The sequence below is a fragment of the Protomyctophum parallelum genome (genome assembly GCF_964188405.1).
Source record: "Protomyctophum parallelum genome assembly, chromosome: 3".
NCBI lineage: Eukaryota > Metazoa > Chordata > Actinopteri > Myctophiformes > Myctophidae > Protomyctophum > Protomyctophum parallelum.
The window spans coordinates 56,641,644-56,713,732 of record NC_139698.1 but is presented as its reverse complement, the minus strand read 5'-3'; the positions used below and the strand labels follow the sequence as shown (position 1 = coordinate 56,713,732).

The following is a 72,089-nucleotide window of genomic DNA, read 5'->3' as shown; positions in this document are numbered from 1 at the left end:
CCATGCTGCACCGGTGGGGACTAAACACACGTGCGCACGCGCACGCACACACACACACACACACACACACACACACACACACACTCAAGTGGCTCCGCAGCACACAGCCACATGAGAATCGGCCACACACACACACTGTGCTGGTTGGTGCCTTGCATGGTTTTCCACCACCATATGAATGTGTGGGTGAATGTAATGCACAATCTATGTAAAGCTCCTTGGATAAAGGCGTTATATAAATGCACCATTTACCATTTACTCTCTCCTCCATTTAGATTTATCAATGGAAGAAATATGACATTGATGAGCTCCACTTCAACAGCTGAACTATTTTATAATAGGACATTGGAAATACTCAACAAAAAACAATACCTCAAAATTGTAATTAGTACAGTGCTTAAGTAAATGTACTGTACTGTACTGTACAGTGCTTAAGTAAATGTACTGTAATTAAGTACAGTGCTTAAGTAAATGTACGTAGTTACTTTCCACCACTGTCCCAGGGCATTGTGAAATTCTGCATTATTCTGCTGAAACTAGCAGATCTACAAGCTCACAATGTGTCACTTTGCAATGCATTGTGATCTTGTAGATCTGCTATTTTCAAATGATTTGTATGCATTGTGAAATGGGACATTCCGCATAATTCTGCAATCTGCTGAAACTAGCAGATCTACAAGCTCACAATGAGCTTGTAGCATCATGAAGACATCTGCCATGCACTGTACAGTTCACCAGCATTGCCTTTTTTCACTTTTGAGATCTACAAGCTCACGCTGAGGCTGAGCTTGGAGATCAGCTATTTTCAGCATGCAACCAAGTGCATAATCAGGCATTACGACACCACCAAGGCCTGACAAAACGTATCTTGGATGTCGAATATCTTATGATAGTTAGTTGACTAAATCTAAAACATTTTAGGTGACTAAAATATGACTAAAACAAGTTTTATTCAAAAGGCTATATGAGTAAAACGAAATAAATAAAAACAATATGTGACAATCAATACTGGTACAACTACAGTATTGAAAGCATCAAATGCAGCAAAAACAGAAAACAATATAATACAACAGAAAACAATATCAAACCTCTCTCTCTCTATCTCTCTCTCTCTCTCTCTCTCTCTCTCTGTAACCATGACAACACCATCCAGGTACTACTATGAAAACATGCCCAAAAGAAACAACTGTATCCTACATGAGACCTTATATCTGCAATAGTGAAACTGTCTAATCCACGAAACTTGTAGATCGGCTATTTTTCCCCTCCATTTCTATTTCATTGGACAATTAAGCCCCAATGAGACCAAGAGCACCGACAGTGGCTAGCTGCCCGTCCCTACGTTCCTGCCTCTGATCTGCTCTGTCGCAGCTAGCCAGTTCCGCTATGAAAATGTGTCTTTGAATACATATTCTTTCAGAGCGAACGTTTTTAACTCAAATCTTTGCTTCTGGGAGGTCACTGGAACAACATATTTTCAGATGGGGGTCGGCAGCCGATTACATATAATTTCTGGTGTCCTTGACATGAAATATATATATATATACATATATATATATATATATATATATATATATATATATACGGTATATATACGGTATATATATATATACGAGACACAGAGACTTACTTTGGTAACATCTTCAACTGGTTCTCCCTCAGCTCCAGGATCTGTAGTTTAGTCAGCCTGCACAGGGAGAGAGAGGACACACAGTGGGACTACATTAACCAGCTAAGACTGTGTACTCACTTAGATATAGGGTTGACGCTGGCCTCTACCACAGCTAAGACTGTGTACTCACTCAGATATAGGGTTGACGCTGGCCTCTACCACAGCTAAGACTGTGTACTCACTTAGATATAGGGTTGACGCTGGCCTCTACCACAGCTAAGACTGTGTACTCACTTAGATATAGGGTTCACGCTGGCCTCTACCACAGCTAAGACTGTGTACTCACTTAGATATAGGGTTGACGGTGGCCTCGACCACAGCTAAGACTGTGTACTCACTTAGATATAGGGTTGACGCTGGCCTCGACCACAGCTAAGACTTTGCAGTTCTTGATGTTTTCGGGGAACTCCTGGATACCTGGTTGTTGAAAAACACACAGGGGGAAAAAAGAAACATGGGTTCAGTTATTTTATGATCGTTAAGCGGTTCCCTTTTCAACTGGACAATGACAGGTCTGTGACTCCGAGACGTTCCCTGGTTCCATCGAGCAGATCTACAAGCTCACAACACCGTAGATCTACAAGCTCACAACACCGTAGATCTACAAGCTCACAACACCGTAGCAGATCTACAAGCTCACAATGGCTCACTAGTATAAATCAGGCATTATGACGCCAGCGAGGCCTTCCAACATCCATGTTAGTCGACAAAATCAACTGTAGATGGGTTGTGCGTGCGTGCGTGCGTGTGTGTGTGTGTGTGTGTGTGTGTGTGTGTGTGTGTGCGTGCGTGCGTGTGAAGTTGATGTGAAGTCATTCTAAGAGATTAAACACAGGTCACCAGAGAGACAAACAGGTACAGTATGTACAGTATGTTTCCATATTCAGTGAGTGATTCAGAACAAGTCAAACAGGAAGGCTGTGTGTGTGTGTGTGTGTGTGTGTGTGTGTGTGTGTGTGTGTGTGTGTGTGTGTGTGTGTGTGTGTGTGTGTGTGTGTGTGTGTGCGTGCATGCGTGCGTGCGTGCGTGCGTGCGTGTGTGTGTGGGGGGGAGGGGGGTGGGTCACTCTAGCCACGCCAGGCTAGAGTGACCAGTCGGACCAGTTCACCTCTCTCTCTCTCTCTCTCTCTGTCTCTCCACCCACGCCTATTTATATTAGGGAGAGAGAGAGAGACAGAGAGACAGAGAGAGAGAGAGAGAGAGAGACAGAGAGACAGACAGAGAGAGACAGAGAGACAGAGAGAGAGAGAGAGAGAGACAGAGACAGAGAGACAGACAGAGAGAGACAGAGAGACAGAGAGAGAGAGAGAGACAGAGACAGAGAGACAGACAGAGAGAGACAGAGAGAGAGAGAGAGGGGGTCGAGCACCATCGCACAGGTAAGAAACACAACAATAGGACAATATAGATTATTATTATTATTATTATTATTATACTAATGTATAATATTTGAAACAAGATTAAATTATCTTATTAAGTTAAATTTGAAACACATGGAAACACAATGCAATAAGTAAGGGATAATATCTGGCTATAGGCGGTCGTTGTCGGGAGATAATTCACAGACAGGGAGTTTAAACTCCCTGAAGGTGAATTATATCCACCACCTATAGCCAGATATTATCCCTCTTAATACATTATTATTATTATTATTATTATTATTACATGGCTACCTAACATAAATTAATACATTGACCCAAAACACAACAACAACAACAAATTCCAGGCCAGCTGCAAAGGGCTGGAGCACGTGTAGACAATATGGAGGTTATGCTATATGCATGAATATTCATGGCTCTCATAACTTTAAGGCCCTCATTTATCAATTGAGTGTAAAATCTGCCACAGATTCGAGTGCAGGTTTCGTAGTACACCCACGTCGCCACGGCATTTATAAAGTGATCGCAAACAGCTGATCCTTCCTTAATTTCGTTCTCATGACGTTAATAAATGGCTGAAATGGGACTGATGGGCTGAAATCTATATGTGAAATCAAGCCTCGCCCTCGTTTTTGCGACAGGAACAACGGCAATACGATTTTGAAACCATGGTTACAGGAAGAAAAAAAAACGCAACTTGCAACTTGTATCTTAAATAAATAAACCTGCGTGAATTAAATAAAGTCTGTTTCTCCTCTCGCTTCGCTTCACGCACATATCGCAATTTGCAAGCAAACTGTGTGTTGTTAGTTGTATATAAAATTATTAAAATGTTTATTCATTTATAATATACAACAAGATTAGTGAACGAACCTGTGATTATGTGAAGCATTAATTAAATAACATTGCTCACGTCATTGGAATGAGTTTCAGCCCGTGGCAACTCTGCATTCTCCTCTAGAGAGCCCGGGCCCAGCCCGGGCCCCCCGTGGAGTTAAAGGACAACTTTACCTATAGCCTATAGGCTACTTAGTACTCGGTGTGTGTGTGTGTGTGTGTGTGTGTGTGTGTGTGTGTGTGTGTGTGTGTGTACAGCTGCGCTGCCCAATAATTAGGAGAGAGAAAGGACGAGAGTTTATAGGCGCGGAGCGAGAGAGATAGAATGTAAAACACGTTGTTTCAAAGTCTTTATAGTTTTGACCAGATTTTAGTGTGCTTGTGTGTGTGCTTGTGTGTGTGTGGGGGGGGGGGGGGGGGGGGGGGGGGGTTATTGTCACGTCACTATGGAGCATGCTGCCGCGCTGCTGAAGCAAGTCCAGTCTGGACCCGACGGGCTTGCAGGTCTCTCCTCCTCCGCTCCTGTTCTGTCTGTCTCTGTCACCGTCGTGACCTGCATGAACGTTTGTGACATTACTGTATATTAGGCTGCATGCCTCGCAGCCTAAACCTTATGTGGTACTGGTGGTATAGGCTGTAGTGATGGAGGTCCGTGAGTTAAGGTGGCACCCCGTGATTTCCATATGACGGCACTGTCGGCATGTCACATTTAGTGGCATTGGAGTGCGTCGGGTTTATCCTTAATTAAAAGGACGAGACGTGAGAAAGACATGGCTGTAGACTTATCTGCGAAAAGAAAAGCTAAAGCTGCAGCACTGCAAATGCCTCTCGATATGTCATGGGGGGGGGGCTGCCGGTATGCGCTCATGCAAAACTCTGTTTAAATGGCTTAAGCATGACTTGCAGCATTGTTTTTAATTGTGCGATTTTAATAAGCTTGCACACTTGGAAATATGATAATATCCTACCAATTTCATATGACATGCTTTTACAAAAAATGTTTTTTTCACATGTAGGCTATTATTAGTTTTATACATTTTAGGAGTGAAAACATATGTTTATATGCCTGTGACAGCCTCTCAGCTGGTCAAACAATGCTGCTCCGCTGTTCTACGACAGGTAGAAAAAAAACAGGTGAGGACAGCCGACAGCTCCCGACCAGACGTGACTTTTTGTCAAGCTTTGGCGGAAATGGTAAATGCCGAAAATGTCGGTAATTTTATGGCCCTCATTTATCAACCGTGCGTACGCCAAAATAAGGGTGCACGCCAAAATTGAACTTGACAAAGTCACGTCTGGTCTGGTCGGGAGCTGTCGGCTTTGGGAGCAGCATTGTCTGACCAGCTGAGAGGCTGTCACAGGCATCTGAACATATGTTTTCACTCCTAAAATGTATAAAACTAATAATACATGTGGAAAAAAAATATTTTGTATAGGCATGTCATATGAAATTGGTAGGATGTTTCCAAGTGTGCAAGCAATTAAAATCGCGCAATTAAAAACAATGTTGCAAGTCATATAAGCCATTTAAACAGTGTTTTGCATGAGCGCATACCGGTAGCCCCCCCCCCCCCCCCCCCTCCTACAATAGTTAACTTTCATGACATGGATCGAGAGGCATTTGCATAGCTGCAGCTGCCTATAGCTCTTCTTTTCGCAGATAAGTAAGCCTGGGACCGAGGCTATGCAGCTATATAGTCAAGTCTACAAACCAACGGGTATGGCTACTGCAATCTACAGCCATGTCTTTCTCCCGTTACGTCTCGTCCTTTTAATTAAGGATAAACCCGACGCTTACGTCGCTCGAATGCCAAATGTGCCGTGCCGGCGTGCCAGCCAGCGCAAGTGCAGGGGAATCGAGTGGACCACATCGGAGAAAGGCTAACCCAGCCAGCCCACCAGTGCCAGTGCCATGTACATGAGGCTGGTTTAGGCAGCAGCACATTCATATAATTGACAGTTGACAGCCACTGCAGCGACTCGCGAGGCAATCTAAATAGATTGTCATAAACGCATGGTCATGGTGTAGAGACAGACAGGACAGGAGGGAGGAGATGCACCTAAAACAGCAGCGTGTGTGCGCGCCTATTTAATTGTTATTTAATTCATATGGTTCACATGGGCTCAGGTTTTCGTTCACTAATATATTGTGTTGTATATTAAATTAATGAAGACTTTAATAGTTTAGGCTACAACAGTAGCCTATACAACACACAGCAGGGGCGTAGCGTGCATGCATGGATCAAATGATTGACTGGGTAAATTAGCATGGGGGGAGGGGGGGGCGCGGTTACGCAGTACGCACCGCCATTCAGAACCACCGCCATTCCGAAGTTACTTCCATGTTTCGGAATGGCGATGTTTCCCCATGGAAAAAAAAGGTACCGAAAGGTATAATTCTCCGGAGCGCACAAAGCGCACCAACTGCAGTTACTGCACAGGTTAATTATTTCCCTCTCTCCCCCTCCCTCCCTCGCTCTGTCTCTCTCTCATTCCCCTGAGTGACCGGCTGCCACCACCACGCAATCAATCAATCAATCACTCACTCACTCACTCACTCCTCACTCCGCACCGATCCCAAACAATAATATAAATAAACACCCCCCTCTCCCTTCTCTCTCTCTCTCTCGATCTATCCTCTCCCTCTTCTTGCTGTCCGTCTCCGTCTCCGTCTCTCTCTCTCTCTCTCTCTCTCTCTCTCTCTCTCTCTCTCTCACAGTCATCATAATAATAATAATAATATAGTCCGTACGTCATTTATTGAAAGCAAACAGCACTGCTTTTTTTGGTCTCCAATTAATTTGGACAGTTTTAGCCCAGAATTTACCCAAATCTCAAGCGCAATAGTTCAAAGTTCTTTCCATATCCGAAGTGTATTATGGTACTTGTATGTGTATCGATTTCACAATGCATCACAGCGCGATGACTTGTGAACTAGGAGATTAGATATCTTCGAAGAAACTAGCATTTAGAACCGCAGGAAAAATAACAAAATAAGCATCCGTGCGCCACTTGGAGCTCTCCAATATAGCCACATTCAGAAGGCTTTTTCCTCAACTAATTCACAACAAAATTTGAGACATTAGAATAACAGACATTCCATGTCTGTGATTAGAATGTCTCCGTCACCACCAGAAGTTTATGCAATGATTAAACTTTCATCTCATTATTCCTTGGCATGCATTTGATTTTATGTATCAAATATATTAACTCAAAGCAATTAATGTTACAGCTTTGAATACAAATGGAGAATAAGACTGTGCCTGTTGCTCACTGCGCAATTGGAAAGAAAACCAGCATGAGCATGGGGTGTTTATGCTAATCTGTCCGTAATAGTCCACATATGCCCATAATTGAAGTCTTCAGAAGGAATCCATGTGATGAGATCGCACAGCTGTCTGGTCTGGACTAATATCTAACCAAAACGAGGCTGTGCGTAAATACTGCACTGTTATTAATAACAGCGTAAATAAATGATTAATGCCATTGGTATAGCACAATGCAAATCTTAAAAAAAAAAAGCGTCTAGCTAATGGATACATTTGCATTGGATATTTCACAATATGATAACGGCAACAATATGCGGGGGTTTCGCCGTCCACCGAGGAACAAGAGGCATGCAGAAGAGGGTGCTTTAAACGTCATCGTATGCAGCCAAACCAGAGTCATGTGCGCTTCTTTGCGGCGCTATGCTACAGCTATATACACCATATTCAGCTCTTAAATTCAGCAGAAAAGTAGCCTATACTCTCAGTGTCAACATTAGTGCCCATTCAAAGGGTGGACACATCCAAATGTAACCCATGGCCTATATATACCTTCAGAACGATTTGCACAGTGGTGGAACAGTTTTGTAAAGTATAGTAGTTTCAATATTGCAATGAAGAAATAAGTCTGTTTACTGTTCCTTGCATGTTATGACATCAGCAGTTACACATCGTTAAAAAAAACCGTTCAAACTTTCTGCATAACATGTTTTTATTTTTATTATAACTTAGTTAAAAATACAGACAGACAGACAGACAGACAGACAGACTACACAAAGTTGTGGATGCAGTGCTGGACTGCATTCCAGTACTGGTCCAGAGTTCTTTGTCCTCGGCGGTACTGGCGCCTGAGCCTCTGAAGCCTGTTGGAGAAAACCATTATAGTTCATAATACATGAATATAGTAACATTAATGTTGGTAGCCGGTAAACACATTTTTGTTGTGCACAATAAGTTCTATAATAACAAGCCGACTCCAGTCCACTGTATTTCAGCTTCACATCGCCACACCCCCCCCCCCCCCCCCCTGCTCCCCTGTGAATGCTCCTCAAATGACCAAACTAAGCTCAGGCCAAAGCCTCCATGCTCCTTGGACCCCATGCCTACAGCCTTTTATTATTTATTTTTTCTATATGAATAAACTCTCAAACCTCTCCTCCAACCGGCGCCACTTCGGTCGCTGGAGTGGTGGTCGATCCCCGCGTTCAAGGTGAGCGCACACCGTCTCCACCAGCCTCTGTTCGTCTTTCATTATCCTGATGAATACCCAGAGGGACGGGTGGCGCCTGCCTACTCTGACATTCCATCTGTGATGGAAACCTGTAATAATCATAGCACTAATAGGATACATGCAGGACACATGGCACATGGAGATATTGAAGCAACTACAACAGCTTTAGAAAGAGAAATTTATAATTAGGGTAATAATAATAATAATAATAAAGTAAATAAATAAGTTCTTACCCTCCACCGCGTTGTCCGAGTGACGGCGATGAACACACCAGATTGGAGGTTTGAACAGTGCCCGCTCCCCTACGTAGGTCTCCTCCATGTAGCGGAGGAAATCACCTATCGCGGGGTAGCGGCGGAGCTGGCGGCGGGTCTCTCTGCTCCCTGTAAAGGCCCTGAAAGTCTGCCTCAGGATGGCAGTAGCCCGTCGCCATAACCTTCCTGACCCATGCTCGCAGGGGCCTGTCCTGCCTGTATGGACCTGCAAAAGTTGAGTGAAGAAATAAAAGTTACTTATTAATTTCACAAGCACTCAACACTCAATATAGTATCTTTTACAAAAGAAAAAAAAGCTTATACCCGAATGAATGGTAATATTGTTATAACAATTATAATTATAATTGTCTACATTATCTGCATATTATTAATGTTAAATGTATTTATTTATTATGTAACCTACAACACCTATACATTTTGAAGAAATCACACAAAATCACTTTTTTATATTTTTAACATAATACACCATGCAACACTGCCCTGCCAAGCCAACGTCCTGCACCTTACGCCAAAGGCTCTGGCACAGGTGGAAAAAGCATCCAGTAATCCTGGTGTCGGGCAGCTCCTCCCTGAAGGCATTCATCAGGCCCATCTCGTAGTCCGGCAGGACTTTGTCAGGGCTCCATCTTGTAAATGAATGAATGGATGGATGGATGGACGGACAGGTGTTAAAAAAAAGGAAAAAAATGATTATTCCAGTTTCCATAAAATATTAAAAAGCCAGGTGCAGTGACATTATCTTATGGGCTATGAGCGTCGACACACACACACACACACACACACACACACACACACACACACACACACAAACACACTTACCGTTCTTCTGTGACCCGCGCCACCCTCCTCTTAACATGGCGGAGGACTGCCCGATACATGGCCTCGGTCTTCCCACTCAAACAAATGGCACCACCCTGCCCATGTAGAGGCCATGTATCGTGGCAAACTGGTAGAAGGGCCTCGGGCACTATCTGAACGTGGCGTCCATGTATATTTAAAACAACATTCAAATGCATTTTATTAATACTGATATAAACTATAGACCTGTATCATATTATTGCGGGAAACCCTTATTAAAAATATTCGGCCCAGCACATTTTGCATGATCAAGCATGGTTCGGATTGGCGGGGCGACGCACCGCTGGTTAAAGCCAATTAAGGTTAGGTGGTTAACCTTTTACACGCGGTGCGTAATTTATGCACCGTGTGCGTAATATGTAAAAGGTTTGGTTTGGCTTATTGGCTACATTTCATTTCACTTACACAACGTTTTATGGAAGAGGGGTTCTCACCTGGTCACATTGACTCAGTTTCTGGACGTTGTCGTCTGTCCCAAACACCAGAAAATGGTGCTGCAGGTTGTGCCTGGTGAGGAAGGCCTCCCCTCCCCAGGTGAAGGCCCATTCCCCATCCACGGCGACGTCCTCTACTCTGCGGGAGATGGGAGGCATTAGCCCGGCCCGCCGTCTCTCCAGACGGGTTTTCACCGCGTTAAAGGGGGGGAGGATGTTTTCCATATCGGCTGTTTGGGCAACGACCTGGTCATATACCCGCTTCACGGGGATTGTTGGATCGGCCGCCACCAGGTTGAGCATCTGCTCAAGTATAGCCGTGGTGGCGACCAAATCCGCCTCTCCCGCGTGGTCATGGTCACCTGGCGGCATTAGGATGGTGATGGCTGGATTGTCCTCATGGACGTCAAGCCACCGTGTGTGGACGGTCACGTTGCACCCAGGGTGGGCGCAACGCCAATATATTTTGGCTGGGGTGGTTTTATTTCGGAGGTAACGAAATGGTTCGATAACCAGGGTTTTCCCTCCGCGACTGTTGTCCACCTGTATGTATGCCATGATGTTTTGTAAAAGAGAATTATCACTGGTGGTGGTGGGCCGCGCTCTTTTATAGACGTAAACTTGATTGATTAACATGTGATTCCAATAAATTACGATTGCCTCAAACTCATTGGCCTAGGCGAATTTAATGCTTTATTGGTATGTCAAATTGACATTGTCAATTTTAACGCGCCCACCTGTCTGTCTGGTGATGAGGAGCTGCCTGTGGTGCTGAACGTGGGGACCTGTCGGTCTATCTGTCTGTCTGTCTGTCTGTCTGTCTGTCTGTCCACACCCGAAACCTGGGCTCACATTTTCGTTAAAAAAAGAGAAATTACCGGTAGTGTTTCCTCCCGTCGATGACACATTTTATTTTGCAGGCCGTCACTTTTGAGATAGGCCTACTGTATAATGGACGTCAAGTAATCTTTTTTTGTCCATAATTTCCTCACCGTTGGAGAATAATGAGAATGCACTTTTACCCTCATTTTCACTCTGTTTTTTCACTTCAAAGTAAACAGTGCACCTGTCTGTATGTCTGTCTTTGATTACTGGACTTATTTCTTCATTGCAATATTGATACTATACAATGCACGCCTCTTGTTCCTCGGTGGACGGCGAAACCCCCGCATATTGTTGCCGTTATCATATTGTAAAATATCCAATCCAAATGTATCCATTAGCAAGACGCATTTTCTTTGAGGATTTGCATTGTGCTACCAATGGCATTAATCATTTATTTACGCTGTTATTAATAACAGTGCAGTATTTACGCACAGCAGGTTCTAAACACTTATTTGTATAACACTTTTTAAACGTGTTACATGTGTTTAGATTATAAACAGAAGAGCATGTTTAAATGCCATATGATTGCACTGAGTCATCTGATATAGGCTATAGGCCTACTCCTTTTCATTGTGAACTATAGTAGCCTAAGCATACAGTAGCCATACCTGGCAGGTGAAAACAAGTTTGCATTTGAATGCCTGAATGCCTGATCTGCATGTGTACAAGAGGACAGGGAACGTGGTCTATTTGACTGGACTTGCGCTGTTACGAATGTGGTTGTATTTTTATTTTATTTGTGTTAGACTTTTTGGATGTGTCTGTGTGCTCTGGACAATGGCAGTTTGTCTGCATGCATAGTATAGCCTGTCTATTTCACCTAACCATAAATAGCGTCTGCGAATGTGGTTTTTATTTTATTTGTGTCTGTGTGCTCTGAAAAATGCAGGCAGCTAGTTTGGAGACATATGGCAGTAGCTTACAGTAGGTTATGACTCAGCTTACAGTACTAACAGTAGGTTATGAGTATGACTCGTTATGAATAAAAACCTGAGTGAGTGAGTGAGTATGAGTATACGTTGCGGGACTGTGCGCTCCGGCCAGGTGGAGCTTTCTTTCCCCTTCTACACCCCATTTCCAGGCCTATGCAGGATATTGGAGGATATTGAATGCTATCGATCCCCCCAAGCAAGAGAACATGGAAAAAAGACCAAGGCCAATGTCCGCACTATATTATTATTATTAGAGAGAGAGAGAGAGAGAGAGATAGAGAGAGAGACGGAGAGAGAGAGAGAGAGAGAGAGATATATATATAATATATATGGACTTACGGAGGGAGGGAGAGAGAGAGAGAGGGAACGTGAGAGGGGTTGCTGGGATGCTATTGCTATTGTTAGGTTGTTATTTATTAAATTATATCCAAACATTTTATTTCCAAATTAGCTTTTCTAGGCCTGTATTTTAAAATACCTGGAACCCTGTACAGTATTATTAATATGTGGTTTTGTACAGTATACTTGTAAACGCTTTACTGTATGTACTGTAGCTTTGTTTTTTATTTTTTTTATTATTACGGTAATACTAATAACTCCGGGGGGGGTGGGGTGAAGGGGCGGAGAGCTTGACGGGGTTAACCCTTTCTGAATGGCGGTGTTTCGGAATGGGGGGGTTGGGGGCGCATCCCCGGCCGTTAGGTGTGAAGTGTGGACGGTTTGGGGGACCATTTAAAACAAAGGCGGCTTGCATGCTGTGGTTTACTAACCAGAAAGGCAAGCGAGGCGAGAGGAGAAACAGACAGGCTAGGCCTTTCTTTAATTAATGCAGGTGATCGTTCTTTATATATTTAAGATACAATAACACACCAGTTGGGCTTGCAAGTTGCGTGTGCGTGCGCCTGTGTGTGTGTGTATATGAGAGGGGGGGGGGGGGGGGGGGGGGTGAGGCGGGCAGCAAGGGGGAACCTTTTTATTTGCTTTTTCCATTGTGTAACTATAGGTTACCATGCGTTGTGTTGAGTTTCACAGCTGTAATAGCGTGTTGTACCAGAAATATAGAAGTGAAGAAATAGTAGACGGAGGAATAACACTAGAGTAAATAAATAAACACACCAGGAGGCATCAGCTAAGTGTTGCTGGATCAGTACGACACACGTCACTGACAGATTTATTCACATCAGGTTATATACACATAGATAATAGGCACTTCCGGTCTGGGGTTTGTACTTCACAATAAGTGTAAGCGCCCTCGAATTATGAAATAATGAGAAGTGGATGGTCTCAACGGGTGTAGTTTATTTGTCTTCAGCACAGAAGATGTTTCCTGGTACACCGTGAAAACTACAAAAATAGAATATAAATACTATTACAATCATGACATTTTCTCATAGTCTTCAACAACAATAACATCTGTGCATTACATATCACTTTCAATAGTAGCCTACAATAAATAAAATGGTTGAGTTACGTAATTAATGCAGTGATACGACAACTCAAACATTTCAAGAGTTGACCAATAAATTACCAAGAATGTACCATAAGTCCATAACAGAGATATATCAAACGAACCATCAACCCACAATACAATTAATTAGACCTAAAGTAAATGAACCCAAAACAGAACAAACAAATCATATACCTCGCTCCGCTAATCGAGGGGCTAGGGGTTGAATCGAATGCCACCTTGAACTTCATACCAACACTCTTGGGATAACGATACTTGGCACATCGGACACAGCAAAAGCAGGCACTGTAAACAATATAAACAGCTTTACATTATATACTGAATCTACAAGCTGTATACTGGATCTACAAAACTACATACTGAATCTACAAAACTACATACTGAATCTACAAACCTACATACTGAATCTACAAACCTACATACTGAATCTACAAAACTACATACTGAATCTACAAAACATTAAAACAATATCAAATCAACTGGGTTAAACATGAAGTTGCAAACAAGTCTCATACCAAGTGGCTCTGCTGCCTCAAACATGCTGTGTCTCACTGTGTCACTCTGGCTGAGTGTCTCTGAGGTGAGTGAAGCCAACATGCTTCAGCTATATATGCACTCTAACAGGAAGTTTCACAATAAAGGTATCCTAAGTCTACAGGAAGTGTCAAAATAAGACAACACAAATAAACAAAGAAAAATAACAAACTTCCAAAGTAAAGACCTGACTTAAGTTAAAAGAACCAACTGACACTGGCAGTTACAATAAGAGCTATCAATAATAAAAATATATATATACACAATTCAGATCATTATTCCAACACCCCCACTTGATCTCACATTGGATATATTTTCTTTTTCATACATCTCTTATATACACATTTTCTCCCCTCTCTTCTTTTCACAATAGAACACAAAATGCATACGTCTCTTCAAACAAATCTTTAACACATAAAATAATCCATTTCAATACCAATAATTCAATAAATATGTGCAAAATGTAAGCATCTCTTTTACATCTATCACCACATCAAATTACTGGTTGCAATAATACAACTTCAAATACTCAAAAAATAGCAGATTAAATAAATCACAGAATCACATACAAATAATCAAACACAAAATCAAACACAAAATGACCACTTGTTTCCCTTTCTTTTGTTTTACTGCGTTATGACAATCATGCATCACCCTGTTTCTGTTTGCATCCCCCACTGCATTCTTGCCCTCTGGCAGTATAGTCAGGGTAAATACATCATGTTCTCTCATAACTCTGTAACAATAACCAAAGGTTACATCATCTTGGTCATCAGTAAATGCTAGTGTATTTGAATCCATCTTTAGCTGTTGGATCAGTCCAGATAAATCAGTGTGTACTGTGTACAAATTCTAGTGCAGCTTTAGCCCTTTGGTCTGGCTCTGTTTCGGCTCTGAGCAAATTTACCTTTTGTGCACACATGACAATTTGGAAATATCAACTTTGCCTTTAATTTCCATACCCCCTTAGTTACATTTTGCAATTTCAACACATCTTCGCAGTTGCAATGGCCTAGAATTTCATGCCACGTTTTATATTATAACACCCATGACATTCATCAACATCAGAATTTATCTCTACAGTGTTTAAATAAAACAATCTGTCATGTACCTTAATGTTGAATGTCATACCGTTTTTATGGATGAGCTTTTTCTGTCCCTCTTTGAATATGACTGTGGCTCCGTTAGCTATAACTGCATTGACTGATAAAATGTCTTGGGGAAAGGATGGAACGTATAGCACCCCCTTCTGCATCGTTTCCACCTCTCGACCATTGTTATCTCTCAGCCAAATGTTTGCAGTAGCCTACCTCTCTTCAGCGCTATGCCAGAGGCCCTCACTCCATCAGCCAACTCTAGAACATGCTTCGGTGGCTCGAAACTCTCGTAGAAGTTTCGGAACTTCTTCACGTCGGTCACAATGTGTGAAGTAGCCCCGGTGACGACCATCAGCCCAATGCTCAGAGCAATGCCCTGACATAGTCTCTGCTTCGGTCTCCCGGCGCCGTCCAAGTCGCGGTTCACTTTGCCCACCTTGAAGGTGAACGTGTGCTCCTCTTATCATCCTGCGTCACGTTGACGTTGTCCCTCCGTCTTCTCCGCCTGCAGTTTGTATCGTTATGCGTGGAACTTTTGCAAAGACTGCACCACTGTCTGTTTTCTCTGGCCGGCAACATCCTCTCACTCGAAAGCTATGCCCCCCTCTGGCCGCAGTTGTAACAGCACAGTTTCATGTCTTTGCCTTTCATCACGCTGTCTTCACCGACGGAGTTGCACTTGCCACTGAACTTATCAGTGCGCTCATAACTCCTCAGCTTGAGAGTTGCACTTGCCACTGAACTTATCAGTGCGCTCATAACTCCTCAGCTTGCGGTCTTAAACTCAGCGAAGGTCTTCTTGTCATCACTTTGTGTAATGTGGATAAAAATGGCTTGTATGACTCTGGCAGCCCCTTCAGAATCATAGCTGTCAATAAGCCGTCACTTATAGTCTCTTCCGCATTCTTCAATTTCCTCAGTGCAGTGCTGCTCGTATAATATAGTCAGTAATTGTTTCATTAGCAGCTTTCTGGAGCGACGTAAGCTCTGTGTACACTCTTGGTTTTCTCTTACCAGCATTAGTGATCGTTCAGAATCTTCAACGCCTTCCTCCCATCATCTGCTGCATGCACAATTAAAGACAAACTTTTATCGTCGAGCACTTGAATAAAATCAGCATACGCCTCCTCATTTCTTTCGGCGTCCACATTGTCGCCGTCGTCAGGCGCATTCAATATGGTGCTCTTCAGCCCTCGCAGTCTCAGATGTCCCAACATCGTCTCCCACAGTATATATCTCTCTGCATCTCCGTCGAAACACAATCTTGACCACTCGAAGCAGCCCGCATGGTTCTGTTCTTCTGTTGTTAGCCTAACTCGAGACTAGCTCGGCAAAGCACGCCTACAACAAACTTTTCACCTCGTAAATAAATCCGGTCTCTCTGGGCCCATAACCTGTTGAGTTTCACAGCTGTAATAGCGTGTTGTACCAGAAATATAGAAGTGAAGAAATAGTAGACGGAGGAATAACACTAGAGTAAATAAATAAACACACCAGGACGCATCAGCTAAGTGTTGCTGGATCAGTACGACACACGTCACTGACAGATTTATTCACATCAGGTTATATACACATAGATAATAGGCACTTCCGGTCTGGGGTTTGTACTTCACAATAAGAGCTATCAATAATAAAATATATATATACACAATTCAGATCATTATTCCAACACGTTGTTTGGTCGTATTGCAGTATTGCATGTCGCAAAAACGAGGGCGAGGCTTGATTTCATAGGGCGTGCCAGATAGATTTCAGCCGTCACATTTATTAACGTCGGAACAAAATTAAGGAAGGATCAGCTGTTTGCGATCACTTTATAAATGCCGTGGCGACGTGGGTGTACTACGAAACCTACACTCGAATCTGTGGCAGATTTTACACTCAATTGATAAATGAGGGCCTTAGTCTGCTATAAAGTGCTATAAATATACTGTATTTGAATGATACAATGATTTTCCTGTACTTTGTCTCCCTCTAGATTTCGGTGAGAGATGGCAGAGAGTGGCAAAGGGCCAATTGGCGACGACAGTCTGGAGGACTGGAAACTACTGGGCTCAGGGGGCTTTGGGTGGGTCTTTAAGGCCACACACAAGCTCCTGGGCAAAGTGGCCATTAAGGTGCTTAATAATGATGACAGGTATGATGACAATGAGCTACATAATGTATCCATCATTGATTAATTATCTTCATTCACACTATTATTTTATTCATGATCTTAGTCAGTTTTACATAATTATAACATTATATATTATTATAACATTTTGGGTTCTAACTCCTAAACTGACCCCGTACTGCAGCTCTGGTACGTTGTTTTCTGCCTTGTGTCGCGAGGCAACACACATGGAAGACGCAGAGGAGTTTGTTCCCAGGGTCTATGGGATGTACCGCGGCCGGCCCCCCTTGATGGACAAAGAGGTGCAGGGTATAGTGATGGAGCTGATGGAGGGAGGCTGCCTGGAGTCCTTTCTGCTCACCAAGGTCTTTATAATTCAACTGAAACTAACTACATAACCACAACTAAAACTGAAAACGCATCTTCGTCAACTGACCTAAATCAAAACTAGAATAAAAGAACAAAGACGTTAACTAACTAAAAGTGTGTTGTGTGTTTAGAAATTGTTTGAAATTATATTTATCTGTGCTCTGTATATTGATCTTTTATTGAGTTTTAAGTACACATTGGTGGTTCCCAAACTGTGGTACGTGCACCCCTTGGTGCGCAAGAACCTTCTAGAGGGTGTGTGACATGAAAAGGCTAATGGTGGTGCTATGGTTTTATTTAAAATATATTAACATATTGTGGCAAGTAGGCCTATATGTATAATATAGCTTATGCTGTATATATATGCCATATTCAGGTTCATTTTATGTGCATAGGAAATATATGTCTCTATATAGCTTATGCAATTCTTATTTCCATGTGGGGGTGCGTCAGCTAGGTCAGGAGGTAACAGGGGGTGCATGGCCAGAAAAGTTTGGGAACCACTGCCCTATAGTACACGACAGGCCTACTTACTCTGACCGTTATGCATCCTGCTGCTGGGGGGGGGGGATAATAATAGAACTAAAGCTAACACTAAATCCAAAACTATTCTGAACCTTTCTACAGACCCAGTCTAAACCTCCACCCTGGCCCCTGGCGTTCCGTATAGCCTACCAGGTGGCGCTAGCCATGGACTTCCTCCACTGTAAGAAGAACCTTGTGCACATGGACCTGAAACCAGCCAATATCCTGCTGGATTCCGACTTCAATGCCAAGGTACACAATATACAACTAGAACTGCACTCTGTCGAGTGCATACTTGCTTGTTGCACACTAGTAGGCCATGAATGGCCAACTAGTGCGCAAGCAGAGCGCGCAAGTCCTTTCGACCGCTGTAAACTGTCAAATTTCAGTATCTCTGTGAAGGAACGTTTGAAATGATTAATGTTTAGATGTAACTATTTGCTACCTACCTACTTTATGCATATAAACACCTAGTATTATTAAGTATGGTTCAAGTTTCTATCTATATAAGAAATACTGTTTTATCGTTGTAGATATATTCTGGATCCCTTTTTAGTTTTTCAGAGACAAATAAATCATTGATATGTGTTGATATCCCCCAGCTGTTCCGCCATTTGATGTTTATGCAAGAAAACTGAAAATCTGTGCCTGGTTTGCTGGGACCAAATGACCACAAATTACCATATTTCTTACGTCATTATTAAGAGCTAGTCATACATATACACACCACATACTCTGGTCCCAGCAGATCAGGCACAATTTGCTATTTTTGTTTTACTGATTATGTATATAGTATACGTATGACTAGCTCTAAATGATGACGTAAGAAATATATATAGTATATATATAGTATATAGACATATACTATATACGTATACATATATACTCTATACTCTATACTGTATAAAGTGTGTAGTTGTAAGTTGATTAGCGGTATACTGTGGTTACTTTGCGCCAAAAACCGTGACAGCTGTTCCGCCATTCAATGTTTATGCAGAAAAACATCAAATCTGTGCCTGTTTTGCTGGACCAAATGACCACCAAATGACCAAATTTCTTACGTCATCATTAAGAGCTAGTCATACACATACACACCACGTACTCTGGTCCCAGCAGATCAGGCACAATTTGCTATTTAATTTTTTACTGATTATGTATATAGTATACGATGACGTAAGAAATATATATAGTATATATATATAGTATATAGGCATATACTATATACGTATACATATATACTCTATACTGTATAAAGTGTGTAATTGTAAGTTGATTAGCGGTATACTGTGGTTACCTTGCGCCAAAAACCGTGACAGCTGTTCCGCCATTTGATGTTTATGCAAGAAAACAGCAAATCTGTGCCTGGTTTGCTGGACCAAATGACCACCAAATGACCAAATTTCTTACGTCATCATTAAGAGCTAGTCATACACATACACACCACGTACTCTGGTCCCAGCAGATCAGGCACAATTTGCTATTTTATTTTTTACTGATTATGTATATAGTATACGTATGACTAGCTCTAAATGATGACGTAAGAAATATATATAGTATATATATATAGTATATAGGCATATACTATATATGTATACATATATACTCTATACTCTATACTGTATAAAGTGTGTAGTTGTAAGTTGATTAGCGGTATACTGTGGTTACTTTGCGCCAAAAACCGTGACAGCTGTTCCGCCATTTGAGGCTTACGCAGAAAAACATCAAATCTGTGCCCGTGTTGCTGGACCAATGATGACGAAATGACCAAATTTCTTACGTCATCATTAAGAGCTAGTCATACACATACACACCACATACTCTGGTCCCAGCAGATCAGGCACAATTTGCTATTTTATTTTTTACTGATTATGTATATAGTATACGATGACGTAAGAAATATATATAGTATATATATATATAGTATATAGGCATATACTATATACGTATACATATATACTCTATACTGTATAAAGTGTGTAATTGTAAGTTGATTAGCGGTATACTGTGGTTACCTTGCGCCAAAAATCGTGACAGCTGTTCCGCCATTTGATGTTTATGCAAGAAAACAGCAAATCTGTGCCTGGTTTGCTGGACCAAATGACCACCAAATGACCAAATTTCTTACGTCATCATTAAGAGCTAGTCATACACATACACACCACATACTCTGGTCCCAGCAGATCAGGCACAATTTGCTATTTTATTTTTTACTGATTATGTATATAGTATACGTATGACTAGCTCTAAATGATGACGTAAGAAATATATATAGTATATATATAGTATATAGGCATATACTATATATGTATACATATATACTCTATACTCTATACTGTATAAAGTGTGTAGTTGTAAGTTGATTAGCGGTATACTGTGGTTACTTTGCGCCAAAAACCGTGACAGCTGTTCCGCCATTTGAGGCTTACGCAGAAAAACATCAAATCTGTGCCTGTGTTGCTGGACCAATGATGACGAAATGACCATATTTCTTACGTCATCATTTAGAGCTAGTCATACACATACACACCACGTACTCTGGTCCCAGCAGATCAGGCACAATTTGCTATTTTATTTTTTACTGATTATGTATATAGTATACGTATGACTAGCTCTAAATGATGACGTAAGAAATATATATAGTATATATATAGTATATAGGCATATACTATATATGTATACATATATACTCTATACTCTATACTGTATAAAGTGTGTAGTTGTAAGTTGATTAGCGGTATACTGTGGTTACTTTGCGCCAAAAACCGTGACAGCTGTTCCGCCATTTGAGGCTTACGCAGAAAAACATCAAATCTGTGCCCGTGTTGCTGGACCAATGATGACGAAATGACCATATTTCTTACGTCATCATTTAGAGCTAGTCATACACATACACACCACGTACTCTGGTCCCAGCAGATCAGGCACAATTTGCTATTTTATTTTTACTGATTATGTATATAGTATACGTATGACTAGCTCTAAATGATGATGTAAGAATTATATATAGTATATATATATAGTATATAGGCATATACTATATATGTATACATATATACTCTATACTCTATACTGTATAAAGTGTGTAGTTGTAAGTTGATTAGCGGTATACTGTGGTTACTTTGCGCCAAAAACCGTGACAGCTGTTCCGCCATTTGAGGCTTACGCAGAAAAACATCAAATCTGTGCCTGTGTTGCTGGACCAATGATGACGAAATGACCATATTTCTTACGTCATCATTTAGAGCTAGTCATACACATACACACCACGTACTCTGGTCCCAGCAGATCAGGCACAATTTGCTATTTAATTTTTTACTGATTATGTATATAGTATACGTATGACTAGCTCTAAATGATGACGTAAGAAATATATATAGTATATATATAGTATATAGGCATATACTATATATGTATACATATATACTCTATACTCTATACTGTATAAAGTGTGTAGTTGTAAGTTGATTAGCGGTATACTGTGGTTACTTTGCGCCAAAAACCGTGACAGCTGTTCCGCCATTTGAGGCTTAAGCAGAAAAACATCAAATCTGTGCCTGTATTGCTGGACCAATGATGACGAAATGACCATATTTCTTACGTCATCATTTAGAGCTAGTCATACACATACACACCACGTACTCTGGTCCCAGCAGATCAGGCACAATTTGCTATTTTATTTTTTACTGATTATGTATATAGTATACGTATGACTAGCTCTAAATGATGACGTAAGAAATATGGTAATTTCGTCATCATTGGTCCAGCAAAACAGACACAGATTTGATGTTTTTCTGCGTAAGCCTCGAATGGCGGAACAGCTGTCACGACGAAGGAGACCGGGCGAACACATTACTTGCGCGCTCTGCTTGCGCAAGTAATAATTATACATCCAGTAGAACTAAATGTCAGGGAGGGACTAGTGGAGAAGAGATCCAGTAAAACTAAATGTCAGGGAGGGACTAGTGGAGAAGAGATCCAGTAGAACTAAATGTCAGGGAGGGACTAGTGGAGAAGAGATCCAGTAGAACTAAAATACTAAAGTTATTTTATGCTCGGTTGCACTCGGGTATAGCAGATCTGCAAGCTCACAATGTGTTCCATACGACGCCATCAAGGCCCGCTTAAATACATTTTAGTCGGCTAGGCCAACTTTAGATTTAGGGGGAATTCACACTATGGTCCCGGGTGCGCACTCGGGACCACTTGGCAGATGTTGTGGTAATGTGAATGATGCGTACTGTTCCCGGGAGCGGATTGCCCAACCGTTCGCAGGACCGCATGGGGGGCGGGTCTCTGGACCGTTGAAGTGTATTCAGATACGGATCGTTCCAATGTGAATGCATGCATACCTAAAGAAGGAAGTGGGTTTTTTTAAGAACGTGACAATCTCTAGTCGACAAGCCAAGCATCAACAAAAAAAAAACACACAGCCGATGCACGTGGCTCTTGGGCTTTGCTTGGCATAGTTTCCAAAGTAAAACAAATTTATAATAATGCTAAAGTAGAATCCATAGCAAACTAATATCAAACACGACACTGTAGCACAGGACTGACTGACACAGTGAATAGCAGGCAGGCTGACAGTGAAGTAGTATAACAGCAAAGAGGCAATGCAATTGAGTGTGTCTGGATTTATTTGAGACAATGTCGCACATTTGATGGTCAGTGTCCGTGCGCGCCAGCCATCAAGCACACCGTCATCAGGAGGATTAAAGTGTGTTATGCAAGTGTACCCGGGTGCGCTGTTGAATCTCGGGTAATGTGAATCATGGCCATCGGGGACCAGGCAACCGTATTCGGAAACGGTTCCAATGAAACTGATTCAGTCCGTCTCAGTGTGAATTGCCTATTAGTTGACTAAAACTAGACTACAACAAACATTTCACGTGACTAAAATCTGACAAAAACTAAATGAAACTGTATTCAAAGGACTGGCTAAAACTAAATCCAAATTTGCTCTCGAAATGAACAGTTCTCTTCACTGCATTTAAACAAAATCATAAATGCCTCCTCTTTCTGTCAACAGATAGCAGATTTTGGCCTGTCTACGGTGACCAACAGTGTCAAGTCGACCAACCGTACAAACAAAGGAGGCACTGCCTCCTACACCCCCCCTGAGGGTTTTGAAACGACATACCACCGTGTTCGCTCCTACGATGTTTACAGGTGAATTATTTTGCTACTACATCACATCAGTCATAAATACAATGAAGTGACACACGTTTTCTTATAGTGTGAAAACCTCTTTCTAATGCTTGGATGTTTCCCGTCTTTTTTATTAGCTACGGCATACTTCTCTGGACCATTCTCACTGGAGAAAGTCCCTATCCAGGTAAACTATACGCGCACACACACGCACGCACGCACGCACACGCACACGCACACGCACACGCACACACACACACGTAATGTAAATGTTCCTCTATTTTATGTAGGGGTGGGTCGGACCATGTTGGAGTACCACATTCCAAAGGGAGAGAGACCAGAACTTTTAAAAATCGATTTCCAGAAAGCAGCTGGATTAAAAGAGCTGGTGGAGCTCATGCAGAGATGCTGGGACACTGAGCCCAACAAGAGACCTTCGTTTGCAGGTAAATCTATTCATGCAGAGATGCTGGGACACTGAGCCCAACAAGAGACCTTCGTTTGCAGGTAAATCTATTCATGCAGAGATGCTGGGACTCTGAGCCCAACAAGAGACCTTCCTTTGGAGGTAAATCTATTCATGCAGAGATGCTGGGACTCTGAGCACACACATTCCTCCTCCCAGGATGTTCAGTTGTAAATAAAACTCGCTCAGCGTACACAAAAGTCCTTAACGATGAAAAGTTATCAAAAGCGTGAGTTTTCGTAAAATGGCGTGACCGTGGCTTAGCGTCAAACTTCAATTAGCCCCTGCCCCCTCTTATGATTGGTCGACAGGCTATGTCATAGTTTCAAATATCATCTGCCGTTTGTCACAGAGAGTCATGAGTCGCCTCGCTGGACTCTTGAATACGTGAGGACTTGGCCTGGGCCGGCCGAGTGGTCCAGGCACCCTAGGCTGGTAATGAGCGTGTCGCGGGTTCGAGTCCCGAGCACGACGACCTTTGCTGCGTGTCTTCCCCCATCTCTGTCCCCCTTTCCTGTCAAACTACTGTAAAACCCTCAATAAAGGCAAAAAGCTCCCAATAATATACTTAAAAAAATAAAGAGAATTTGTGTGTTTTTTTTCATTTCAGAATGCGTTGAAGTGACACGTGGACTTTTTTCAAGACACGAGGAGGGAATCTCTGCTGCCTGTGACCTCCTGAGACCTCCTCCTGTTCCTGTTCCTGCTCCAGGGAGCACCGACACCCTGACTCCTCCTCCACCTCCTGTTCCACCTCCTGTTCCTGCTCCCAGGGCGAGGAGGAGCACTGACACCCTGGCTCCACCTCCTGCTCCAGGGAGCACCGACACTCTGACTCCTCCTCCACCTCCTGCTCCAGGGAGCACCGACACCCTGACTCCTCCTCCACGTCCTGCTCCAGGGAGCACTGACACTCTGACTCCACCTCCTGCTCCTGCTTCACCTCCTGCTCCAGGGAGCACCGACACTCTGACTCCACCTCCTGCTCCAGGGAGCACAGACACCCTGACTCCACCTCCTGCTCCAGGGAGCACCGACACCCTGACTCCTCCTCCACCTCCTGCTCCAGGGAGCACCGACACCCTGACTCCACCTCCACCTCCTGCTCCAGGGAAAACCGACACCCTGACTCCTCCTCCACCTCCTGCTCCAGGGAGCACCGACACCCTGACTCCACCTCCTGCTCCAGGGAGCACCGACACCCTGACTCCACCTCCTACTCCAGGGAGCACCGACACCCTGACTCCTCTTCCACCTCCTGCTCCAGGGAGCACCGACAGAAAGGCTTTTTTAAAACGTGAGTTCATGTTGACACAGCTCACACACACACACAACTCGACTTAGTCTCGTTCCTTACCACATCACTGTCGTGGCAATAATCACGTTAAACCACACCCTATTGTGTAATATTGCTTAAATATACTCCATCAGAGATTCAAAAGTACTAGCATTGTACATTTCAAGTACATTTCCACATATGGCACAGAAAACACTGCTTGAAACCTGATACTATACACCACCCCCCCCCCCCCAAAAAAAAAATCCATTACCGCTGCGGCTGAGTCGCTGTCCAACACACACATGCACGCACACACGCACAAACATTAAACTAAAAAGCTGTTTGTTGAAGAGACACATTTTCCCCTGTTTGGGGGGGGTGGGATTTATATGAGCAAAAAGGAACGCGGGCTGCGGGCAGGTCAAGAATGCCTTCACAATCATATCGTTATAATATATAAGTTTGCGCATCCTGGCGCTTATTCCCTATTTCAATTTCAGGAATAAATAGCCTTGCACATGTTACCATACACATTGGCCTGGGTTACATGTTACCATACACATTGGCCTGGGTTACATGTTACCATACACATTGACCTCAGTTACATGTTACCATACACATTGGCCTCGGTTACATGTTACCATACACATTGACCTCAGTTACATGTTACCATACACATTGGCCTCGGTTACATGTTACCATACACATTGACCTCAGTTACATGTTACCATACACATTGGCCTCGGTTACATGTTACCATACACATTGGCCTCGGTTACATGTTACCATACACATTGGCCTCGGTTACATGTTACCATACACATTGGCCTCGGTTACATGTTACCATACACATTGACCTGGGTTACATGTTACCATACACATTGACCTCGGTTACATGTTACCATACACATTGGCCTGGGTTACATGTTACCATACACATTGACCTCGGTTACATGTTACCATACACATTGGCCTCGGTTACATGTTACCATACACATTGGCCTGGGTTACATGTTACCATACACATTGGCCTCGGTTACATGTTACCATACACATTGGCCTCGGTTACATGGTACCATACACATTGGCCTCGGTTACATGTTACCATACACATTGACCTGGGTTACATGTTACCATACACATTGACCTCGGTTACATGTTACCATACACATTGGCCTGGGTTACATGTTACCATACACATTGACCTCGGTTACATGTTACCATACACATTGGCCTCGGTTACATGTTACCATACACATTGGCCTGGGTTACATGTTACCATACACATTGGCCTGGGTTACATGTTACCATACACATTGGCCTGGGTTACATGTTACCATACACATTGACCTCGGTTACATGTTACCATACACATTGACCTCGGTTACATGTTACCATACACATTGGCCTCGGTTACATGTTACCATACACATTGACCTGGGTTACATGTTACCATACACATTGGCCTGGGTTACATGTTACCATACACATTGGCCTCGGTTACATGTTACCATACACATTGGCCTGGGTTACATGTTACCATACACATTGGCCTGGGTTACATGTTACCATACACATTGGCCTCGGTTACATGTTACCATACACATTGAACTCGGTTACATGTTACCATACACATTGGCCTCGGTTACATGTTACCATACACATTGGCCTCGGTTACATGTTACCATTCACATTGAACTCGGTTACATGTTACCATACACATTGGCCTCGGTTACATGTTACCATACACATTGGCCTCGGTTACATGTTACCATACACATTGGCCTCGGTTACATGTTACCATACACATTGAACTCGGTTACATGTTACCATACACATTGGCCTCGGTTACATGTTACCATACACATTGGCCTCGGTTACATGTTACCATACACATTGACCTCAGTTACATGTTACCATACACATTGGCCTCGGTTACATGCACAAAGTGATGAATTTTCTATTCTGTAGACTGTACGGTTCCAGTGATCCAGCTGTGTGACACTGTATTGTTCCACCAGTTTTGCTTTGGCAATGTAAACGTATGTTTTCCCATGCCAATGAAGCCCTTTGAATTGAATTGATACACGTCATTAGTGATCGCGGAATGTGCCGTCGCTTTGAAATGACAGTGTAGTGAGCGAGGGGAGTGAGCGAGTGTGAAAGTTGCGGCTTTACTGAGACAACATGTAGTCCAGGAAGGAAGTGAACCCAGTGTCCATGACATCAGAGACACTGGGTTCACTGCTCAAATCTAAAATATATAAAACCACAGATTACACACATAAAGACCCCCAGGAAAGGGTCCTAAATCTTCTAAATGTCATTAACATAATCCCTAACTCAATGTCTGCCAAGGACTTAATTAACTTATTTTTTATCAACTAACGTACCCATAATTTATATGGTCATGGAAAATGACTTAACAACGTCCGGAAACCACAACATATTATATATATATATATATATATATATATATATATATATATATATATATATATATATATATATTTATCCAAATTACCAAATAAGAAAATAATGTAGTGTAGAAACAACAAAATGAGAAAAAAACATAATTATGGCGGTCACAGTTAATGGAAATAAAATAAAGTAACTCTGAGGACCACTAGGGGGCCTTTAGTGGTCCCTGTAGTAACTAGAGAGAGAGAGAGAGAGAGAGAGAGAGAGAGAGAGAGAGAGAGAGAGAGAGAGAGAGAGAGAGAGAGAGAGAGAGAGAGAGAGAGAGAGAGAAAGAGAGAGAGAGAGAGAGAGAGAGAGACAGAGAGAGAGAGAGAGACCTTTAACGGAGCCTTTATTTAATCTTCTGTGTACACTCACATATTCTTCAGGACATTTCTAGAAATTTCATGCGTTGGGTACTCAATAGTATTGAAACCCATGTTTTTTTTGTTTTTTTTTCCTTATAGAGATAAAACCAGTGATTCTTGCTCAATGCTACACAAGAGGTTATCATGCCCCCACATCTCAACGAACTGTTCTAGACAGGAAATCAGTTTATAGTAGGCAAACTCTATTCTGAGACGAGCCGTTATCAGTCCTTTTGCCATGAGTTCTGGGTCTACTGACCCTGCTCCTTGCATTTTGTTCCTCCTAGTGAGCCAGATGCTCATCTTTACCTGCGCAAGTAAAAAGTTCAGCAGGCCCACTCGTCTCCTTTGTGATGCTTTATACTTTGGCCCAAAAATAAACATTTCATCATTTAGTTCTTCATTAAAACTGTTAAACCATCTCTGTAGCATCGCAAACAGACTACCAAGCCTTGGGCACCTTAACCATAGATGTTCAAGTGTTTCTTCCTTCTGACAGAAAGGACAACTTCTGCTGGCCCTAGAGTCAATGTGTGCCACATGTCTGTTTGTAGCCACGGCCCCGTGCACTATTCTCCACTGCAGATCCGCTGTGCGTTTCTCCACTGGAGCTTTGTACATGGACCTCCAGCTGCCCCGTGGGGAGGAGCCTGGTGCAAGTACTTCTGACCACTTCAACTCCCGTACTCCCACCAGTGTGACCTTGTTGATGACCTTGATACTCACAGCATATAGGGTCTTACTGGACAGTTCACGTATGTCTCCCAGCTTTGGTGTTGAAAGGGAGAGGAGTAAACCTTCCTCCTCCTCTCCTTCCTCTACTGCCACAGAGACCTCTATGACTGGGAACTCCCAACTCCTTTCATTCTGTTCACTCTCAGGTTCTCTTCCCAATGTCTCTCTGAGTGGGCCGGGTAGTGAACAGAACACCTCACCCAACAGACGCTGCAGGAACCGAACAGACCTCAGACCAGTCTGCTCACTGAGGTTTTCCGCTGTTTTCCAATCTCTTCCCGATCTCAGAGCAGCTAGTTTCACCAGTCCTGTGCTTATTAATGTTCTTTCAACCGAGGTAGATTTTAGCATCCTGCTCTGGATAACGGGGTTGTAAAACAGTGGTTCCTCTACCGCTTGACTGTAAGTCACACCCCGCCATCGGACTCTGTTTTGAGCAGTTTTCTTCAGCTGGGCCCACGATAGTCCGGTCGACTTTGCCTCACTCTCCACTGATCTTCTCCAGGTCTGTTTTGGCCTCCCCACTTTTCTTTTGCCCTGTGGGTTCCAGTCCAGTGCTTGCCTAGTGATGTTGTCAGTAGGTTTTCGGAGGGTATGTCCAATCCACCCCCACTTTCTCTTCTTCACATCCTGGCTGATGGCGCTTTGGTTGGTTTTCTCCAACAGGCTGGCATTTGATATTTTATCAGGCCACCTGATGTTCAGAATGCTGGTTTGTTGGTGGTAGTGTTTGTCACTCTCCATGTCTCTGATCCATAGAGGAGAACTGACTTGACGTTGGTGTTAAATATTCTGATTTTATTATGGAGGGACAGTGCCTTGGAGTTCCAGATGGGTCGTAGTGTGGTGAAAACGTGTCTGGCCTTGTTTGTTCTGCTTTTGATGTCATCGTCTGATCCACCATCCTTGCCCAGTATGCTCCCGAGATATGTGAAGCGGTCAGTCTCTTTGAGGTTGTCTCCCTGTAGTTGGACTGGGAGATCCTGTTTGTTGTTGACCTTCATGAGTTCTGTCTTTTTCACATTTATCTTGAGGCCAGTCTTTGCTGCCTCTTCGGAGAGTAGTGTTAACTTTGACTGTGCGTGTTGGTGTTTGTGAGAAAGAAGACATATATCGTCTGCAAAGTCAAGGTCTTCAAGTTGTTGCGTGAGGGTCCACTGGATGCCAGTCTTACTGGCCATGGTTGTGTTTTTCATGATCCAGTCGATGGCCATCAAGAAAATTGTTGGTGAGAGCATGCATCCTTGTCTCACCCCGGTCTTAACTTCAAGAGGGCAAGTTAGCTTTCCATTGTGGATGATTTGACAGTCGGAGTCCTCATACAGCTGTTGGATGATGTTGATGAGTTTCTGAGGGATTCCGTAGTGTTGCATCAGCTTCCAGATGGTATCTCGGTCCACGCTGTCGAAGGCCTTCTCAAAATCCACAAATGTTAGGTAGAGAGGAGTCTGCCATTCAATGGACTGTTATCATACGCAGAGTAGCGATGTGGTCTGTACAGGACCTGTCCTGGCGAAACCCTGCTTGCTCTGGTCTTAATCTCTTGTCCAGGGCTTCCCTCAATCTATCCAGGATGACTCTGGTCAGGACCTTGCTGGGGACAGATAGGAGCATGATCCCTCGCCAATTACCACATTGCGACAAGTCGCCTTTTTTGGGTAGTTTGACCAGGTGGCCTCGCCTCCAGTCTGCTGGGACTTGTTCCTGCTCCCAGATCTTTTGTAGGAGGGGCTGTAGCATTTCTGCTGCCGTTGTTGGGTCTGCCGTGAGTGCCTCAGGCGGGATGCCATCTGGACCCCCAGCCTTGCCGTTCTTCATCTTTTTGATGGCCTTGATGATTTCGGCTTTGGTTGGGGGGTTGGTATTCACATTAAGCTGTTCAGTTGCTGGTGGTATATTGGGAACAGTCAATGGAGGTGGTCGGTTTAGGACTTCCTTGAAGTGTTCCACCCACCGGCATCTCTGTTCTGCATCGCTGGTGATGGTCTTGCCGTTCTTATCCTTTACTGGCTTACTTGGGTTGGCGTTCTTCCCTGACAGAGTCCGTGTTATTTCATACAGTCTCTTCATGTTTTTCTGCCTGGCTGCCATTTCTGCTTCTTCTGTCATGTCATGAATGAATCGCCTTTTGTCACCTCTTGCATTTTTCTTTACTTGACGGTTTGCTTCCGTGTACTTTGCTCGCAGGTCTATTTTCTTTTTTTTATATATATTTTTTTATCCCACAATTTTGTAACCCATTTTTCACCCCTGTGTCAATCATCTAATGTGATCCTGGGCTCTACACACCCTCCGCCAACCTGGGGAGAGCAACGGACTTAACTCATGCTTCCTTCATGCTTGAGTGTCCAAGTTGCTCCTTTACACCTGACAGGGGGGAGTTTCCCTGGTTGGACTTAGCGCATGGAAGGAACACGTTATTCCAACCAGTTCCTTTCCCCTCCATCAGGCGCCCCAGCTGGCCAGGGGGAGGCAGTTTAGAGACCAGGATTACTGCATGTTTTTGTGAGGGTATCTACCCTAGGGGACACGGGGAGAACATGCAAACTCCACACAGAAAGGCCCTTTCGCCAACCCCGCCTTCGGGTATGGGCACTGATGACGCGGAGGAGGAAACACGCCGCCAGAACCCACAGCGCCCCGAGCGGGAATCGAACCCAGGACCTTCTAGCTGTGAGGCGACAGCACTACCAACTGTGCCACCGTGCCCGCAGGTCTATTTTCTCACGTGGATCTTGACACTGGTTGATCTTCTGTTTCAGCTCTTTCCTCTGTTCTATCTTATCCCATGTCTCTGGTGTTAGCCACACTTTTTGTTCTCGCACCTTCTTGCCTAAAACTTCTGCACAAGTGGTCGTCCAGGTGTTTTTTAGTTCTGTCCAGTGGTTTTCAATAGATGCTTCATTTGATCCTGCTGCTTCCTCAAGGTTATTCTTGATTTTGCAGTTGAACTCTTCTCTTTTCCTGGTGTTCCTTAGAAACTGGACATTGAACTTATGGTGTGGTCTGTCAGTTGTGGTGTGGAAAGATCTCACCCAGGGCATAGCCCTCACATTTTTCCCAATTCACCTTTGCTGATGATGATTGTTCATATAATGCCAGGCTCTTTGTAAGACACTCCACATCTTCCTGTCTATTGATCACAACTGTTATGTCATCCGATAGAGCTACAACACTCTGGTCCCTTACACCTTGATACCTGAACCCCACCAGGCCTTTCCTAAGTGTGTGCAGTAATGGTTCAATTGCAAACGAGTAGAGCTGGCCTGATAGCGGACACCCTTGTCTTATCCCCCTGTATGCCCTCACTGGACGGCTGAGTCCGCCTCCCACCTTTAACACAACAGATGCTCCTGAATACAGAAGCTTAACCCATGATACAAATGCATTTCCTATTCCAAAGGCTTCCAGTGTTTTAAATAAATAATTGTGGTCCACCTTATCGAAAGCTTTTTCTTGATCAATTGAAAGGAGTCCCAAGTTTAATTTCTGAGTTTCGGACAAATCAATAATGTCTCGAATTAAGAATAAATTGTCCATTATTGTGCGCCCGGGCACACAGTATGTTTGATTTGCATGTATGACTGTGTCCATGTATTATTTTAGTCTATTGGCGAGGCATTTTGACAAGATTTTGTAATCTGTACATAACAATGAGACTGGCCTCCAATTTTTCAACTGACCAAGATCTCCTTTCTTTGGCAACAAAGAGAGGACTGCTCTCGTGCAACTCACAGGGAGCTTCCCGGATTCACAACAACTCTTAAAAACATCATACAAATCATCCTTAAATAGTTCCCAAAAACACTTATAAAACTCTGCAGGCAGCCCATCTATACCAGGTGAGCTCCCTGAGTTTAGCTCTCCCACTGCTGCAGTAACTTCTTCTTTTTTAATATCAGAGTCCAGTCTTGCCGTTTGTTCAGGTGTTAGTTTAGGTAAGTCTTTGTGGATCTCATTCACTGAGACTGGGTCACATTCCTCAGTGCTAAAAAGTTCTTTGTAAAAGTCCATTGCCATTTTTCTCATCTCTTTTGAGTCTGTTGTAATTTCCCCATTAGGACGTTTGAGGTGGAGCATTAGATTCTGTTTTTTTATTTTCCTTTCTAGCTTAAAGAAGAAAGATGTTGGACCATCCATATCCTTTAGGGTGGAAATCTTTGCCCTTATCAATGCTCCTTTTGCTTTTTGTTGAAGGTGATGGGCTGGACATTGTTTTTCCTTCCCAGCTGTGTGGCATAGCTGGGATCGCCCCTATTGATCATGTCCTTCTCCACTCGTTTTATCTCTTCTTCCAGTTTCTCCATTATATTATTTTGTGTCGCTGCTGTGTGTGCAGTGTATTGTTGACAAAAAATCTTAATTTGTACTTTTCCGACCTCCCACCATGATACAATATTTTCATATTCATTCTTTCTTCCTTTCCATTCCTTCCAAAAACAAGAAAAGAAATTACAAAATTGTTTGCCTTCTATTAACCGTACATTAAAATGCCAGTATGGGCTGCGTATGTTTGGTACAGACAAAGATATTTCCACCATCACAAGGTGGTGATCAGAGAAACCCACCGGGGTTATGACAGCTTTCCTAACCCTGTTACTGTAGTTTGTGTTAACATACAGTATATCCTGTCAAGTCTGGCAGCACTAATCCTACCCTCAGAGACCTTAGTCCATGTATACTGTCTGCTGGCTGGGTGTAACTCTCCATGCGTCCTTCAGTCCATGTTGTGTGACAACACTGGATAGAACTGACGCTGACTGAGGGTGAGGCTCTTCTCCTGTACGGTCTACATTAAAAGAAAGTGTACAGTTCCAATCTCCTCCAAACACCACCAAGGAATTACATATACTGTCCAATAATATTATTTAATGAATTAAACAGCCTGACGCGCTCTGTACCTGAGGTGTATGCATAAACATTTATAAAAGTAAAAAGTGTATTTTATATCGTGGCCTGAACTATAATGAACCTTCCTTGCTCCACCTGGGAGAAAGAAACATCTGTCATGCTAAGTCCTGGTGAGAAAAGTATTGCTACTCCTGCACTGAGGTTTGTACCATGGCCATGAAAATGTTGACCTTCCCAACTCAACCCCCAACTCATCTACCACATTATCATGAGTACTGTGTGTCTCCTGCAAGAAAACAACATCTAAAAACTTTACGGTGCTCAATTCACTTAACAATCCTCTCTTATTTCTGTCCCTGCCTCCATTTATGTTTAGTGACCCTATTCTCAAACCATCCATAAGAAAGAGAAAAAGTAGGGAAACAACAGTAAAGGCAGAGAACGTAGAAACACCCTTGTGTGGTTCACCCATATTCATTTACGTGAGCGACGAACAGCTGTCTTCACTTTCTTCATTTTAGTCATCATTTTGTTTAATCTGAACCTTTTTTGTTTACTCAGTTGATCATAATCAGTTACCTGTCTCACTATATTCACAGTTCTGGTAAATTTCTCAGTATCAGGGAAATAGTCACTCACTTCAACAGATTGTTTTCCATATGTTGAGTCCAAGAATTGATTAATCTCATTTAATGAGTAGAGTGATCTTTCTTTTTCTGCTAGAAAGGAAGAGAGTTGTGAGTTATCTACCTTGCTCATTGTCAGCTGCAGACTGCCCAGTCTCAGCTTGTATTTCTACCCCCCTGTCATCAGGGACATTGGGGCTAGTGGGAGCACCTTCTCTTGCATTGTCATTTTCAACACGTTGTGTGCCTTCCGTTAAAACAGAAGCACCTACAAAACTCAGTACGCTCCCCGGGGAACGTGGTGCGGCTACCGGGGGTGTTAACCTGGCTGGCTCGACGCGCGGTGTGCTGGTCGCTCCCCCCCTCCTAGCAGGGGGTGGTGCGCGACCCGCAGCGCCGCCGGCCGGCCTGCCTGCCTGCCTGCCTGCCAATTTCGCTGTTGTATAATATTAATAATAATAATAATAATAATAATATAATAATAATAATAATAATAATAATAATAGTATAATAATAATAAGACCTTGCTGTTGTATAATAATAATAATATAATATTAATAATAATACCTTGCTGTTGTATGAATACAATGCTGCTGTAATGTTGCTGTGCTGTTGTATGGACACAATCTGCCCATCTGCCTATGTGATGGCAGACTGCTGGGCGAGTGCTGGCGCTTTGGCATGGGGCTGCTCACATCATCATGTGGAATGAATTCTGTACTGGCCATATATGGAGCGTCTTAAGTGTACATGGTTTGATTAGGTCAGATCAACAGATCAACATATGGAATATCAGAACAGGTTAGCTCCATATATGGAGATCTAAGGGTTTGAGGTAAGATGTAGAGTTGCTGGTAGGCTCCATATATGCAGATCTAGGTGATGATCCAGTCTTCTCCATGTATGGCTATCCAGGGTTCGATGAGGTCAGTGTTGTGATCTTCATAAATGGAGATGGCCATATGTGGTGGCGTGACATGTCACGGTGCGTGACCATATATGGAGACGTGATGTCACGAGGCGTGACCATATTTGGAGGCGTGGGTGATGGACAGACGTGAGATGCAGGTTTTCATAGTAAATGTTTATTTAACTCTGAGATTGCTGTCTCCGTTTTATTTAATTAAAATAAATCGAATGGACCTGCATCCACACACATTCTGAACATTGTCTCTGCACAAGTGCATTTGAAATCCATTGACAATGTCCAGATAAACATTTGATAACATTTTGGCACAATATTACTGTGGCATTGTGGCGAAATATAATGTCAAAGTCGTTTAACATAAATAGACAATTGTATGAACTTTGACCTGCAACCACACACATTCTGAACATTGTCTCTGCACAAGTGCATTTGAAATCCATTGACAATGTCCAGATAAACATTTTATGAGATATTGGCACAATATTACTGTGGCATTGTGGAGAAATATAATGTCAAAGTCACCTTCTTAGGCCAAAATCGCATATAGACTAGAGACAACTAGATCTGCACTCTGTCGAGTGCATACTTGCTTGTTGCACACACTAGTAGGCCAACTAGGCCAACTAGTGCGCAAGCAAGTACTTTCGACCGCTGTCTCTAAGGACCTCTAGGTCAGTGGTTCCTGTCAGTCGCTGCCCGTCTCAAAATTACCTTTAGGTCAGTGGTTCCTGTCAGTCGCTGCCCGTCTCAAAATGACCTCTAGGTCAGTGGTTCCTGTCAGTCTCTGCCCGTCTCTAAAAACCTCTAGGTCAGTGGTTCCTGTCAGTCTCTGTCAGTGGTTCCTGTCAGTCTCTGCCCGTATCTAAGGACCTCTAGGTCAGTGGTTCCTGTCAGTCTCTGCCCGTATCTAAGGACCTCTAGGTCAGTGGTTCCTGTCAATCGCTGCCCGTCTGACTCAGGATGTCTATATATTTTTTCTTTCTAGAATAAAACTTTAGGACTTAGTTTTTGCACACTACCTTTTGATAATGTTGAATGAAATTAACGTAAAGCTTTATGATCTACTTTTTGACACTACCGTTATTTTATACACTCCAGAAACAGAATGTTGTAATGAATACGTAAGTGACGACTTTGGATTGTTACGTATTATGTTAATCAGTGCCTCCCAACACTAAAAGTAAAGGTCATTTTGAGAGACGGGCAGAGACTGACAGGAACCACTGACCTAAAGGTAATTTTGAGACGGGCAGCGACTGACAGGAACCATTGACCTAGAGGTCCTTAGAGACAGCGGTCGAAAGTACTTGCGCGCTCTGCTTGCGCACTAGTTGGTCATTTATGGCCTACTAGTGTGTGCAACAAGCAAGTATGCACTCGACAGAGTGCAGTTCTAGTTGTCTCTAGTCTATATGCGATTTTGGCCTAAGAAGGTGACTTTGACATTATATTTCGCCACAATGCCACAGTAATATTGGTCCAAAATCTCATCAAATGTTTATGTGGACATTCTCAATTGATACCAATAGCACTTGTGCGGAGACAATGTTCAGAATGTGTGTGGTTGCAGTTCAAAGTTCATAGTTGTCTCTAGAGTCTATGCGATTTTGGCCTAAGAAGGCGAATTTGACATTATATTTCTCTCCACAAAGCCACAGTAATATTGTGCCAATATCTCATAAAATGTTTATCTGGACATTGTCAATGGATTTCCAATGCACTTGTGCAGAGACAATGTTCAGAATGTGTGTGGTTGCAGGTCAAAGTGCATACAATTGTCTATTTATGTTAGGCGACTTTGACATTATATTTCGCCACAATGCCACAGTAATATTGTGCCAAAATGTTATCAAATGTTTATGTGGACATTCTCAATTGATACCAATAGCACTTGTGCAGAGACAATGTTCAGAATGTGTGTGGTTGCAGTTCAAAGTTCATAGTTGTCTCTAGTCTATATGCGATTTTGGCCTAAGAAGGCGACTTTGACATTATATTTCTCCACAATGCCACAGTAATATTGTGCCAATATCTCATCAAATGTTTATCTGGACATTGCCAATGGATTTCAAATGCACTTGTGCAGAGACAATGTTCAGAATGTGTGTGGTTGCAGTTCAAAGTTCATAGTTGTCTCTAGTCTATATGCGCTTTTGGCCTAAGAAGGCGACTTTGACATTATATTTCTCCACAATGCCACAGTAATATTGGGCCAATATCTCATCAAATGTTTATCTGGACATTGTCAATGGATTTCAAATGCACTTGTGCAGAGACAATGTTCAGAATGTGTGTGGTTGAAGGTCCATTCGATTTATTTTAATTAAATAAAACGGAGACAGCAATCTCAGAGTTAAATAAACATTTACTATGAAAACCTGCATCTCACGTCTGTCCATCACCCACGCCTCCAGATATGGTCACGCCTCGTGACATCACGTCTCCATATATGGTCACGCACCGTGACATCACGTCTCCATATATGGTCACGCACCGTGACATGTCACGCCACCACATATGGCCATCTCCATTTATGAAGATCACAACACTGACCTCATCGAAACCTGGATAGCCATACATGGAGAAGACTGGATCATCACCTAGATCTGCATATATGGAGCCTACCAGCAACTCTACATCTGACCTCAAACCCTTAGATCTCCATATATGGAGCTAACCTTTTCTGATATTCCATATGTTGATCTGTTGATCTGAACTCATCAAACAGTGTACACTTAAGACGCTCCATATATGGCCAGTACAGAATTAATTCCACATGATGATGTGATTGTGTCCATACAACAGCACAGCAAACATTACAGCAGCATTGTATTCATACAACAGCAAGGTATTATTACTTGCGCAAGCAGAGCGCGCAAGTAATAATTTCGCCCAGTCTCTTTCACCGTGACAGCCAACCCGCCATTTGATGTGTATTAAAAAAAACATCAAATCTGTGCCTGTTTTGCTGGGACCAGATTACACAAATGACCATATTTCTTACATCATAATAAAATAGCTAATTTGCCTGATCTGCTGGGACCAGAGTACGTGGTGTGTATATGTATGACTAGCTCTCAATGATGACGTAAGAAATATGGTCATTTGTGTAATCTGGTCCCAGCAAACCAGGCACAGATTTGCTGTTTTCTTGCATAAGCATAAAATGGCGGGTTGGCTGTCACGGATTTTGGCGCAAAGTAACCACAGTATACCGCTAATCAACTTACAACTACATACTCTATATAGTATATGTATATGTATACGTATGTCTTACATCATCATTTAGAGCTAGTCATAGTCATAGTTACTATGAAAACCTGCATCTCACGTCTGTCCATCACCCACGCCATAGTCATTTAGATGATAGACCAGTGTCTTATTGGTTAGATGATAGACCAGTCTCTTATTGGCTTGTGTCAGCGGTTCATGAAAATAATACTCCGTATATAGTCTATACTTCAATGAATGTAACTCATAGTCAGTGCAGGTGCAAACAGTTCTGACATGTTTTACTATTAACAGTAAAAGTATAAATTCTTACTATGTAAAAAAAAAAGTAAAGGTCCGGAATTCAAAATTCAATGCTGTTGGCAAACGTTGATCAAAAATATAACAATTCTTCTATAATTCTCTATGAATTGTGCAGACTTATCTTGTAAATGAACTGATGCCGATCTGTTTAACAAGAATAATCTAATTAAAATAAAAATGTATCTCAAGAGTTAAAGTATAAGGGGGTCCATTTGGTTACCAATACCAACATAATGGAATGTCATTTAGCTGCAGGGACCACCTGGCTGGAACCCCCTCAAATGTGGACCCCTGGGGGTCCCCTGGTGGACCCCTGGTGGACCCCTGGGGGTCCCCTGGTGGACCCCTGGTGGTCCCCGGACCACTGCTCGTAGTTACATTCCAGCCGCGCTGACTCGTGTCCTGGTGCGCATGTGAGCGTAAGTGTGTGTAAACTGTAAAGGCCTCGGTCACATAGGAAAGACAGCTGTCTTCTGTGTGTGTCTCTCTGGGGGAAAGGGGGCGTGGGTTTATTTTGACGCGGCAAGCAATTGCTCCCTGCTTGCTCCATGTCGAGGGGAGGAGGGAGGGCAGAAGACAGCCATGCATGGAGCAAAGCTTGTCTCGTCAAAACCACCTCCTCACTCCCATTGGAAATGTATTGAGAGCTGCCCCCCCCCCTCTCCCCCAGAGACAACGAGAGAGCCTGTCATATGTGAGCGAGGCCTATATAATTAAGCCGACAGCAATGTAGTCGCACAGGCTTCTATATATAGCTCATTGTAGTGCCGTGGCTCAACTGGGATGTGGAACCAGATAGGCAGGCCAAACACACACACACACACACACACACACACACACACACACACACACACACACACACGCTATAGGTGATAGTGTATGATTGATGACACACAGGCATATTTGACAACTAAATTAGCAACCCGCTTATTTGTCGACCAACAGCTTTGAAATAATAGTGAGAATTGTTTTTCCCATGATGACAACATGCCAGAAATATGGATGCCCTCCTAGGTTGTAAAGAGGTTAAGTGTGCTCTTTGTGACCGGGTTTGACTTTTCTGGTCCGTCTTCATATCGCAAAAAGGGACGTTTGCATGGATTCAAGTTGATTTCAGTCATCTGGATTCCATAGAAGTCTTCTATGTGAAAGCATGTTGCACACCAACAATAGATTGCACAATCTATATTAAGATTAATCTAATCTACAAGCTTACAATGCGTGTGCAACTAAAGGCTATTTTCAGTTATTATTTAAAGTAGTCAAACTAGTATTAGAATGAAGTGTTTCTGTGTGGAGTTTGCATAATCTCCCCTCGTGTCCCCTAGGGTAGGTACCCTCACAAAAACATGCAGTAATCCTGGTCTCAAAACTGCCTCCCCCTGGCCAGCCTGATGGAGGGGAAAGGAACTGGTTGGAATAACGTGTTCCTTCCACACGCTACGTCCAACCAGGGAAACTCCCCCCTATCAGGTGTAAAGGAGCAACTTGGACACTCAGGCATGAAGGAAGCATGAGTTCAAGTCCGTTGCTCTCCCCTTGTCCCCCATATATGGGGACTAGGTTGGTGGATGGTGTGCAAATCCCATATGTCAATGGGATTTGCCAGCAGATGTCACTGTTTTCATTGTAGCTCAAAAGGCTTCCAAACCCCAAAGAAAACTTCAGACCACAGAAAATCCACTGAATGTTCAAAGTTCATAAAACCTTTAATGTAACATCTTGTGATAATGTATACGTATGTCTGTTGTTCTGTATGTTGTTGTACTGTTTGTAATGTCTCTGAGAGCTTTTATTATCTGCTGTAAAACAAAGTGCCCAGTTTGGGGACATATGAATAAACTTGACCTTGATATGCAGGCCGAAGAGAACTTCCCCAGGGAAAGGAAGGGACCGCCGCACACTCCAGAGACACAGGACAAGATTATTTATGCTTAATTTCTTTATTTGCACGACGCGTTTCGCCGTGTGGCATCGTCAGGTGCTTGCATACATGAATGCAGTATGTGTATACGCCAGCACCTGACGAAGCCAAACGGCACAACGCGCCGTGCAAATACAAAATGAAGCATAAATAATCTTGTCCTGAGTCTCTGTATATGTAGTATATATATATATATAAATATATATATATATAAAATAGTAAATAGTAGTAGTGGTATGATGTTATTTTGTCTGTGGGTTGTTTCTGCAGGTGGAGGATCGAAAGGCCGGAGCTGGCAGTGGAAGGAGATGCTACGCTTCCCACATATCAGCCAGTGTACGGAGCTAGCTATGAATATAGGTGTGTTCCCTATTGTGTGTTTATTTCATCTTCTGTTTTATTTAACCTGTCTGTCTGTCTGTCTGTCTGTCTGTCTGTCTGTCTGTCTGTCTGTCTGTCTGTCTGTCTGTCTGTCTGTCTGTCTGTCTGTCTGTCTGTCTGCCTGCCTGCGTGCGTGCATGCATGCTTATTACAAAAAGTACAGAAATACATCTGTACAATAATGCAAAAAAAACCCCCACAAAAAGCCCTGGAGGGGAAAGGAACTGTGAATAACGTGTTCCTTCCACGCGCTACGACGTCCAACCAGAGAAACTCACCCCTGTCGGGTGTAAAGGAGCAACTTGGACACTCAGGCATGAAGGAAGCATGAGTTCAAGTGCAACAGGTCAACAGCATGTGCACCAAGGCCCGCCCCCACTCGATCATAATTGGAAGAAGGCCCCTCTCAACCTGATTGGATGAAGGCTTTGCCACCCGCCACCAAAACTGAAACTAGGGGGGGGGGGGGGGGGGGGGGGGGGGGGGGTTTGACCCCAGGGGCTCACTGGGGACAGGGAGGAACTCCTTATATGGTCAGCACACTGTGTTTTCTGAATGATATGGACATGTTGGCCATGGGCCTGACGTTTGACGCTGTGTTCTCTGACAGAGCGGAACTACTACAGCCTGTGTGTGAAGCAGGCCATCGGCAAGGACCTCTTCTATCAGTTCTGTCGTAGCAGACCGGATCTACGCAACTGCATCGGCTTGCTGGAGGCACTGGTACGCGCTCACCTGAAACACTATAAGACCAGGGGTGGGAAACTTTGACGATGGAGAGAGCCACTATAGTTCCACACTCACTCCAGAGGGCCACTATAGTTCCACACTCACTCCAGAGGGCCACTATAGTTCCACACTCACTCCAGAGGGCCACTATAGTTCCACACTCACTCCAGAGGGCCACTATAGTTCCACACTCACTCCAGAGGGCCACTATAGTTCCACACTCACTCCAGAGGGCCACTATAGTTCCACACTCACTCCAGAGGGCCACTATAGTTCCACACTCACTCCAGAGGGCCACTATAGTTTCACACTCACTCCAGAGGGCCACTATAGTTTCACACTCACTCCAGAGGGCCTCTATAGTTCCACACTCAAAATAGAAATTTGCTGCCAATACATATTATTGTGTTTAATCTTTCTAATTATGGCTTCATCAGGAAAACTTTGACACCAAGCCAGACAATGAGAGGAGGGACGACGGCATGCATATCGTCCAAGCGTTTCTCAGAAGTCAGGTCAGGCCCTGTCACAATCTTTTGTTTCCATGTTGAAAAATGTTTTAACCCATTCCGACCTGAGATCAGATTAAAAAAATGTCTTCTACATCCTGACAGTTTTCTGAAAAAGCTATGTTTCTATGTCAGTCGTTCTTCTTCAAGCTCGTAGCGCGCCACAATTTAAAAGCGAAAGTGCCATAGCCTTATACTGCAGGCCAGGGCAGAATGGTAGAAGGCTATGGAGCAGAGCTATAGTGGTCTACCTGAACAGCCATATCTACTGGTAGATCGCAATCTAGCTTTTGGGCGCCCCCTGGTGTATATAATGTACTATATGGCATATTATATTTATTGTACATGGTTTATATGCAGTGGTGGGAAAATAACTCAATTGTTTTACTTAAGTAAAAGTATATCAATACTGCAATTTAGATTGTTACAAGTAAAAGTACGGACTTGAAAATGTGCTTGAGTAAATTAAGTACAAAAGTATATGGGCATAAAAATGTACTCATATTGCTGAATGTTCAAAAGTTTTTGTTTAATGTACAACATCTATTGAAAATAGCAGATCTACAAGCTTGAGCTTGTAGATCTGCTATTTTCAAGTGGCCGAAATGTATAGGGTTGAAATGGTTAATGTATAAAAATCACCAAAGTAACTATAGTAACTAAAGTTTTAAAAGAATTGTAGTGGAGTAAAAGTACAAATATATGTATATGTATAGTGATATATTTTGTGATATATTTCTCAGTCTAAACAGTGCATGGAGGTGTATAGTGATATATTTCTCAGTCTAAACAGTGCATGGAGGTGTATAGTGATATATTTCTCAGTCTAAACAGTGCATGGAGGTATATAGTGATATATTTCTCAGTCTAAACAGTGCATGGAGGTCTATAGTGATATATTTCTCAGTCTGAACAGTGCATGGAGGTGTATAGTGATATATTTTGTGATATATTTCTCAGTCTGAACAGTGCATGGAGGTGTATAGTCATATATTTAGTGATATATTTCTCAGTCTGAACAGTGTGTGGAGGTGTATAGTCATATATTTCTCATATATTTCTCAGTCTCAACAGTGCGTTGAGATGCTCCAGGACTGTCAACAGAGCTGCAGGCAGAGTCTGGAGGAGGATCCGTGTGGGGACGTGTTTGAACGATGCAGACGGTAAGTTGTCGCTAGCCGTGAACGTGTGCGTTAAATATTTAACAACTAGAACTGCACTCTGTCGAGTGCATACTTGCTTGTTGCACACTAGTAGGCCATAAATGGCCAACTAGTGCGCAAGCAGAGCGCGCAAGTACTTTTGACCGCTGTAAACTGTCAAATCTCAGTATATCTGTGAAGGAACGTTTGAAATATAATTATTAGGTGTAACTATTTGCTACCTACCTACTTTATGCATATAAACACATAGTATTATTAAGTATGGTTCAAGTGTCTATCTATATAAGAAATACAGTTTTATCTATGCAGATATATTCTAGATCCCTTTTTAGTTTTTCAAAGAAAAATAAATCATTGATGTGTGATGAAAAAAAGGTATATAAACTGAATTAAAATATATTATAGAGTATAATTACTTTATTATTTATTGTAAATTGTCAATTGTTTTAAATGTATTTCATCTTGGACTATAGTGATATTAATACTAAATCTATGTATACATATACATATACTATATAGAGTATGTAGTTGTAAGTTGATTAGCGGTATACTGTGGTTACTTTGCGCCAAAAACCGTGACAGCCAACCCGCCATTTGATGCGTATGCAAATAAAACAGCAGATTTGTGCCTGGTTTGCTGGGACCAGATTACACAAATGACCATATTTCTTACATCATCATTGAGAGCTAGTCATACATATACACACCACGTACTCTGGTCCCAGCAGATCAGGCACAATTTTCTATTTTATTTTATTGATTATGTATATAGTATACGTATGACTAGCTCTAAATGATGACGTAAGACATATGGTCATTTATGTAATCTGGTCCCAGCAACCCAGGCACGGATTTGCTGTTTTTTTTGCACATCAAATGGCGGGTTGGCTGTCACGGTGAACGAAGACCGGGCGAAATTATTACTTGCGCAAACATATCTTTTGGAATTTTGTTCCAATGGCTATAAAAAAAGATCTTTGCAAAGTTTGGGGAAAGATTCAGATTCACAGGTCCAACGCAGCATGTCAAATTTGAGGAATTTCTGCGTGCGCTCGCTCACACTGTGTATGTGCGTGTGTGCGCGTGCACGTGCGTGTGTATGTATCCATGTGTGTAATGACACATTCAGTAACGTGTGTGTGTGTGCGTGTGTGTGCGCGCATTAGGAAGCTTCATTGCCACCTGTGTGGATCTCCGTTCCATCAGTACCAGGAGAGCATGTTCTTTGATCGCTTTCTACAATGGAAGACGGTAGAGAGGTCAGTACTGTCTGTCTGTCTGTCTGTCTGTCTGTCTGTCTGTGTATGCACGCGCGTGTGTGTGCACGTGTATACGCTCGCTGTATGCGTGCATGCAAGAGAGAGAGAGAGAGAGAGAGAGAGAGAGAGAGATGCAGGTTGCATGTCGATAATGTATTGTTAGTCGCTAATCCATTAACCGTCTTCCTGCCATTGCCGAAGCCCTTCGGCAATTGAAGCATTAATTTGATATTAACGCTTGCTGCCATTGCCGAAGCCCTTCGGCAATTGCACTTTTATAGTGCATATGATTGATCAAGCCATAATGCTACTCACGTTAGCCGGTTAGCTAGCAGTGTTGTTAGCACTGCACTGGATCGTTCATATTAATTCACCGTCGCCATAAGAATCCATTCTATCCGTTTCTTTCAATCGCCTGTATCTCCTATTCCTTGTCCCAGATGGCATTTTTGGTCAAAACAGCGTTTCTTTGACGGCACGAGCCGACGTTGTGGAGTGCTAAAATGTACCGGCATGATTCGATCATGTAAACAAAGGTTGTCTTGGCAACGTAAAGCTGGCAGGGATAAGCTCACTTCCGGTTGAGGCAAAATGTGGCTTTTCAAAATAAGAGCTCAAATTAAAAAAATGCTGGCATGAATTAGGTCCTAATTTCTCAATAAATGGCAGCAGTAAAAGGGTTAATGTAAAATTGTGATTAAGTTACATTTCTTATTATTAAGATACCTTTCCTTCCTAATGTTCCTAGCTTCCAGGCACCCTGGGCAAGACCTACGCTGAAAAGACCTTTCCTTTCTAATGTTCCTAGCTTCCAGGCACCCTGGGCAAGACGTACGCTGAAAAGACCTTTCCTTCCTAAGGTTCCTAGCTTCCAGGCACCTACGCTGAAAAGACTATCATTTGTTTCGGGCGGAAGTTGCAGGATTTTAGAGGCCAAGGAAATGACGTTGATGCTAAAAATAAATATCGTATCCGGGGGAAATACATCTGACGGATTTTCCGGAGGATACAATCCGCCCATAACTTCTCTGTCTTACGTTGTGACCAGGCTTTACTTTATGCTTCTCTGCCTTACGTTGTGACCAGGCTTTACTTTATGCTTCTCTGCCTTACGTTGTGACCAGGCTTTTCTTTATGCTTCTCTGCCTTACGTTGTGACCAGGCTTTTCTTTATGCTTCTCTGCCTTACGTTGTGACCAGGCTTAACTTTATGCTTCTCTGCCTTACGTTGTGACCAGGCTTTACTTTATGCTTCTCTGCCTTACGTTGTGACCAGGCTTTACTTTATGCTTCTCTGCCTTACGTTGTGACCAGGCTTTTCTTTATGCTTCTCTGCCTTACGTTGTGACCAGGCTTTACTTTATGCTTCTCTGTCTTACGTTGTGACCAGGCTTTACTTTATGCTTCTCTGCCTTACGTTGTGACCAGGCTTTACTTTATGCTTCTCTGCCTTACATTGTGACCAGGCTTTACTTTATGCTTCTCTGCCTTACGTTGTGACCAGGCTTTTCTTTATGCTTCTCTGCCTTACGTTGTGACCAGGCTTTTTTTTATGCTTCTCTGCCTTACGTTGTGACCAGGCTTTACTTTATGCTTCTCTGTCTTACGTTGTGACCAGGCTTTTCTTTATGCTTCTCTGCCTTACGTTGTGACCAGGATTTACTTTATGCTTCTCTGCCTTACGTTGTGACCAGGCTTTACTTTATGCTTCTCTGCCTTATACGTTGTGACCAGGCTTTACTTTATGCTTCTCTGCCTTACGTTGTGACCAGGCTTTACTTTATGCTTCTCTGCCTTACGTTGTGACCAGGCTTTACTTTATGCTTCTCTGCCTTACGTTGTGACCAGGCTTTTCTTTATGCTTCTCTGCCTTATACGTTGTGACCAGGCTTTTCTTTATGCTTCTCTGTCTTACGTTGTGACCAGGCTTTACTTTATGCTTCTCTGCCTTAACGTTGTGACAGTCAACTGGCGGGGGGGTATGCTTGTACATTAATGAACGGTGGTGCAAATCTGTCATCGTCCGGGAGAAACTTTGTACTGCCGACATTGAGCTGCTATCTGTCTCATTACGCCCCCCATATCTGCCTCGGGAATTCCCCCAGATTTTCGTGACTCTTGTGTACATACACCCGAGGGCTAATGAAGCTAAAGCATGCGAGCTCATCTACCAAGTCACACAGAGGCTACGTTCTATTTCCCCGGACTCACCTAACTTTATCCTAGGGGACATGAACCACTGTACCCTTAAAAGCACTCTGAGAGACTTTTATCAATACGTGAAATGCCCTACCAGGAATAACAAAATCATAGATTTATGTTATGGAAATATTAAAGGTGCTTATAAATCGATCCCACTTCCACCCCTAGGCTCGTCTGACCATAATTGTGTTCATCTTATCCCTGTCTACCGCACTGTACTGAAACAAGGTAAAGTGCAGACCTTTCAGGTTAAAGACTGGAATGAAAATGCATGCCTCACTTTACAGGGTTGCCTCGAGGCGACCGACTGGGATATGTTCAAGGAATCTACTAATGATATTAATGAGTTAACAGACGTTGTGAGCAGTTGGGTATCCTATTGTGAAAATATTGTTATTCCTGAAAGAACTGTGAAAGTGTATCCGAATAGCAAACCGTGGGTCTCTAAGACACTCAAAAAGCTTCTGTACAGTAAGAAAAAAGCCTTCAGTGATGGGAACAGAGTTGCTTTGTGTGACATTCAGAAGGAAATTAAACGTGAAATCAGGGCATGTAAAAGTAGGTATAAAGATAAAATTGAGTCTCAGCTCAAAATGAACAACTTAGGATCTGCTTGGAACAGCATGAAAATAATTACAGGGATGAAGGACTGTGGCAGGAGTAAAGTTCAGCTCAATGGATACACCTCAGATGTAGATCTGGCGCAGGATCTGAATACATTCTATGGCAGATTCGATGCTCACGATTACAAGCCCAAACACAATGAAATTAGGAACTCATGTCTCATGTCGGCCCCTCCTACGAATCCCTTCTTTAACGAGAAGGATGTAACCAAATGTTTTAGGAGGTGTAAACCCAGGAAAAGTCCTGGCCCTGATAAAATCAGTGGGCGCCTACTAAAAACATGTGCTGATCAGCTAGGCCCCATCTTTAATTACATTTTTAATTTGTCCCTCTCCTTGCAGAAGGTTCCATCTCTTTGGAAACAGTCCATAGTGGTGCCCGTGGCCAAAATAAAGAACCCTACGGTGCTGAATGATTTCCGACCTGTTGCCCTGACCTCCCTGGTTATGAAACAATTTGAGAAGCTAGTAAAAACTGAGCTTCTCTGCCTTACGTTGTGACCAGGCTTTACTTTATGCTTCTCTGCCTTACGTTGTGACCAGGCTTTACTTTATGCTTCTCTGCCTTACGTTGTGACCAGGCTTTACTTTATGCTTCTCTGCCTTACGTTGTGACCAGGCTTTACTTTATGCTTCACTGCCTTACGTTGTGACCAGGCTTTACTTTATGCTTCTCTGCCTTACGTTGTGACCAGGCTTTACTTTATGCTTCTCTGCCTTACGTTGTGACCAGGCTTTACTTTATGCTTCTCTGCCTTACGTTGTGACCAGGCTTTACTTTATGCTTCTCTGCCTTACGTTGTGACCAGGCTTTACTTTATGCTTCTCTGTCTTACGTTGTGACCAGGCTTTACTTTATGCTTCTCTGCCTTACGCTGTGACCAGGCTTTACTTTTCGCAGATAAGTAAGCCTGGGACCGAGGCTAGCTTCCAGGCAACCTATCACCATTAAACATGTCACATGTTTGTCTTCCAGGCATCCAATCACCAAGCGGACCTTCAAACACTACCGCCTACTGGGGAAGGGCAGCTTTGGAGAGGTCAGAGGTCACTGCGACCACACGACAACATTCGTCCTGAATTCAAAGTTGTGACCTTAAGAGTATATATGAATAGAGACGGCACCGGATTTCTCCTCCATCCACTTGCATTAAGTTGCTCAAAAAGCGCCTGAGGCGATTTCACTCCTTCCGGGTATAGGAAACAGAGTGCATTCTGGGATGGATTGGGCCAAATCGTGAACGCGCTGTGTCACGTATGAAACGGCGTTCACGTGTGAAACATGAGCGTTCACGTGTGTCATCATGAATGTGCACAATGATAGTCAACGGACCAGAATTGGCTCCAGCGCTGCAATACCACATTCTTTTTAGTCATATAGGGTTGTATTTTGCGTGTCTTAAGTACCAGGTCTTATTCCCTAACTTGAGTAAACTAAAGACCTGGAGGCATGATCAATGCTCTTTGGACACTCAGAATAGCCAAATGGCATTGATCACGCCTCCAGGTCTTTAGTTTACTCAGGTTAGGGAATAAGACCTGGTACTTAAGACACGCAAAATACAGCCCATAGTCTCTTCAATAGCTTTCATTTAGTTTCAGTCACATTTTAGTCACCTGGAATGTTTTAGTGTTAGTCTAGTTTTAGTCGACTAAATATCACGAGATTTTAGTCGACTGTATATTACAGTTGATTTAGTCGAACAAAAAGTGTTTTGGCGGGCCTTGATGCAGTCGTTTTTACTGTTCCGGCTATTTTCAGCATGCAACCAAGTGTAAAATGACTTATATTGGATCTCTTGTCCACTAGTTGTGCACGTTCATGATGACACGTGAACGCTGTTTCATACGTGAACGCGTGCAATGCTAGTCAGCGTTAAAGGTTTGAGGTGGGTTGTCGTTTTTCGGACCAACGACTAGTCACACTAAAGTACTGTACCCGCGGGACTGCGCCGCTCTATACCAGAGGCTCTGTGTCAGGAGAGGGGTGCAGCTGCCAGGCATGGAATAAAAGCAAAAAAATATATATATCGATCAGATTCAAAATCAGACCATGATCTGATCGTCTGAGGTTGACACTAATGGGCTTGATGGGTGGACTTAAGGCCTATTCATAGTCTGGTTTTTCGGTGGTGAGGTGACCACCGCTCCGGTGGTGGGGTGACCACCGCTCCGGTGGTGAGGTGACCACCGCTCCGGTGGTGAGGTGACCACCGCTCCGGTGGTGAGGTGACCACCGCTCCGGTGGTGAGGTGACCACCGCTCCGGTGGTGAGCTGACGAGTAAAAACAGAGAGAAGGGCTGGAGCGGTGGCGGTGGCGGTGGTTTGCTCTTCAACGCGGCTCAGTGACGTCATGTTGTAGTTCGGTGGTCACCTCAGTGACGTCATGTTGTAGTTCGGTGGTCACCTCAGTGACGTCATGTTGTAGTTCGGTTGTCACCTCAGTGACGTCATGTTGTAGTTCGGTGGTCACCTAACCACCTAAAATCCAGACTATGTATGAGCCTTTAATCCCCTCCACTTTAATCATTGACCTCCAGACACCTACTTCAGAGGTGACTAGATTAAGGCAGACTAAATCTAAATATAAGATTGAGAAACTTTTAGTTGCGAACGCAGTGAGCCACTTACTATGACAGCAAGGGCTGAATGTCTGTGTGTGTGTCTGTCTGTCCCGCTGTTACACCACCCGCCCGCCACCAGAGGGCGCAGCTGTAGCACACACACACACACAGAGCGCAGCTGTAGCACACACACACACACACACACACACACACACACACACACAACCACACACACACGAGCTGCGTTCGCTTCCCGCGTTTGCGCGTCTTACTTGTACTTCTAGTATAAGACTAAATCTTAATTGCCCAGACTCTTCTTCAACAAAGATGTAAGATGTACAATAGTATGGTACAAAACACTGAAGTCCTTAAACCGGAAACATAACTGCAAGCACAGGAGCAAAAATAAACATGCTGTCTCGGTGTTATTGTCTGGGAGGTGTCTCTGTATCGTTTGCAACAGTCAGTCACTCATATATGATACAGTCTGCTTCTAGTGAAAATGTAACTAATTCAGTAGCAGTAACATTATCGTTTTCTCTCAGTCAGTTGATTCTTCATATCCATATGAGTGAAACGGCCGGGGTGACATGTTTATTTTCCAAACACAGTTCTTATATGAGGCGATCTAAAATCCCCCTATGGGGATTATAATGCAAATAAAAAGTACATGAACCTGTGGATTTGCGCCCTCTACTGATATTGACGTCAGACTTCGGTGCTCTATAGAGCGTCGCAGTCCCGCCCCCTCGAGAGACCCGGAAAAGAAATCGCCGTTCATTTTCTCATAGGAATTTCTTTAAAGTATTTATTTAAAGACGGTTACGCCGCGGACAAAGCCAACTCGGATCGTGACAAATCATGACAACAAACACAATATTTTGGGCCGATCAAATCATTAGAAAGAAGAAAATAAAGGCAGGAGACAACACTATTTGTTTTGTTTTTCTTCTTATACATTATTTGATCGGCCCAAAACATTGTGTTCATTGTCATGATTTCTCACAATGCGAGTTGGCTTTGTCCGCGGCGTAACCGTCTTTAAATAAATACTTCAAGAAAATCCTATGGGAAAAATGCATTGCATTTCCTGGGCCACTGGTCGTTCTGAAAGGGGGAGGGACTGCGACGCTCTATAGGCAGCTCCCGGCAGGATCCGCCGGGAGAATCTAGACACAGCTGCGCGACATGAGACTAATTAATTAGAGCGACAGAGAGAGAGAGAGGAGTGTGTGTACGGGTGTACGTGTGTGTCAATTTAACAAAGGTGCAGACGATCAGAAATCAGCAGAGAGTGATCGACGTCTGTGCTAGCCTACTGTATGCGGAATTGAAGTGGACTCGGTCCCAGACTTTTTTGCTCTCCCTGGAAATAAAAACGTCTGGGTTTCCGAGGCTAACAAACCTATAGACTATTAAAAAAGTAAAACATTTCAGATACTCAAAAGACTATAGACTGTCTGAAACTATAAATCGTCGAATTAAACCACTGCCACCATCTGCGTTTGCCTCGCCATGCAGGTGTGGGCGGTTCAGGCGCGCGCCACAGGACAGATGTACGCCTGCAAGAAGCTGCAGAAGACCTACATCAAGAAGATGAAAGGAGAATGGATGGCTCTCAGCGAGAAGCAGATCCTGGAAAGTCTGACCAGCAGGTTTGTGGTAAGACTGATAGGATTGTTTGCAAAGCGAAAGAGAAGCTCAACCAGGTGCTCAATGGAGATAAAAAACTAAAACAGAAACAGGTCTGTGCTTCTAGATTAGGATCAAGATGAACCGAGGGGAGGGGGGGAGGGCGTAAAATCAAGGTACTAGAAAAAGTATAGCTCTGGTCCATAGCCCTAATGCCTTTTTTGCTGCCATTGCAAAGGCTATGGGACCGTTCTCTTCCTGGCTATGGGACCGTTCTCTTCCTGGCTATGGGACCGTTCTCTTCCTGGCTATGGGACCGTTCTCTTCCTGGCTATGGGACCGTTCTCTTCCTGGCTATGGGACCGTTCTCTTCCTGGCTATGGGACCGTTCTCTTCCTGGCTCGCATGAAACACAGACCGGCCTCTCCTCTGTTACGAAAATAAAAATCACACCTGTGTGAACTGAGTGGTACAATCCCCCCCCCCCCCCCCCCCCCCCCCCTCTCTCTCTCTCTCATTAGCAGGCAGCAGGCACAGCACTATCCCTCTCTGTTTCTGGCGCCCCCTACTGGTACTAATAAGTCATTATACTCGTGCTCATGACCAGTGCCACTGCCACTGCCACATAGGTGTACGGACATTGCTGGTTGTAGGAGTGGTTGCACCACTCAAAAATAACGTTTGAACTAATCACCGATACAAAAGGCGGCTTATGTAAAAGACTACTTTCCTTATTGTGGACGCGCTCTGAGCCCCCCCCCCCCCCCACGACACTGTAATGAGACAAAGTAAAAAATAATTCATGAAAAAATAAATAATAATAAAAGTTGAAATATAGGGGGTATACAGTACGTGGTAAAATATGCATAATATCTTACCGTTTTGTCTGTCTTTGTTTTCGAGGTGAGTCTGGCGTATTCGTACGAGAGCAAGAACTCTCTGTGCATGGTGACGACCATCATGAACGGAGGCGACCTGCGCTTCCACATCTACAGCGTGGCGTCTAAGGGCACCCCGGGCCTCGACGGAGAACGGGTGAGGTTCTACGCCGCGGAGGTGTGCTGCGGGCTGGACCACCTGCACCAACAGGGCATCGTGTACAGGTACACAAGTGTTGTTTTTTTAAATATATTTTTTATCCCACGATTTTGTAACCCATTTTTCACCCCTGTGTCAATCATCTAATGCAGGGGTCGGCAACTTTGACGATGGAGAGGGCCACTATACTTCCACACTCACTCCCTAGGGCCAAATATTACTGTCATAGCAAAAATAGCTGATCTACAAGCTCAAAACGCGTCGCGCTGCGACACATTTTGAGGTTGTAGATCGGCTATTTTTGCTATATTCGAATTGAAATCTTGAATTTTTGCTATTTTTGAATTGGAATCCTGAAAATTTACATTTTTATGTAATTTCAAATGCCTTTAATTATACTTGTGTTGAAGCAATGAGCTACTAATTTAGACGGAAGTAATAAAAGCGGGTCATGTTTGCATGTTGTGGAATAGTGACAGCTGAAACCAAAATTATTAGTGTTCTGACATTAACCTGAGGGCCACATTAAGTGAAGGTGGGGGCCGCATGTGGCCCCCGGGCCGCCAGTTGCCCACCCCTGATCTAATGTGATCCTGGGCTCTACACACCCTCCACCAACCTAGTCCCCATATATGGGGGACAAGGGGAGAGCAACGGACTTGAACTCATGCTTCCTTCATGCTTGAGTGTCCAAGTTGCTCCTTTCCACCTGACAGGGGGGAGTTTCCCTGGTTGGACGTAGCGTGTGGAAGGAACACGTTATTCCAACCAGTTCCTTTCCCTCCATCAGGCGCCCCGGCTGGCCAGGGTGAGGCAGTTTAGAGACCAGGATTGAGGTACAAGTGTTGTGTTGGATTCGATTTAAACATTTAGACCAGGGGGTGCCCACACTTTTTTGACTTGAGAGCTATACTTTCAAAATGACCAGCTCAACATGATCTATACCCACCAAAAACATAATACCAAATGGCTTTGGAATATAGCGGCGCAGGGCGCTTGCATTATATTTAAGACAAATGCACTTGGAATGGGGGGACTTGGGGGGAGAAATTAAATATGTTTTTTTGTATTTCATTTGTAATCTACTGACATTTGTGCGCAGCAACACGCTTGAAAACAAAGTATTGCATTGAGCTGTTTTATGTCAGTCAATCAATGAAGTCAAATTAATTCAAGTGGCAGATGCCAAAATTTGTTTTTAGATTAAATATTCTTTAGGGGCATGTCATGTGATCTACCTGGTAGATCGCAACCTGCCTTTTGGGCACCCCTGATTTAGACCATGGGAACGATTCTACAAAATGTCTTCTAAATCCTGACAGTTTTCTGAAAAACCACATGTCGTTCTCAAACATTTTCACGCCAAGGACCCCCAGAAATATAATGTAATTGGCCGCCGACACCCATCTGAAAATATGTTGTTCCAGGGACACCCCCAGAAGCAAAGATTTAAAAAGTTAAAAATGTTGGCTCTGAAAGAATATACCGGTAGGCCTATATTCAAAGATTTGCACTACATGTTCACGGTCAAAAATAGCAGACCTACAAGCTTGTAGTAGCGCGGCACAGCATTTTAGAGAGAAACTGGGGACCTGAGACGCTTCCCAGCTTCGAGAATAGACTTTTACCGTAAGGTCTAGCAGGCTTTGTGTCGGTGAGTAGTTACGTCGTTTTGTTTATTTGCTGGGTTTTGAAAACCCGCGCACGGGAGTGAGAATATCACCAGAGGGCTGCGGAAGGGACTTCCACAGGGCGTCAGAGAGAGACTCGCTGTAAGCCCTGGACCAGGTCTATGTTTGGTGCTGTATGGGGACCTGGAGCCATAATGTGTGTACTGATCCCAGACCTGTGTTTGGTGCTGTATGCGGGACCTGAAGCCATAATGTGTGTACTGATCCCAGACCTGTGTTTGGTGCTGTATGCGGGACCTGAAGCCATAATGTGTGTACTGATCCCAGACCTGTGTTTGGTGCTGTATGCGGGACCTGAAGCCATAATGTGTGTACTGATCCCAGACCTGTGTTTGGTGCTGTATGCGGGACCTGAAGCCATAATGTGTGTACTGATCCCAGACCTGTGTTTGGTGCTGTAAGGGGACCTGAAGCCATAATGTGTGTACTGATCCCAGACCTGTGTTTGGTGCTTTACAGGGACCTGAAGCCAGAAAACATTCTCCTGGATGACAACGGTAAGAGGAACCCATGATGACTACAACATGCACACGTCAGCTATTTTGAACATTTTAAAATAGCTGATCTACAAGCTGCACAATGTGTCGATGACGTAGATTGGCTGCATGGGCGGAGCTTGGGGGGGTTCAGGGGGTGCACTGCACCCCCTGAAGAAAAAAAAGACTGTAGTTTGTAATCATCTCTCTTATCATGATATGATGACTCGCTGTATGGCTGTAGTGCATGTGTGTGAGCTGCTGTACTACCTAAATAACTAATTTTTAGGGGTTAGGGCATTGTAAAAACGCTAAAATAATAAAATAAAGGTTAAAAAAGCAGTCGCACCCCCCAGTCGCACCCCCCAGCGTCACCTTCAAGCTCCGCCTATGATTGGCTGGTTGAACTATGTTAAAATGTTTTAAAATAGCTAGGGCCCTGTATGTACAATACCTGCATGGACCTTTCAGGAAATGAAAAAAAAAACAACTAAAGAACCTTAATTGTGCTCCAATTGTGTTATTTAGTCACAAGGAGAGACATTGAGATCTGTTACTGAACTCTATAGCAATGAGTCTCTAATCAGAATGTAGAACTATTTAACACCGATCTACAAGCTCACATCGCGTTGTTGTGAGCCTGTAATCCTGCCATGATGTTTTGCTACTTTTGTGATGCCCTGTTGCACGACGACAAAGTAGGGAAAACAAACAAAAAGTTTAAATATGGAGATGTTGTGTTTCTGATGGCTTATTATCCCACCGATGCATCGCAGCATCTTCTGTCGTCCTGCTTTGAGGGTGTGTGACTAAACACAAACATTGTCCAAACACAAACATTAAAGGAGAATTCCATACTAGAAGGCTTTCTTTGTAGTTGTTACGTCCCCACCAAAGAGGTCCAGGTGTTATTTTGTACAAAAGCTCCTTATTGGCTATTTCCCCTACCATAAGCCCTAAATGAATTGCATTGAATTTAATGGGAATTGAATGGAGCTATGGGTTGTTGTGCTAAATTTCTTATTTCCATTGCTCAAAATTATTTATTTTTTGTATATATCCTCTCTTCATAATGTAAATAATATCCCAAGCGGCACACTTTACTACTTATTTAGATGGAAATAAGAGAATTAGCACAACACCCCATAGCCCCATTAAATTCCCATTCAATTAAATGCAATTCATTTAGGGCTTATGGTAGGGGAAATAGCCAATAAGGAGTTTTTGCACAAAAAAACACCTCTTTGGTGGGGACGTAACAACTTTAATGAAAGGTAAGAAGGTAAGAAAGCCTTCTAGCATGGAATTCTCCTTTTACCTCAATTCTACAAAATGTCTTCTAAATCATGACAATGTTTCTATGTCAGTGGTGCTCAACCATTTCCATGTCAAGGACCCCCAGAATAATCTGTATTTGGCCACAGACAGTCGGACCCCCATCTAAAAATATGTTGTTCCAGGGACTGCCCAGACGCAAAGATTTGAGTTAAAAACGTTCGCTCTGAAAGAATATACCGGTAGGCTATATATTCAAAGCTTTCTGCCACGTTTTCACGATTTTTTCAAAGATAGCAGATCTACAAGCTCGTAGCGTGGCACTCGGTGCCGCGCTATGAGCTTGTAGATCTGATATGTTTCAATAGCACAATGCTTTAAACACCAAAAGGGGTTCCCGTCCAGAATGGGTTGAATGCCATTTAAAATGATGGCCATTCTTGAGTGTTACGTTACATTACGTAAACACAAACATCGAAGACGAAGGCAAGGTCGCAAATTGTGATTGGCCAGAATGAGATGATGTAACCTGAGAAACATAAACCTCATGTACCATAACATAAACCTCATGTAACCTGAGAAACATAAACCTCATGTACCATAACATAAACCTCATGTACCATAACATATACTATATATAGCCTGCCATAGGCTATAGGCCTCTGACGCACCAGACTATAGCCTGCCATAGGCTATAGGCCTCTCACCAGACTATATATAGCCTGCCATAGGCTACAGGCCTCTCACCAGACTATATATAGCCTGCCATAGGCTACAGGCCTCTCACCAGACTATATATAGCCTGCCATAAGGCTATAGGTGCGGTTGGAACTCCCTTATGCTCGTAGATGGGATATTTTCACAATGTTTGCCTTCATACCTAAATATTTGACAATTTGGCCCATTGCGGTCTTAAAAGCAATTAAATTGTAACTTTTGAAATGAGCAGATACCCATAACTGTATGTTGGTTTTCTCTAATGTTGAGGGAGAAAACAATGTTGTACATTAAAACGACAACTTTGTCATATTTAGGTTGTTATTAGAGAAAGTAAAAGTGAGTGTTACATACATTTTCCATTTGCTGCTTTCTTTCGTTTCAGCAATTTTTGGCGGGTGGCATTCGAACGAATTTAGTGGCTAAATATGTATATTTTTATAGAATTTTACAGCGATTTCTTTATTGCCATTTACTACTAGGTCCTACTAGACCCAAGGCAGTTACACCTTGCCACAAATCAAAATCTACTGAATGTGAAGGGGGGATGCCATACTGTGTGCTCAATATGTCAGTTTGTCACCTCCTCCTTCACATTCTGTAGATTCTGTGAATTCTGCCTGTGACATTTTCTCATCATACTGGTCGTTTTTTTTCAACAACTAATAAACTAACTAATGATTGATGATCGCTTCAACCTTTAAAATTGCCAACCTGAGAGGGGGGCGGACAAAGTTTGCGAGCACGCTAAGGCATCTCCGGATTGGACGGTTTGCGGTGGAGAATCAGGAAGTTAATTAATGATGATGTTTTGACAGGAGCCCACACAAAACACAGACGTCTAGAATTACAAGGAAGCGAAGCGTGTTAAGCTAAGCGTGTTATGTGGGGAAACATGCTGCGGTGCGTGTTCTATTCTTAGAGGAGCGGCGAGTAGCATTCCTCAGCGAGTAGACTTACTGTTGGTGGTGCAGTAAATTCCACACAGTGTTTTGGTCTGATTTATCTGATTGAGGGAAAATCTCCTAAAGCGTTTGCCTTCCGGCTGCCGTGTGTTTAAACCCATTCTGACCTGAGATCAGATTCTAAAAAATGTCTTCTACATCCTGACAGTTTTCTGAAAAAGCTATGTTTCTATGTCAGTCGTTCTTCGATTTTTCAAAAATAGCAGACCTACAAGCTCATAAAATAGCAGACCTACAAGCTAAACCCATTTAGACCTGAGGACGATTCTACAAATCTTTCAATCCTAACAGTTTTCTGAAAAAAACCCTATGTTTCTATGTCAGTCGTTCTCAAACATTTTCATGTCAAGGACCCCCAAAAATATATGTAATTGGCCGCCGACCCCAATTTGAAAATATGTAGTTCCAGGGACCCCCCCCAGAAGCAAATATTTTAGTTAAAAACGTTCACTCTGAACTCTGAATTCTAAGATTTGCACCTCATTTTTACATTTTATCAAAAATAGCAGAGTAAGAGCTTTTCAATAGCTAAAGTACAACATAATGCTTAAAACACCAAAAGGGGTTCCCGCCCAGAATGGGATAAGTTCATATTTATAATTGGTATAAAAAAGAATGCTAATTTCTTCAATATTTTGAAGAAAGAAATACCATGATTCCTGTTTTCAACATATTAAAGCTGCACTACTGTATATAAACACAATGTCTTGGGCCAATAAAATAATTTGTAAGAAGCAAAACAAAACAAAAAGTGTTGTAACCTGCCTTTTTTTCTTCTTTCTAATTATTTGATCAGCCAAAAACATTGTGTTTATTGTCATGATTTGTCACAACTCCAGTTGGCTTTGTCCGCGGCGTAAACGTCTTTAAATAAATATTTTTTGAAAAGTCTATGAGGAAAATTAACGGGAATTATTTTCCGCCCTGCCATGCGGTGCGGACGCTGATCATGCTAGGAGGTTGGTGTTTGTTGGACGAACATTTTAGATAGCATTTATTTTATGTAGACAACATAGCACTCTATAGTGTATTATGCATAGTTTCATTATATAGACATTCTACTGTCATAGGTTCTTAGCTTAGGTATGATTCACGATGACAATCTTTGATGCATTTTGATGTATTACCATGTTTTTGTTGTTGTAAATCACTCTGGATTTAAGAGCGTCCGCTAAATGACTAAATTACTAAATTGTAAGTCGACGAGCGAAGGTTTCGAGAGTGGAGGCTTGTTGTGAGTTGAGATAAGCTCTGTTTGAACAGAACAAACAGGCAACAATTCATCCATTTTGGTGTTTTAAGCATTATGTTATGCTTTAGCTGTTGAAAAATAGCAGATCTGCAAGTTCTATGAACTTTTAGGTCTGCTATTTTTGAAAAATCGTGAAAATGTGGCGCAAATCTTTGAATATATATTCTTTCAGAACGAACGTTTTTAACTCAACTCTTTGCTTCTGGGGCCGGGAGTCCCTGGAACAACATATCTTCAGATGGGGTTCGGCGGCATATTACATATAATCTTGCGGGTCCTTGACATGAAATAGTTTGAGAACCACTGACATAGAAACATGGGGTTTTTCCAGAAAACCATCATGACTTAGAAGAAGGCATTTGTAGAATCTGGTCAGTCCAAAATGGATCAACCGCCTGACTGGAAACCTTAATTGGCTTCAGGTTAACATGGGGAACCCATTTTGGTGTTAGCATTATGTTATGCTTTAGCTATTTTTGAAAAATCGAAGAGCGACTGACATAGAAGACATTTTTTTAGAATCTGATCTCAGGTCAGAATGGAAAACTGTCAGGATGTAGAAGACATTTTTTTAATCTGATCTCAGGTCAGAATGGGTTAATGAGGTCAAAAGACAAAGCTTCAAAAAGCATCCGTTTGTAGTTCACGTACATATCAGTTACACATTTCTTTCTTTTTTTTTTTTACATTTTCTTTTTTCCCTTCCAGGACACGTCCGCATTTCTGACCTGGGCTTGGCTGTGCGTCTGCCCGGGAGGAAGCTGGTGAAAGGGAGGGTGGGAACTATAGACTACATGGGTAAGTAACGTCCACAGTACACCATCTACAGTATAGGGGGCGCTATATCCCCCCGTTTGTATCAGCATCAACTAAGATGCCGAACGAGGCTCTGAAACAGCGGTATAACTGCGCGAGGCTAGATTATCCACATCATGATTGTGTGCAATTGTGTAATGTTGTGTCTTCCTCTGTAATGTATTGTTGTTGTCGTTGATGTTTTATGTGTGGCTGTAGGGGGTCAAAGCCCAAGACAAATGTCCCTTGTGGACAATAAAGTTTACCTTGACCTTGACCTCCTATATTCAGCTTTTAGTGTAGATTTTGGTCTTTACCCACAAAAGTATTGACAGTGAATGGAGAATTTACTGTACGTCATAATGTGGACGAGCAAATTGGTATTTTTTTTTGTCCTGCACAAAGATTACATCCCCATTGACAATGAATGGATGAATAAGAGCGCCCCTCACTTCACACGGGTGTGATTTCTAATTTAGAGTAGCCATGCAGAGTCTCCTCCAGGCCGGATGTCTGTCCGTCCGTGTTTGTCCGATTGCAAATCAATACACATCGACTCTATGGTCATGATTTTTCCTTTTCTACCGGGATTGGTGACAATCGGATGGCTGTAGCACAAACGATATGACAACAAGACCGAAGGTCTAAACTCTAAAAAAAAAGGACATTTCAATTCTAATAGGATAAGTATTTTGATCTCACTTAGGGCCGATTCATACTCCTATTTTAGAGCCGAATGGAAGTCGGTTCGGCTCTGTAGAGCCTACAATGTGACGTCATTTGGCTCTGTAGAGCCTACAATGTGACGTCATTTGGCTCTGTAGAGCCTACAATGTGACGTCATTTGCCTCTGTAGAGACTACAATGTGACGTCATTTGGCTCTGTAGAGACTACAATGTGATGTCATTTGGCTCTGTAGAGCCTACAATGTGACGTCATTTGGCTCTGTAGAGCCTACAATGTGACGTCATTTGGCTCTGTAGAGCCTACAATGTGACGTCATTTGGCTCTGTAGAGCCTACAATGTAACGTCATTTGGCTCTGTAGAGCCTACAATGTAACGTCATTTGGCTCTGTAGAGCCTACAATGTGACGTCATTTGGCTCTGTAGAGGCTACAACGTGACGTCATTTGGCTCTGTAGAGCCTACAATGTGACGTAATTTGGCTCTGTAGAGCCTACAATGTAACGTCATTTGGCTCTATAGAGCCTACAATGTGACGTCATTTGGCTCTGTAGAGGCTACAATGTGACGTCATTTGGCTCTGTAGAGGCTACAATGTGACATCATTTGGCTCTGTAGAGCCTACAATGTGACGTCATTTGGCTCTGTAGAGCCTACAATGTGACGTCATTTGGCTCTGTAGAGCCTACAATGTGACGTCATTTGGCTCTGTAGAGCCTACACTGACGTCATTTGGCTCTGTAGAGCCTACAATGTGACATCATTTGGCTCTGTAGAGGCTACAATGTGACGTCATTTGGCTCTGTAGAGCCTACAATGTGACGTCATTTGGCTCTGTAGAGCCTACAATGTGACATCATTTGGCTCTGTAGAGCCTACAATGTAACGTCATTTGGCTCTGTAGAGCCTACAATGTGACGTCATTTGGCTCTGTAGAGCCTACAATGTGACGTCATTTGGCTCTGTAGAGCCTACAATGTGACGTCATTTGGCTCTGTAGAGCCTACAATGTGACGTCATTTGGCTCTGTAGAGCCTACAATGTGACGTCATTTGGCTCTGTAGAGCCTACAATGTGACGTCATTTGGCTCTGTAGAGACTACAATGTGACGTCATTTGGCTCTGTAGAGCCTACAATGTGACATCATTTGGCTCTGTAGAGCCTACAATGTGACGTCATTTGGCTCTGTAGAGCCTACAATGTGACATCATTTGGCTCTGTAGAGCCTACAATGTGACGTCATTTGGCTCTGTAGAGCCTACAATGTGACATCATTTGGCTCTGTAGAGTCTACAATGTGACATCATTTGGCTCTGTAGAGACTACAATGTGACGTCATTTGGCTCTGTAGAGGCTACAATGTGACGTCATTTGGCTCTGTAGAGCCTACAATGTGACGTCATTTGGCTCTGTAGAGCCTACAATGTGACGTCATTTGGCTCTGTAGAGCCTACAATGTGACGTCATTTGTCTCTGTAGAGCCTACAATGTGACGTCATTTGAGGTTCGGGGGGGGGGGGTACCGTCCTAAAGTCTTCTCTTCGGTGCTACTGAACATTTCTGACGAAGCGAAATCATTTCGGCGTTACAGCGGTGAAACAGCGGTGAAATAGGAGTATGAATCGGCCCTCAGATTGTCATGCTTTCTGTGGTGTGAGAAGAACTGTCTGTGCTTTGACAACCCATAAAGGTTTTGGGGTTCCACCGTTTTGCTTATCTAACAAAAGGTTGAATATTTCGTCACCACTTGCATATTTATTCCATGCTTCTGTGGCTGGTTTGTGGTCGTTCAGACCCACCATTTGGTCTAGATTTCATCAACCAAATTCTACAAGATCTGCATCAAATATAGGTTCAAAGAAGGGCTGCACGATTATGAGATTATGACCCATCTGACCGATACCGATATTATACAGAGGACCACAATGGAAACAAGCCTATAGGGGCTTATTGGCCCAATTAAAGCCTGTTAATAAAGTATTCAATCAATCAATCAATAAATAGCCTATACTCTTTTCCACGTGCTATATGTTTTCACAACTGAATCTTTGAATATGTATTCTTTCGGAGTGAACGTTTTTAACTCAAATCTTTGCTTTAGAAGACCTCAGGTCTAAAACGGGTTAAAAATTGATAGAAAAATAATGTTTTGGACAAAATGTGTACTATCTACCCCCCCCCCTTTCCCCTCACTGTATATGTTTCTTTTCCCTTTTTACCTCCTTTATGACGAATTCCTGTTCTGTTCTTTGACTATATGGAAGTGTCTATTTGTACGTCTCTAAATGTTTTGATGAATTGAACATGGTGGACCCTCTTATAAACAATTGTAATGCTTAATTGGGTCGTCCACTCACTTAACAGTCTTTGTATTGAGTTTGTGCTTGAAATGTATACTGTAATTCTGCAAACTGTTAATACATATTTCAAACCCCAGCTCCAGAGGTGATGGCTAAGGAGTATTACGGGGTGAGTCCTGATTGGTGGGGCCTGGGCTGCCTGGTGTACGAGATGACGGCGGGACAGCCTCCGTTCAGGAGGCTCACCGAGCTGCCCAAAGAGTCGGAGATGGAGCGGAGGATCCGAGAGGCCAAGGAGGAATACGGGATCATGTTCAGCCGGGAGGCCAAGGACCTGTGTCGCTCGGTGAGCAGGGACTAGTGTGACCAGATCCAAACTGTTCATTTGAGGGACGGTACTCCAGTATCGCTTGTGTGGGACGAGTGGGACGGGGGGACCCCGTCCCACTCGTCCCACACAGTGTTGTTTTCATCGACTAAAACTAAGACGAAAAATGTTCGTCGACTACATTTTTCCACTGAAGAAAACTAAATGGAAACTAAATGAAAACTAAGCTATGATGACTAAAACTAAGACTAAATATATTGACAATTTCGTCAACACATAAAAACTAGACTAAAATGTTAGGAAGGGACTAGTGGACAAGAGTATGAGACACACGTTATTTTACACTTGGTTTCATGCTGAAAATAGCCAATCTACAAGCTTGCAGATCGGCTATTTTCAGCAATTGTAAAAACACTCATTACGACGGCATCAAGGCCCAACCAAAATACATTTTAGTCGACTAAATCAACTGTAGATTTAGTCGACTAAAATCTTATGATGTTTAGTTGACTAAAACTAGACTAACACTAAGACATTCCAGGTGACTGAAATGTGACTAAAACTAAATGAAGTTTCAGTCCAAAGACTATGACTAAACTAAAATAGAAATTTGCTGCCAAAAACAACACTTGTCCCACACAAGCGATACTGGAGTACCGGGTTAGCAACTTACTACTTGAGTTTCTATTAAATGCCTTGATGTCATATTCGACCATATAGGCCTATTGGCTATCATTTATAAATTCCTCTGGTGTCTCACATTTTGTTTTAAAATCATGCTTTATTTTTTATTTTCATGATATTTTAACCAGCTTAAAAAAACACATCTTGCAGGAAGAGACGACGAGAGAGCTTTACAACAGAAGGCCAACTATTAGTGGACTAACTATTAAGGGCATTTGAACACTGATGCAATTGCCTGTCATCAGTCACAATGTGGGACAATTTGTGGGACGCCTGAAAAGTCTTGGAAACGAGGGACTGTCCCACTGCAAAGAGGGACATCTGGGACTGTCCCACTGCAAAGAGGGACATCTGGTCACCCTAGCAGGGACGGAGCTCCGACGCATTTAGACCTGAGCACCAAATTATACAAATTACTTCTAAATCCTGACAGTTTTCTTTTCTATGTCAGTCAGTGGTTCTCAAACTATATTTCATGTCAAGGAGCCCTAGAATTATCTGTATTTGGCCACCGACCCCCCCCCCCCCCCCCCCACCATCTGAAAATATGTTTTTTCCAGGGACCCCCGCCACAGAAGCATGAGGCTTTAAGTTAAAACGTTCCCTTTGAAAGAATACATATTCAAAGATTTTTCGCCACATTTTCACGATAAAAAAAAAATAGCAGACCTACAAGCTCCTAGCGCGGCACTATGAGCTTGTAGATCTGCTATTTTTTAAATAGCTAAAGTATAACAATGCTTAAAACACCAAAAGGGGTTCCCGCTCAAAATAGGTGAATTTTTTATTGATAACGAGCACCTTTATCGATCAGGCTTATTGAGCCGGGTTCTTATCGAGCCCACTATCAAACATTTATTTTGTGGAAAGACGGGAGACCAGAAATTCTGAACAGAACCAGTATGTTTAACTAGGGCCTTCAGATACAGTACTTTTCTGACCCTATTTTACCAATAAGATAATATTAAAGAAACCGTAACTGGCTAATGTGTGTACATACAGTCACTTTAAAAGCATAATTTTGTTTGCCCGGACAGCACTGGTTGGCAGGTATCAATACACCTGACATGGATGGATCCATGTTTACATTTATTTATTATTATTTATTATTATCAATACCGACATGCATGGATCCATGTTTACATTTATTTATTATTATTTATTATTATCAATACCGACATGCATGGATCCATGTTTACATTTATTTATTATTATTTATTATTATCAATACCGACATGCATGGATCCATGTTTACATTTATTTATTATTATCAATACCGACATGCATGGATCCATGTTTACATTTATTTATTATTATTTATTATTATCAATACCGACATGCATGGATCCATGTTTACATTTATTATTATTATTTATTATTATCAATACCGACATGCATGGATCCATGTTTACATTTATTTATTATTATTTATTATTATCAATACCGACATGCATGGATCCATGTTTACATTTATTTATTATTATTTATTATTATCAATACCGACATGCATGGATCAATGTTTACATTTATGTATTATTATTTATTATTATCAATACCGACATGCATGGATCCATGTTTACATTTATTTATTATTATTTATTATTATCAATACCGACATGCATGGATCCATGTTTACATTTATTTATTTATTATTATTTATTATTATCAATACCGACATGCATGGATCCATGTTTACATTTATTTATTATTATTTATTATTATCAATACCGACATGCATGGATCCATGTTTACATTTATTTATTATTATTTATTATTATCAATACCGACATGCATGGATCCATGTTTACATTTATTTATTATTATCAATACCGACATGAATGGATCCATGTTTACATTTATTTATTATTATCAATACTGACATGCATGGATCCATGTTTACATTTATTTATTATTATTTATTATTATCAATACCGACATGCATGGATCCATGTTTACATTTATTTATTATTATTTATTATTATCAATACCGACATGCATGGATCCATGTTTACATTTATTTATTATTATTTATTATTATCAATACCGACATGCATGGATCCATGTTTACATTTATTTATTATTATTTATTATTATCAATACCGACATGCATGGATCCATGTTTACATTTATTTATTATTATTTATTATTATCAATACCGACATGCATGGATCCATGTTCACATTTATTTCTCCATCGCCTCTCGTCTTGATTGTGTGAACATGACGCCATGGGGCGCTATATGCTCGTTAACAGGCTTGATAATCTTATTGATACTTAAATACGGGTACTTAAATAGTTTTGTAGTAAAAAGTACAACATAAACATTAAAGAGACTTTAGTCGTTACTGTACAATACTTTAAAACTGTTGCACACATGTTTAAAATAGCTCTAGTTTGCGCCGCCCTCGTTGAAAACAATGTATTTCCGACTCGTCTCAGTTCAGGCTGCATGAACAGAGCTCGAGCGCTCGGTTTTCTGCCCCCTCAATGTCGTAACTCTTCTATTAGATGGCTCTGGATTATAGTACCTGCTCTGGATTACAGTACCTGCTCTGGATTACAGTATACCTGCTCTGGAATCACAGTACCTGCTCTGGATTTTACAGTATCTGGCTCTGGTTTACAGTACCTGCTTTAATGTGTTTCCCTGCAGCTGCTGACCAAAGACGCCAGCCAGCGGTTGGGCTGCCAGGCGTCGGGGGCGGCCGGCGTGCGGTCACATGCTTTCTTCAGCGCCGTCCACTTCAGGATGCTGGAGGCGGGAGTCCTGGAGCCGCCTTTCAAACCTGACGTAAACACACTTCACTTCTAAAACACATTAACACCGTAGGAAGGGGCTGAAATCTCGTAAGAGGGCACTTATGGACAAAAATAGCTGATCTACAAGCACTTTTGGACAGAAATAGCTGATCTACAAGCTCTCAACGCGTCTGCGACGCGTTGAGAGCTTGTAGATCAGCTATTTTCGTTGGCGCAACCCACAATTTGCGTCCTCACCTTCATCTTGTGTTTACACAAACCCTCACATAGGAAATAGGAAATAGGGGAGTTACAGTAATAATACTGTAATTGCAGTTAACTATGGAATCGTGCAATCCCCGTCAGTGTGTCGCACCCCAGGTGAGAGATGGAGCACGTGACATCATCAGGGATGGATCACGTGACATCATCAGGGATGGAGATCCCTGATGTCGTCAATATTAAGCCCATATATGGAGATCCGTGATGTCATCAACATTGGCCAGCAACTCTACATCTGACCTCAAACCTGAAACCCTTAGATCTCCATATATGGAGCTGACCTGTTCTGACATTCCATATGTTGATCCTTCCCCATCCATCCTTCCTCATAGCCTGGTTCGACCAATCGCCCTTGACATATAGCCTGGTTGTGGCTAAAATAAATACTTCTTGCACTAAGCCGCAAGCTATCTGCATTATGCCTGGATGATTCTGAATTATTTTTCGTTTTGGCGCCTCCTCAGCCCAGACAGGTGTACTGCAACGACATCGACGACATCGACGGCACCATTAAAGGAGTCAGTCTGGACCAGACGGACAGCGACTTCTATGCCAAGTTCAACACCGGGAGCGTCGCCATCACCTGGCAGAACGAGGTATGACGACCAGTGTTTTCAACCAGTGTTGGAAATTTAGATTTTTTGTTTTATAGTCGAGGGTGCATACTTAGTTTAGACTAGTCATCGGTAGACATAAGGTTGGTGAGGGGTGCGTTAAGACGACCGGATTAAGGTTGGTGAGGGGTGCGTTAAAACGACTGGATTAAGGTTGGTGAGGGGTGCGTTAAGACCACCGGATTAAGGTTGGTGAGGGGTGCGTTAAGGCGACCGAATTAAGGTTGGTGAGGGGTGCGTTAAAACGACCGGATTAAGGTTGGTGAGGGGTGCGTTAAGACGACCGGATTAAGGTTGGTGAGGGGTGCGTTAAAACGACCGGATTAAGGTTGGTGAGGGGTGCGTTAAGACGACCGGATTAAGGTTGGTGAGGGGTGCGTTAAAACGACCGGATTAAGGCTGGTGAGGGGTGTGTTAAAATGACCGGATTAAGGTTGGTGAGGGGTGTGTTAAAACGACCGGATTAAGGTTGGTGAGGGGTGTGTTAAAACGACCGGATTAAGGCTGGTGAGGGGTGCGTTAAAACGACCGGATTAAGGTTGGTGAGGGGTGCGTTAAGGCGACCGGATTAAGGTTGGTGAGGGGTGCGTTAAAACCACCGGATTAAGGTTGGTGAGGGGTGCGTTAAGGCGACCGGATTAAGGTTGGTGAGGGGTGCGTTAAAACGACCGGATTAAGGTTGGTGAGGGGTGCGTTAAGACAACCGGATTTAGGTTGGTGAGGGGTGCGTTAAGACGACCGGATTAAGGTTGGTGAGGGGTGCGTTAAGGCGACCGGATTAAGGTTGGTGAGGGGTGCGTTAAAACGACCGGATTAAGGTTGGTGAGGGGTGCGTTAAAACGACCGGATTAAGGTTGATGAGGGGTGCGTTAAAACCACCGGATTAAGGTTGGTGAGGGGTGCGTTAAGACGACCGGATTAAGGTTGGTGAGGGGTGCGTTAAGGCGACCGGATTAAGGTTGATGAGGGGTGCGTTAAGACGACCGGATTAAGGTTGGTGAGGGGTGCGTTAAGGTGACCGGATTAAGGTTGGTGAGGGGTGCGTTAAAACGACCGGATTAAGGTTGGTGAGGGGTGCGTTAAGACGACCGGATTAAGGTTGGTGAGGGGTGCGTTAAGACGACCGGATTAAGGTTGGTGAGGGGTGCGTTAAAACCACCGGTTTATTTGGAATGGTTTCATTTCGTTTTAGTCACATTTTAGTCACCTGGAATGTTTTAGTGTTAGTCTAATCAACTGTAGATTTAATCGACTAAAATCTTATGATAATTACCGGTAAATCGACTAAAACTACAGTTAATTTAGTCAACTAAAATGTATTTTGGCAGGCCTTGATGCCGTCTTAATGGCTGATTTTACACTCGCTGAAAATGCCCGATATACAAGCTCACAACGCGTCGCACCATGTGTAAAATGACTTGTCTCATACTGATCTCTTGTCCACTAGTCGCTTACTAACATTTTAGTCCATTTTTTATTTGTTGTCAATATATTTAGCAGTTAGTATTTAGCACTTAGTTTTAGTCATCATAGCTTAGTTTTCCCATTTAGTTTTCATCATAGTTTTAGTCGACAAAATCAACACTGGACAACACATCATTCAACGCAGGCAGTTGATTTAGTTTTAGTCCATAGTAGGCATGTAACGATATATCGTATATCGATAGGCCCTATATATCGATATTATATCCTGACGATATGTATCGATTTATTAAAAATTAATATCGAGAGAGAAATGAGACAGACTCCATGCAGTCACTTTCAGCAGTAGAGGCCTGCAGAGAGGAGCTGTGTGTGTCTGTGACACAGGTGATGGTCGTTATTGATGCTCATTAATACATCAAGGAAGGCAATTATGTTTCTGCACTGTCAAATAGGTCTACAATACAAATTGTGAAAAAAGCTTGGGGGGGGGGGGGAGATAAATCATTTAAAAATAGATTTGTCTGGTAAATAATTGTGTTGAAAATATGGTGAAAAATCGTATTGTGAACCTCATATTGTGATACGTATCGTATCGTGAGTTGAGTGTATCGTTACATGCCTAGTCCTAGTCCATAGTCTTTTGAAGAAGAAAAATGATTGATACAATGACATGCGTTGTGAGCTTGTAGATCGGCTATTTTCAGCATGCAAGTGTAAAATGACTTATACTGGATGTCTTGTCCACTAGTCCCTTCCTAACATTTTAGTCTAGACGAAATTGTCAACACATTTAGTCTAGTTTTAGTCATCATATATAGCTTAGTTTTAATTTAGTTTCCCTTTAGTTTTCGTCAGTGAAAAAAAGGTAGTCGATGAACATTTTTAGTCATAGCATTTTAGTCGACGAAAACAATCCTGTGGTATGTATTGTGCAGATGATGGAGACGGGCTGTTACAAGGAGCTGAACGTGTTTGGCCCCGAGGGGTCCCAGGGGCCCAAAGACCTGGACTGGTCCCAGGCTCCGTCCCCAGAGACCCCAAAGCGCAGCCTGCTAGACCGCATCTTGCGCAGACACTAGCGTGAGAATGGAATTATTTTTTTATTTGCATTTCATTCACATTGCATACAGTGGTGAGCCTCCCTGGCACCACCACGTCTTTTGGTGGTACCACTTTATTCCATGCTGTCACCAGGAGATGGCAGCAGAGAGCTACTAATGGTCAGACACAGGCATTTTGTGTCAGTATGAGGCAGGAATGCTTTAAATGTAACCCTCGATTAAATCAAGTCATTTTGAGGCAGGGCAATCTATGAAATATAACACCCAGGAATTGCACATAATACAAAAATGATGCATGGCTTTTATTAGCTCTTTAACGTTATTTAAATTGGTATATTGAGTGGGCTATAATCTTATATTAAAATATAAGTTTCCTTAACCCCCACAAAACAAATGCTGGAATCTAATCATGTCAAATTATTGCATGAAGCAGTGGATGTCAACCTGTCTGTGGACCACCAGTGGTCCCTGAGGGGCTCCAGGTGGTCCCCAGCTAAATGGATAGTTGTTAACCAAATGGACCCTTATAGATATCTAACTCTATTCAACAAATAGTGGCAATAGTGGCCTGCCTGTCTGCCTGCCTGCCTGCCTGCCTGCCTGCCTGTGTGCCTGCCTGCCTGCCTGCCTGCCTGCCTGCCTGCCTGCCTGCCTGCCTGCCTGCCTGCCTGCCTGCCTGCCTGCCTGCCTGCCTGCCTGCCTGCCTGCCTGCCTGCCTGCTTGCCTGCCTGCTTGCCTGCCTGCCTGCCTGCAAAATTACAATATTTGCCTCTGAGATGTAAAAGTATTGGAAATGATTCGTTAATACTTTTTTTTTTCATTTCATGTTCATGTTTATTTCATTTATGGATAGCATTACATACATTACACACATTTTGCATATCTTACTTTTTTTTCATTTTCCATAAATGAAAAGGGACAGGAAGAAGATAAATCGTATTTATACCTGCCCCTCTACACACATTAATACATCAAGTACTAACTGTCGGGCTAACAGCCACGACAGCACATCACAAAAAAAAAAAAAATAATAATTTGAACCAAACCAAAACGAAAAGCAAAACAATAATTAAACCTCTAATTCATAATTTTTGATTTTCTCCAATGTAAACAGTTTCTTAAACTGAAATATTGCTTCACAGCTTTTCAACTCCCTCTTTTTTACATTCCATAACTGTATTCCTATGACGGAAATACAGAACTGTTTTAATGTTGTTCTCGCAAACCGGTGCTTAAAGTCATGCTTTCTTCTATGATCCTCATTTTCTGAACTGGGCACAAACAGTTTTTGTAACTGCTCTGGTAGGTCTCTGCTTTTTGCTTTATGTACTATTAACAAAGTTCTAAGTTCAACCAAATCCGTAATTTTTAACAACCTTGATGATATAAAAAGTCTATTAGTATGTGCTCTAAAATCTTCATTATGAATAATTCTTAAGGCTCTTTTTTGTAATAAGATCAGGGGAAGTATATTACTTTTGTACGTGTTGCCCCACACTTCCAGACAATACATGAAATATGGTAAGACCAAAGTACAATAAAGCATCCTCAGTATATTAATTTCTAAATCATATTTTACTTTATTCAAAATACAGAGACTTCTAGCAACCTTGCTTTTTACATGTGCTATATGATTTTTCCATGTCAATTTGTCATCTAAAACAACCCCCAGAAACTTGAATTCGTTAACTCTTTCGATATTCACACCATCTATGGAGAGTACCACTTCCTCTTGTTTCAGATAAGAAAAAATCATGAACTTAGTTTTTTTCAAATTTAATGATAACTTATTTTTATTAAACCATTTTTTTAGTTTTACCATTTCATTTGTAATTTTTTCTGCCAAGCAATTCAAATCATTGCCCGAGCAGAATAAATTTGTATCGTCTGCGAACAAAACAAACTGCATAATCCTTGATACTTCGCAAATGTCGTTAATGTATAAAATAAAAAGTTTAGGTCCTAAAACTGATCCTTGTGGGACTCCGCACTCAAGCTTCAAGCAATCTGATGTATAACCCCCCCACTGAACATATTGTTGCCTGTTATGAAGATAACTAATTAACCAATCTAATACAATACCTCTAACACCATATTTATACAATTTCGATATTAAAATAGTATGGTCAATTGTATCGAATGCCTTTTTTAAATCAATAAAGACGCCTATTGTATGCTCATAATCATCTATTGCGGAAGTTATTTCTTCTGTTATCTTCATAAGTGCCAAAGATGTGGATCGATTACTTCGAAAACCATATTGACTATCACTCAAAAGGTTATTCTTTTCAATAAATGAATTTAGTCTTTGTACATATAGCTTTTCAAGCACTTTTGAAAACTGTGAAAGTAATGAGACTGGTCTATAATTAGTAAACTCATGCTTGTCTCCAGTTTTAAAGAGAGGAATGACCTTTGCTGTTTTCATCCTGTCTGGGAAAACTCCTGTTCTAAATGAAAGGTTACAAATATAGTTAAGTGGTTTAATTATACAGTCAATTGTTTT

At 42.6% G+C, this 72,089-nt stretch overlaps 2 protein-coding genes across 2 annotated transcripts; both read left to right on the top strand.

Annotated features, from left to right (window-relative positions):
- Window positions 1-16,850: 16,850 nt before the first annotated feature.
- LOC310856029 (ankyrin repeat and protein kinase domain-containing protein 1-like) lies at window positions 16,851-24,934 on the top strand (the record flags this gene model as incomplete). The annotated part of the gene is made up of 8 exons (XM_083761247.1): window positions 16,851-17,005; window positions 17,166-17,346; window positions 17,978-18,127; window positions 22,902-23,041; window positions 23,158-23,207; window positions 23,311-23,466; window positions 24,097-24,783; window positions 24,918-24,934. The coding sequence occupies exons 1-8, from the start codon at window positions 16,860-16,862 to the stop codon at window positions 24,932-24,934; spliced, it is 1,527 nt and encodes a 508-aa protein (XP_083617373.1). The 5' UTR covers window positions 16,851-16,859.
- A 15,529-nt stretch (window positions 24,935-40,463) lies between these two features.
- On the top strand, window positions 40,464-69,601 carry LOC310856028 (G protein-coupled receptor kinase 5-like; the record flags this gene model as incomplete). Its single annotated transcript, XM_083761246.1, has 14 exons — window positions 40,464-40,551; window positions 41,183-41,295; window positions 41,739-41,816; window positions 42,876-42,973; window positions 44,140-44,232; window positions 48,034-48,097; window positions 51,144-51,284; window positions 52,158-52,357; window positions 54,443-54,480; window positions 59,377-59,466; window positions 62,588-62,796; window positions 66,116-66,253; window positions 66,948-67,079; window positions 69,458-69,601. The coding sequence occupies exons 1-14, from the start codon at window positions 40,500-40,502 to the stop codon at window positions 69,599-69,601; spliced, it is 1,590 nt and encodes a 529-aa protein (XP_083617372.1). The 5' UTR covers window positions 40,464-40,499.
- Between the last annotated feature and the right edge of the window lie 2,488 nt (window positions 69,602-72,089).